The sequence below is a fragment of the Mytilus californianus genome, unplaced genomic scaffold (assembly GCF_021869535.1).
Source record: "Mytilus californianus isolate M0D057914Y unplaced genomic scaffold, xbMytCali1.0.p SCAF_2, whole genome shotgun sequence".
Taxonomy (NCBI): domain Eukaryota; kingdom Metazoa; phylum Mollusca; class Bivalvia; order Mytilida; family Mytilidae; genus Mytilus; species Mytilus californianus.
The window spans coordinates 135,637,199-135,698,146 of NW_026262668.1; the positions used below are offsets into that span (position 1 = coordinate 135,637,199).

Below are 60,948 nucleotides of genomic sequence, written 5' to 3' on the forward strand. Positions count from 1 at the left end.
TTATAGAATGTCTATGTAAACAACACATAGGTTTAGGGTAGAACTCGCAGAGGTGTATGAAGTGCTAATTTCAAAGGAAATCAAACTAATAAATATAGAGCACACAGCTTGTCTGTCATGCTATCATAATGAATGATTAAATGCTAACATGTACATTTGTTATTACATATATGTCAACATTACACAAACTCATGGAAGTTAAGCTCCGATAATCATGATATATTTTAAATCAAATCTTATGTGTTAGAAAGTACAGTAACATGGAATTGATGTTTTCCTTGAAAAGTGTTTTGTTTTTTCAAAGAAGTATTTTGTTAGTTATTTTGTATCCAAATTGATCGTGAAAGAACAGGCAACGCATTATGTCGATCGTGAAAGCAATTCGTGACTAGACCAGCGGAGGGATACATTCCTTCGCTTTTTTTAAAATTCAGCGATTGCGTTCTATTCCCAGTCGAACAAGTCTGGATTCTCTTGCCTGATGATGCATGCGTAGCAAAAAACGCATATTTGGAAACATCCAGTCTCGCTTAATTTGCAGATATTTATTGGTTTTAAAGCTAAAGGAATAGTCAATTCCTTCCTCTTATAGATATAAATACTGTTCATAAAAATCATTGGTATCAGATGAGGCCATTTTGACTTATAAAATGACATACAAATGGTGATTGGCGGAGAGACAGAGATTAATCTCTATAGGGCACAACGGACTAGTCCGTGTGGTCTTATAAAAAAAAAACCCAGAATAAATGGCATTGAACCATCATAGCCCAACATGTCTATTCCCCAACAAATGTCAACCGGAAAAGTCATGGTAGTCCAGTCTATTGCGGTACCATTTACAATGATAAGTATTCATATAATTACAGCATGCTTTAAATGCTTTCATTAATGTTTGCAATGACAAATATGCGATACCGGATATCTCACGATCACAAAAAAGTGAATCTTCAACATCAAATTTATCTAATTATTCCAATTTTCTCCTTCGTTCTGATTAAAGTAATACTAAATGATTTTAAGAACCATTTGAAACATTAATATAAAACTATGTTGTTCGAAGAATAGTAACTTAAGTCATTTCATAAAATGAAAAACTCCAGTTTGTCTACATTTTTTAGTCATTGAAATATCGAAGAGCAATCTGCCTTTTGTTGTTTTGTTAAAAAAGTGATCTTCTAAACTTTGATACTGATTATAATGTTCAACCGTTTGGACGGACAGTTTTTGTTTTATTTGTCCTCATAATTCAGTGAATTCCTTCACGAACCGATACCACATCTTACACGATCCTACCACATTACTTGACCATGTACGTTACTCTTTCTTTCAAGATATTTTTTGATCGATATACCAAATGGCAGCCGTGGCTTTGGTTGACCGATACGGTGTGTTTCAACTCTCTAGCGACATGCTTTTGTGGTCTTGGATCTTTAGATAACAGAATCGTCGTCTGAACTGTAAACTAACCGATTGTGTACTATTCCCGATTGTGATTCTTTTGTGTGGATTCCCATGGCGGATGGTGCCTGCATGATATTTGACGCTTACCATCCATTTCGATGCACGGTCTCCTTTTGGAGGTTGTTCGATTTCATCAGTTTTACTTTTTTTACCTTGATTTGTATCTTCTTACTGAACTAACGAGTTTTGAACATCGGTAAACTACTGTTACCTCTATAATGTTACCTGTAACTAATTAACTTAATACCGGGTGTCACTACTGTTACCTCTATAATGTTACCTGTAACTAATTAACTTAATACCGGGTGTCACTTTCTGACATACTACCTGCAGATAATAGCCCTATCAAATGCACAAAGAAAGGTGCATTTTAATCGCAAATAAATTCATGCACATATGTATTTAAAGCTGTTTTCTTTGAATTCATAGGTGTCTGGACTGCGGATTTAGTTATAACACAACTATTTTTAGAAAGTGTAGAAGAAACAGAGAGAGGTTTGGTGAATGGTTTTCAGTCATCACTCAACAAATTGATGGACATGCTCAAATTTGTAATGGTGATGTTTATATCCGACCCATCTATGTTTGGGTATCCAGCTTTAGTGTCATATTGCTTTATTTGCTCAGCCTGGTTGTTATATGCTGTTTATAAAAAAAGAACAACGGGAAACATATTTTGTAAAGGATGCCTCTAAATCTGACTGAAAAACATTATAAATGTGCAATATATACCTAAAGTTCTTAACATGAGGATCTCAGGCATAAAGTTTTGTTTATTTTAAAGTCTTTACTTAATTAAGCCAATTACAAACCGGAGTGCAGAAAGGAGAAATTATATAGCACCTCTGTATTTCGATAGAGCCAAACAAAATGAGGATTTCTATAAAGAACCTTTAATATCCGGCATCAGATCTTGCTAATATTTAGTCAAACTAAGGTTACCACTGTCCAATGCAAAATTGTGCACATGACGGTTTTGGTTTAGAGGTTACCTCACGGAGGTCATCCCAGAAACACGATTCGTGTGCATCATGAAAATGTAAATTCACAGTTCAAATTTACGTAATGGTGCTCTTCCAGATAAATTTGACCTTAGACGATCTTTGATCTTCTGTATTAGCTCTGGATTTCATATTGGTATTTCAGACTATCGGTCTGAAGGTTATTCCCGAAACACGTGTCGTGCTCACATTAGCCTGGGTTTGTTCGTACCTTATTTTCTTTTTAAATTTAGTTGACATATACAAAAAAAGGTGATTTGGTATGATTACCAATGAGTCCCCGAGAAACAAAATGACGTGGATGTAAGCAATTATAGGTTTCCGTACGGCCTTCAACAATGCTTCTGCTTCTGCCATTTGGTGGCCGCCATCATTTCTAATCATTCTGTCTTTTTTGGTCAAAAAACGGTATTTGCAAACGCTTAATTACAAGGAATTGATATACTATTAATAATTCACAAACAGACAAAAAATGATGCTGTGCAGATCAAATTGTGGAAGTAAAAACAAACTGATTTATATTTAATCAACTGAGTCTTGAATAATTCGAGAATAATTCGAGACTCACGGTCGTGGTAGTATCAGTGAGCAGGACATTCCAGACTCGAATAGTCGTCTTGGATAGAATGATTCCCTCCGAGCAAATGTGCTGCAAGATGATGCTTGGCAGGAACTTGTATGGCGTGAATCTGTCTGCCATGCCATTCGGCGACTTGAATTATTGACGTGGCGCTGTCACTACATATTGATCTGGTCATGGGTGATAATCAACAAATCCGGTCTGCCTGTACCGTTGTTGCAACAGATGGAAATGAAATAGCAATTAAATAGTTTTGTGTCAACAAAAAAGGATAAATTATTTAAAATGGAGATTTATTCTGCTTCAGGTATAATTCAATACTTATATATCTAATATTCCTTCATTTTAAAAAGCACTCAATGTTGTTAAAATCAGCTTTTCTAAAATTGTATAATTTTTAATTATGACAAAATTTCATCAATAAATTTTAAGATTACAATCGTTTCAACATCAGATGGATTCTTTTTTTATTGATGAATGTATTATATCTATTTTCAAAAACTTCTTTTGATTTTCTTATCAACAGTAATTCTTTCTTTAAAAGAAAACATTGATTTTAAGTCTCGTATAAAAATATTATTTTACTTACACAATTGACCCTTTTCATCCTTTTTTTTTTCTATATGTGTACCATTATATAACGAAATTTCAACTTAAAATGCTTTTAGAGTTCTTTTCTTTTGTTTTCATTTATGATAATTAGACAAACAACAGTACTCATGATTTTTTTTTCTTTTGCTCTTTTACTATGGAAATTGTACACTTCGTTAGTGCAGTTTTTAGTTCACTTTCATAATTAATCTATAATGAACCAGGGAAATGAGTTCAAGGTCAGATGAATAGGTACACACTACAATCATTCTATACACCAAATATAGTTGACATATTGCTCCTAGTATTCAAGATGTAGAGCTTACCAAGAAAACTTTAGTGTTGATCAATGAACCATGAAAATGGGGTCAGTCAGTTGAACCCCTTTAGACGGACAAGTTCATTCTACAGCCATTCCGTATATTTGACCTTTTGCTAATAGTATCCGCGACATGAACTTGACCTCAAAAACTTAACATTGATTACTGATCCATGAAATAAGGTCAAGGTCAGGGTAGCCTTGTCTGATGGACATGTAGACCTTGCAAAGGAATTCATATTTCAAATATCTTAAAACTCATAAGTGAGAAATTCATGATAATTTGTTTGTTGCAGTCGCGTAATCTTGAAAACGAAGTCATGAAGAATGAACATATGCCAGACTGAAACTTCAGAACAGAAGGCATCTGTAAACAAGAAATGAATTATCCAGATATTCTACTTTCTGAAATTGACAGCTGTAAACAAACAATTAGCGCTGCCATCACCACATTAGCATTAGACATTAGGCAAGACAAAAAATAAAAAAATATTCATAATATTCAATAATAACTCCTATAATTAGTCAATTATGGTTTCAATCTTTTTGCATTTTGATACAAAAATAGCATTACTGCTTTACTAACCAGGATTGATTTCATGATGCTAGTCCTAAAGATAAAGTTTTACTGTAAGTATCACATAAACTTAACATCAAATGATCCAGGGTAATGAGTTCAAGGTCAAATAAATCAAGCCAGACAGACATATACACCTTACAATCATACCTTCATCAAACATAATTTACATTATTGCTTTCAGTATCTAAGAAACAGATTTAACTCAATGACAGATGATACCTGCCCGACAGACATGAACACCTAACAATTATTCAATATACCACATATAGTTGACCTATTACTTATAGTATAAGAACAAGAGGCTCTCAAGAGCCTGAATCGCTCACCTGTATTTCAGAGAAGATTTTTAAATGTTAGCAAACTTGATGAACAAATTGTGTAAAATTGTCTTTAAAGGGCAATAACTCCTTAAGGGGACAATTGACAATTTTGGTCATATTAACTTTTTTGTAGATCTTACTTTGCTGAACATTATTGCTGCTTACAGTTTATATATATCTATTATAATATTCAAAATAATAACAAAAAACTGCAAAACTTTGTTAAAACTACCAATTCAGTGGCAGCAACCCAACAATGGGTTGTTCGATTCGTCTGATAATTTCAGGGCCGATAGATATTGACCAATTAAACAATTTTACCCCATGTCACATTTGCTCTAAAAGATTTAGTTTTTGAGATATAAGCCAAAAACTGCATTTGACCCTTATGTTCTATTTTTAGCCATGGCGGCCATGTTTGTCGATGGATACAAATTATAAACAAGATACCCTAAGGTACATTTAGTTAAAGTTTGTAGGTAATTGGCCCAGTAGTTTCAGAGGAGAAGATTTTTAAAAGTTAGCAAACTTGATGAACAAATTGTGTAAAATTGTCTTTAAAGGGCAATAACTCCTTAAGGGGTCAATTGACAATTTTGGTCATATTAACTTTTTTGAAGATCTTACTTTGCTGAACATTATTGCTGCTTACAGTTTATATATATCTATAATAATATTCAAAATAATAACAAAAAACTGCAAAATTTTGTTAAAACTACCAATTCGGTGGCAGCAACCCAACAATGGGTTGTTTGATTCGTCTGAAAATGTCAGAGCTGATAGATCTAGACCAATTGAACAATTATACACCATGTCAGATTTGCTCTAAAAGCTTTAGTTTTTGAGATATAAGCCAAAAACTGCGTTTGACCCCTATGTTCTATTTTTAGCCATGGCGGCCATGTTTGTCGATGGATCAAAACTTCGGATACAATTGATAAACTAGATACCCTAAGGAACATTTAGTTAAAGTTTGAAGGTATTTGGCCCAGTAGTTTCAGAGGAGAAGATTTTTTAAATAGTTTACGACGACAGACGACGACAACAGACGGACGCCAAGTGATGGCATAAGCTCACATGGGGCCCTTTGGGCCCCGGTGAGCTAAAAAAGGATCAAAACACAAAAACTTAACATTGATCAGTGAACCATGAAAGTGAGGTCAAGGACAGATGATACTTGCAAGACAGACATGAACACCTAAAATAATTCCATATACCAAATAAAGTTGACCTATTGATTATAGTATTAAAAAAACAGATCAAAACACAAAAACTTAACATTGACCAATGAACCATGTAAATAAGGTAAAGGTCAGATTGTAACAGACAGACTAACATGTAACCCTTACAATCATTCCATACACCACATATAGTTAACCTACAGAAACGTACATAATCACCTAACATTAACCTTGATCACTAATCCATGAATTGAGGTCGAGGTCTGGTGACCCTTGTCTGACAGACATGTATAAGTTCCTATTACTCATAATAAGTGAGAAATTCACATGAGAAAAAAAGTGTAATTTATTTCAAGCAGTTGCTGAACTATGAAAGAACAATAGACATATGACAGAGGGAAACTTTGTAACATACGGTATCTTCGTACAAGGTATTATGCTTCAAGGTCTTTTACCTTCTGAAATATATAACAGTTGACATCGCCGCCGCAGGATAATAATACCTATTTCTCACATACTGCAACTTTCATTGCAAGCCAACAAAAATTATGACAACAAAGCAATGTGATGGCAAAAGATAAAACATGGCCCATGTAAGCTACAAATGCCACAGTATTTATTGCTATCTTTAGAATATGCTGCATTCAGCTTATGCTATGGGAATTTAAAATACCAGTTATGAATTCATCAATACATCATATTTTACACAACATAGATAATTTTTGTGAATGTGAAGTAGTTCTTCACACAATACAGAATACAAATTAAGGAATATTTTTATTTAACAGATCTATAACTAATTAAACAGAGAGTAAAATTCATATCAAGAATAAAATTTTGAACAGCGAATATATAAAACTTAAGTAAAACAGAGGTTATCATAAAACAGCTGATTAACATTTTATATAACAGTGTCATATTGTGGGAGAAAAAGCTTAAATTTGTCTAAACTTTTTTTGCATTAAGCAACAAATATACAATTAAAGTGGTTTTTTTTCCCTCAACAATTTGAGGATGGTATGCAATTTTTTCCAGGCAATCACATTAAACACTAAAAATCAATATATATTATGTTTTAACTATTCCAAATGTCAGTAAAATTTGTAGTAAGTGCCAGTTAATCTTAGGTTTGTAAATGGGAAACAATACTTTCTTTCTTCAGATGCTTTCAAAATGTTTCTTTTTCCTCACAACTGGTCAACATTATTCATGAAGCAATATAAAAGTCTCTGTCTCTCTGTATTATGTATTTACATGTATACTACACAATAAGAAATTTGTATAAACATATTACACAATGTCTACAATTCTGCATTTTTTAGTTAATACAAAGGATATATATCACTACAATCTACAGAACATATTTTAGATTGTGAAGAATATGAGATATACATATTACCTTATTTTGAATGAAGCACTATTGTTTTTAATTTGTAAACAATAATAAGTTGAACATTAAGATAAGACATTAAAAATCTCAGTCTCCAAAACTGGATTATTAAGGTTTGATCTTTCGAGATAGAAACAACAATCCATTGGCATTTGAGGCAAGCCAGTTACTTTAGACTTACACGGTCTTAAGCAATTATCTTAAATTAATATAAAAATCAAGAATCTTTATGACAACTTATATTTATACTTATAATTATTCCATTCTGTAAAATGATTCACAACTATGTAATGTTCAACATTAGGAAACAAACAACTTCAATGCAAATCAAAGCCTTAAAGGCTGTTAAAGCAATTGCTGCGTAGTTAATGTTTTTGTGACTTAATTTTTCATCCACATATAAAAGAATTAAACCTGACAGGAGTCTTGTCTAGTGAGAAGTAAGGATGTTTTAACTTTATATCAATAGAAGACTTATCCAGCAGAAAGTCATTTTTACAATGTTTTACATTTCCCAGGGGGACTACACATATAGAAATAAGACAAAAGTTTTATGGGAGTACTGCATCTTTGAATTTTGTCAATCAGCCATGCTTTTCTTCTTAGGCTGTGTAAGAACCTTCTTGCAGATAAAAATTCATCTGCCATGATCATGATTTGTACAATTCTGACATACAGACAGAGGAATACAACTCAAATGATCCAAACAATTAGTACACATTTTTGTTTAGGGGCCAGCTGAAGCGTGCCTCCAGGTGTGGGATTTTCTCACTGTGTTGAAGACCCATTGGTGGCCATGGGCTGTTTTCTGCTCTTTGGTTGGGTTGTTGTCTCTTTGACACATTCCTTATTTCCTTTCTTAATTTTAAGTTCAAAATTTAGCATGTTTGCAATGCCCAATAATCACGAGAAACAACAATTTTGATTGGCTGATCACGATTGTCTCCCTTGGGAAAAGTTCAAAATCAGAAACAATCATTTTTTCATGTAAAAATTCACAAAATCGGGCAGGACGTCTTAAAGAGGGCACAAGGAATCATCCAAACCAGAATAAAAATATTATGGGTTCAAAAAATTAGACAATTTCTTGCATTTTACCCTTGTGTTCTTTTTCATAAATTTGTCTTACGAACCAAAATAAAATGATCAAACTTCACTTTAAACTCCCTAAGAATCAATCTTGTCTTGATTTGAATTGTTTCTGTAACTTTAAAGAAAAGGTCTGAACAAAACTTAAATGCACAGACGCCAAGCAATGGCAAACAGCTCACGAGCTTAAATTTGCTAATATAATTTTTTAAATGATAAATGGTTACATTTTCTCTATAAGCTACTGGTATAATTCTCTTACAATTTAATTTATGGTTTGATAAATTTATTATCATACAGATGACTAACTAATAAGTCAGAAATCAAATGAATTATACCACGCACACAGACGCATAAGTAGGCTATGTAAAACAAGACTAGACATAAGAAATGCCTTGCAAATGTTATTCAATATCTACTAAGTAGTCTGTTGAAAATCAACAAAAAAGGTAAATTGAAATCATATAATAACTGTTAATATTATGTTTAATATATAATTGACCACATCAATAAACTAAATCTGAATCATTGACATAATATATAGTAATAGAATAATGAAGGTATGTTGACCCATTATTTACACAAAACTAAAAAATAACAAAATCCCTTCAGACTTTATCTTGATAAACATGATAAATAACATGAAAAAGGGGTTCAAGTCGAGTGTATCTTGATGGAAAAAAAGCTATTTCATTAAAAATAAGGGTAAGTTCATACAATTACTGGAACATGTGTAAGGGTAAGGTCATACAATTACTGTAACATGTGTAAGGGTAACTAGTAAACGTTACAATGACCACAAATAGTTGTCAATAAGAAAGACAGTAACCTTCATCAATGAACATGAAAAATGAGGTCAAGGTCGGATAATTCTTGTCAGAAAGAATTGTCAATTTATGACAATATTTGTTAAATTCTTTGCATGATATAATTTATCATTGTTGATTTTACCCTATAGTTGTATTCTTTAATGCACAGAGGAAGCTTAAGCAACATCTAGCAAAAAAATTCAACTCAGATTTGCGATAAAGGTTGTCTTATACTTGTAGTGGGCTGATAGTTTTTGCTCCATGTTGAAGGCCTCACTGTGAGAAGAAGAACAGCAATTAAAACACTGTCCTTTGCCTCACTACATGGGCATGGATGTACACCTTACAAAGAGGTTGTAAACCAACAATAGGTGTTCTATTACTTATAGAAACTAAGACATTAATATGATCTCAGAGACCTGTCCAACAGATATGTGGACCTTCTAATGGTTCTCAAGACTATTGCTATAATTGACCTTGAACCTGACCTACACATAAAAACTAACTATTGATCAATGAATTATGAAAAATCAGGAAAAGGTAATGTAAACTGCTTCATACAGACATGTATACCTTAAAATGATTAGAAAGACCAATTCTAGTTGATCTATTATTAAACTGACCTAATAACGTGGTTGATTTGAACAAGAGACTGAAACATAGAAATAAAATTAAGGACAACTTCAGTACACCACAGAAAATCTCCATTAAATAAGGCATATACTTCAAACTATAGATTGCATAGTTCTTTCAGCTTTTGAAAAAAGTTTTTTTTTTTAAATAAATTTCGCAATTAAAATTCTTACGGTATAAAAATTACATTAAAATAAAAGAGTTCAGACATATTTACAAAGAAATTCTCAATAAGAGATCTCTCTAAAACCCTTCCCTCTTACAAAGAGTGAGTAAAACAAAGATATAATTGCTAAACTATGGTTAAAAGTAAAATCAAATTATATACTGAATTATACAGTGGTGCTGTGTGACATTCCTGTTGTATCTACACTCCCCTCTCATCTTCATACTGAAATACAATCACAAAAACTATTATGCAACATGTTACTATCAGGGATTTCGTCATGGGGCAGGCTTGATGCTTGTCAACAGTTCAAATTGTAAAATAAGTATTTAAATTTCAATATCAATGATTTTTTTCTTCTAATATGATAAATATATTCACCAGTATATAAGTATATTAGCAAAATTTCTACTTTTGAATATTTATTACCCAAGGAAAAGCTTTTTATTTTGGTTGACAACATATAAGTTTGGTGGACCTGTTTTTAAAAGTATTCCCATGGGAATTTATTGTGCTCATCTTCTCATTGACTTGTATAATTATTTTTATGAGGCAGAAGTCAAACACAGGCTTTTCGAGAAGAATAAAAAGAAGCTAGCCTTACAATATAACCCATTCTACTATATGAATGATGTCATTTGACTGAATAATTGAAAGTTTGGTGACTTATGTTAATTGCATGTAACACATTGCACTTGAAATAAAGACTCTATTTGAATAACTTGAATTAAATCTAGAAATTGGCAGTGAGGGTCAATTGATAAATTAACTTTACAACAATAGACCCCTTTATTGCCCCCTTGCTGTCATCCCATTTGTTTGTCCTAGTATGAAAATCAACAAAAATATGTTCTAGATAAATTGACAATAAAATCAAATATGGTACTTATAACCTGACCATCTACTACAAGATGGTTCTGTTCATCTGTTCTAATTCAGTCTGGCAGAACATGATTTATATATTAGTTGTAATTTGCTTTGAACAAGCTTTCAGTAACTGTGAGAACTCTTATATCAGTGCTTTGTGTCCATTGTTTTTTATGATAGTTGTTTGTGTGCCTTGTACAGATCTTTTGAGATAAGCCAATTGCTACTGATTTTTATAGTTTGTTCTTATGTTGTACTGTTACACCACTGTTGCAGGTTAGGGGGATGGTTGAGAGCTCACAAAAATTCTTTATGTGCCTGTACCAAGACAGGAGTCTGTAATTTAGTGGTTGTCGTTGGTTCATGTCCATTATATTTGTTTTTAGTAAATTGTTTTGTTATAAATCAAGCCGTTACTTTTCTTGTTTGAATAATTACACATTTTTCATGTTTGGGCCTTTTACAGCCGACTATACTGTATTGGTTTTCTCATTGTTGAGGGCCATATGGTTGCTTATAATCTGATGGTCAAGATATCAGCAGTATTATGGTCCTGATACCTTCACCATCAGTTCAAATAGTGTGCTGACGTCTTGACCATCATATTGCCCTGATGCCTTCAATGATAATAAATGTATACTTCTTTTGGTATCAAATAAGAGAAAATAAATACCTGATTTTCTTCATTGTAGTCGTCACTATCTTTTGGTTCAATCTGTAACATAATGGAAAACTTTCTGATTTCAAAATAAGATTAGTTTTTGTTTGTTTTATTTGGTGGGGGAGGGGTTACATCAATTATATTGTACATGAATTTTCTGAATATACTTTACAAAACACTAATCCACATGTTTTGTAACCAAAACAAAAACACTAGAAATTGTGTTATCACAAAGGTTGTCCTAGATTTGTTTATACTGATATAACCAATGTTCTGTATTGTCTAATTTCAATGGTGAGCCTGGTGAACTTGGCAACCAGAAAGTTTAAACATGTATAAATCTTGTTTCATGTGTATAAATTCTATAACAGGTAAAATACTTCTGTGAGTCTTGATGACATCTTTTTATCTGGGCACATTTTTTATTTGAAGTCTTAAGATAAGATAAGATTACAGAGTTTATCATTGTGTAAACTCAAAGTACTCTGATGTTTTAACAGAATCAGACTGGGTTGACCTCGTTCATACATCAAAAACACCCTTAAATAACTTTTATTACTATAATAATGTTAATGTCATCACAAGTTTGTAATTCCATCAAAATTATTTTCCTGTCAATCTCCCACAGCATCACATGGCTCAATCAATACAAATCTTGTTTAATAACTTTGTCACAGTAGTGAAAAACCAAAACAAAATTAGTAAATGAGAAATTGATGAACAATAAAAACATTCTAGAATAAGAATTGTTACTTCTAAGAATAAAACAACATGAAAGAAACACTATACCTTTATAACAGTTTTAATAATTTCAGCACAATTTTTGACCACATCTTCTTTGTCTGTCTCCACACATGCATCATTCACTGGTCCTTGGTCTTTGTTTTCTACTGATTCCATTCTGGTCCCCAATGATGTGCTATCTTCTAACCTTTCTGCTTCTACAATTATATTTGCCAAGAAACTCAAAATGAAATACACTAATATTATTTTCTCACAAATTTTACTGACCTGTATTTAGATATGATCAAGCTTCTGGTTGGTCTTGTCTCTTTGATTTGACAGAAACTTTTATTCTGATTATATTGCTCCCCATATATTTCTTTATCTTTTCCATTCTAATAAAGTTAAAGAACTCTGTATGCCAGTTTTTTATAACCGTAGTATGTTGCTCTTTGAGAGAACATATATATGTTGAGTATAAGGTATACTCTCATGTAAAAATTACATATGTGTGATTATGTCATATTCCACCTGCTGAGTAAACAGCATTCAAAATCATTGTAACAAAAGCAAGATGATCAGTTTTTCTAACACATCATAATTTTTTTGCTGTTGTTTTACTCCCTCTAATACTACAGAAGATTTATTCAACCTTTTTAACAAAGTGAAGTCATCAAATACTTAGCAGGTGGCCTAGTGGTCTAAGTAGTACATCTACTGCATCACTAGCCTGTCAACACTGAGATTGTGAGTTCGAACCCAGCACATGGCATGTGTGTTAAACTCGGATCTTAATTGATTAGGATTGCCAAAGGTCTGTGGTTCTCTACGGCTTCCTCCATCAATCAAAGTGCTTGTGAGCACTAAAGGGTAAATATTGTTTTCATTTTGCAATTTCGTGAATTAAAATAAAACATTGAATTGTAAATAGATTGGCAAATTATAAATATGAGTTGGAGTTATTTTACTTTGTCCACGATTGTACATTTGTAGTTGATAAAATTGAGAATGGAAATGTGGAATGTGTCAAAGAGACAACAACCCGACCAAAGATCATAAAACAGCCCGAGGCCACCAATGGGTCTTCAACACAGCAAGAAAATCCCACACCAGGAGGCTAGCTTCAGCTCGCCCATAAAACAAAAATGTGTACTAGTTCAGTGAAAATGGACGTCACACTAAACTTCCGAAACATATAAATGAACTAAAATTAAATAAATGTGGATAGTGTCCACATGTGGACACAGATGATGCCCCCGCTTGCATAGCATATAGTTATAAAGGGACATAACTGAAGAATGGTAAAAGTGACACTACCAAAATTTGAACTTGATCTGAGTTTTGTGGTAATAAGCATTGTGTGTAAGTCTCATAACATTTGGTTGAGGCTAACTTAAGTAGAGAACAGAAACTAAAAATTCAGCAATTTTTCTATTTGTAAACACGCATAACTCTAGAACGGTTGTGTATAAGTTTTATAACATTTGGTTGAGACAAACTAAAGTTAGAGAACGGAAACAAAAAATTCAGCAATTTTTATGTTTATAAAGGGACATAACTCAAGAACGGTAAAAGTGTTCTCACCAAATTTCGTACTTAATCTGTATTATGTAGTAATAAGCATTGTGTATAAGTTTCATAACATTTGGTTGAGGCAAACTAAAGGTAGAAAACGGAAACAAAAAATTTGTACTTGATCTTAGTTTTGAGGTAATGAATACTGTGTATAAGTTTCATAATGTTTGGTTGGGGCAAACTTAAGTTACAGAATGGAAAAATAAAAATATTGCAATCTTTCGATTTATAAAGGGCATAACTCAATAATGGTTAAAGTGACACTACCCAGTGATCTGGAAGGATTTTTTCTCTATGGGCCCAGGGCTCCCCAAAAATAAATTCAATGGGCCATTTTTAGAATTAATGGGCCATGTTGTCAAATGAGTGGGCCATTCGTTTACAATAAAAAAAAATTAAAAAAGTGAACATTTCACTGTACTTACAAGTATGATTCTAATTAATATCATGGATATTGTTCCTGTGATTTTGTAATTTCAATTTCAATGAATATACAATAACTTCTTCCAAACCGGGCAATATTTACGATAACCTTTATTTACAATGTTAAAACTGGTACTGTTCCCTTGTTCATGTTCATGGGTTTTTTTAACATTAAATTTGGGTCTTCGTCGATACCATACTTATTCCAGACGTTCCGTATTAGAGGACGTTTCTGGCATTTCCTCTGCACTTGTATTATTATTACTTCATCACGATGACAAGAATAACAGTAAAGAGCAAAGTTAATTGATAAGACACAACAACAATTCGCTGAAGGCATGTTTACAAAAGTCAAAACGAGCCAAAGACCAAAAAAAATGACAAGGACAGTTAAGCCCCTTTTATGGAGACAAATACTATACTATTCATAAAAAGGCTTTTTGGGTTTTTCAATCGAAATAATAGCAAGCTTACTTAAAAGATTATAATTAGAGAAGAATTCTCGCCTATACTAGCCAATTTTCACAAATTTAAAGTTGTTTATAAAAAATTATATCATGAATGATGGTTAATTACGTTTTTTGGGTAATCAGTCATACCACATGTTGCTATTATTACCTAAGGAAAACACCCGAGACGTCCCAAAAATATATAGGTGCTCCTATCATTGGAGTAAACACTACACAGTTGTGTACTCACACATGACAGCACGAAATACGATCGGAAAGCCATTAGACGATATCTCAACGTTTCAAAACGAAGTGAAAAATATCATGCGCCACGCGGGCGCTTACATTTGTCACTTTATGCGCCATTTCTGGTCGATAAGCGCGATTGGGGCAAGGCGCACGTCCTTCCCGATCACTGACTACCCAAATTCAACTTGATCTGTGTTTTATCAGTGGAAGTCAAAATTAAACATTGCATTGTATAAAGCATTTATTGTAGTTGATTCAACTATAATCATGGACAAAGGAAGATAACTCCAATTTTAAAAATTACTTGATATTTAGAAGAAAATAAAATTTTGCAATTTTTCCATTTATAAAGGGCATAACTCTAGAATGGTTAAAGTGATGCCACCAAAATTCAAACTCGATCTGTGTTTTGTGGTAATAAGCATTGTGTATAAGTTTCATAACATTTGGTTGAGGCAAACTCAAGTTAGAGAATGGAAACCAATTTTGGGACGTACGTACGTACGGCCGGACAAGGGTAAAACTTAATGCCCCCACCGCTACGGTGGGGGCATAAAAAAAAACATACAAGACTAACAAAGGCCAGAGGCTCCTACTTGGGACAGGCGCAAAAATTCGGCAGGGTTAAACAAGTTCTGTGAGATCTCAACCCTCCCCCTATACCTCTAGCAAATGTAGAATAAACAAACACACAGCAATACACACAGTAAAACTCAGTTTAAAAGAAGTCTGAGTCTGATGTCAGAATAGGTAACAGAAGAAACTAAGCAAAATGACTATGATACATAAATTAACAAAGGACTACTAGCAGTTACTGACATGCCAGCTCCAGACCTCAATTAAAATGATTGAAAGATTAAAGCCTATTTTTATAACAGATTTATACACCATGAATACCTTATGTGTATTTCGTGGGTACAGGTGAACCACGAATTTAAATGTTCAACAAATCACAAATTTTCTAAAGGAAGGTAAATGCAGACTTTTTCATTGTACATTTGTAGTTGATAAAATTGAGAATGGAAATGTGGAATGTGTCAAAGAGACAACAACCCGACCAAAGATCATAAAACAGCCCGAGGCCACCAATGGGTCTTCAACACAGCAAGAAAATCCCACACCAGGAGGCTAGCTTCAGCCTGCCCATAAAACAAAAATGTGTACTAGTTCAGTGAAAATGGACGTCACACTAAACTTCCGAAACATATAAATGAACTAAAATTAAATAAATGTGGATAGTGTCCACATGTGGACACAGATGATGCCCCCGCTTGCATAGCATATAGTTATAAAGGGACATAACTGAAGAATGGTAAATTTTTCATGTTTCAGTGTTGACAGGCTAGTGATGCAGTAGATGTACTACTTAGACCACTAGGCCACCTGCTAAGTATTTGATGACTTCACTTTGTTAAAAAGGTTGAATAACACGGGTTATGTTCTTCTCATATATGTTATGATGGTATGATACTAAACCCCTAACGGGAAGGATTGTGCCTGATATTCATATGATGAAGACATAATCTTTCAATCAGTTTAATTGAAGTCTGGAGCTGGCATGTCAGTTAACTGCTAGTAGTCTGTTGTTATTTATGTATTATTGTCATTTTGTTTAATTTCTTTGGTTACATCTTCTGACATCAGACTCGGACTTCCCTTGAACTGAATTTTAATGTGCGTATTGTTATGCGTTTACTTTTCTACATTGGCTAGAGGTATAGGGGGAGGGTTGAGATCTCATAAACATGTTTAACCCCGCCGCATTTTTGCGCCTGTCCCAAGTCAGGAGCCTCTAGCCTTTGTTAGTCTTGTATTATTTTTAATTTTAGTTTCTTGTGTACAATTTGGAGTTTAGTATGGCGTTCATTATCACTGAACTAGTATATATATTTGTTTAGGGGCCAGCTGAAGGACGCCTCCGGGTGCGGGAATTTCTCGCTGCATTGAAGACCTGTTGGTGGCCTTCTGCTGTTGTCTGTTCTGTGGTCGGGTTGTTGTCTCTTTGACACATTCCCCATTTCCATTCTCAATTTTATTTGCCAAAACAACGAAATTAAATATCCACAAAAATGTAACTTTTCCTGAATCCACAAAAATAGGTACCCACGAAAATAAATGAATCCATAGTAATTCAAATTCACATCATATTGTAACCAGAATATCTAAGTATAACATATCATTAATAAATTGCATAACATTGACTGGATAGGTCTAGAGAATGATCACTGCACTGCACTATTTTGTTTGAACTATCAAAGGTAGTGATAAACCTTAGCAGATTTAGATATCAAGTCAGTACCATCATGACCATAGAGTTTTGATTGCATTTCATGCAATCTTTACCCAATAAAAACTGGTCGCAACAATACAGCCAAGAGTGCATAAAGTGGCGTTGAAGATCAACAATCAATCAAAATATAAATACACTGCTTGGCAGATGAATAACATATCTATGGAAGTTTATCATCGTAATGCTTGATAGTCTTTACCTTGTTGTGTTTGTTCTGTTAGCTGAAGACTCTTTTCCTTCACATTTTTAAGAGACTGACTCCCTGAAATTTTTATCTTTTTATGCTTTGATTCAACAGGAGAGTTGTTATCCATACTAATTTTTCTCTTCTTTGTGCTGGTTTTATCCTTATTGGTCAGGAACACTCTTTTCTTCTCCCTTTTGGGATTAGACTTTGGTTCATAATTAAAAGCATATTCTTGTGAACGTGCCTCTCTGCCAAGCTGCAGTGATGATTCACCTTCCTCAATAGCAATATTCAATGATACTGCTCTGCAGGAAGGGATTTTGTATAATTTGTCCAGCTTTGATTTTTCAGATTTCCTTGCACATTGGAGGGTTTCCATTACATATTCTTCAAATGCTCTTTTGCCTTCAAACTTCATTGTTGAGGAACCATAAACCCATCCTGTCTCACAAGCATCACCAAAATACTGTACATGGTACATTCTAGATCTACCTGTAATGAATAAATCAAAATGACGAAAAGTTCTAACATCTTCAATATTTGGTCTCTGGTGGATAGTTGTATCATTGGAAATCATAACACATCTCCTTATAATATTTACACTAAGAACTCCGGTTTTGAAAGATCATGTGTACTGCAGCTTATTCCACTATTATCTGTTATTTATTAACCCTTTCTAACAGAATAAAAAAAAATCACTAAGACTTCAGTTGAAGCTGATCTTATTAACTGTTACTATGGAAATGAGTAAATTCGTATTAAACTTGCCTTGCATTTTGGTGTAATCACCACCCTGTTTCTCCAATGCTACCATACATGGCCACCATGGATGTCCAGATACTTTTGACCACAGACAATCCCCTATTGACCATTCTATTGGCTTGGTAATCTGAGGAGGAGAGTGGACTATTGATGAAGCTTTATCCTCTTTGTTCTTAGTTACTGGAGATGTCTTGATATCATCCAGGAAAACCTTTGGTTTATGTTGTCTCTTTTCTGCAACTAGTTTCTCTTGAAATATATTTTTAAAGGTTTTCCTTTCTGGTGATTTCAAGGTCTTCAGCTCTGATTTTTCTGGTGCCATGACCTCAGTTGACCCTGATTTGGCTACTGATTTAAACATTTTGACAGCTAGTTTGGGTGGTTCTATTGTTTGTTCCTCTGTATCTTCTTCTTTCTCCTCAGTTTCTTCATGTTCAGAAGCAGAGTCTTGAGCCTGTGTTATCAAATCATCAGAGCCCTCCTCTTCACTGACAGTTTCTGACTTTCTTCTTTTTACTCTATCATACTGCACAGCTGCAAAACAAAAAAGATGATTAATCAAAATTTACCTTACAGCTCTCAACATAATTCAATCAAACCTTTTCTGAATAAACCTTTTAACTTTATAGACCAAGGGGCAATTGATTGACTGATTGATTGTTGGTTGCTTAATGTCCAGTGGCAAATATTTTATGCATGTTCAGGACGAGAACAATAATAAATACAAAAGGTAGGTCCTGTAAAAGAGGCCGTCCGAAATGAAGGTCTGGAAAATGAAGATATATTGGATAGGTACAGAAATTTTGCCTTGCAACAGGCCACCAATGGACCCTTCAAAGACTTATTGCAAGGGTTCTTAACGTGTAACGAAAGAGGCACTTTCATTACACAAGGCATTGGATTCAACGTTCCCATTCTGACCAGACTTGGCTGCATACTTGTACATCCCAATCAGCCAATTGGAGACACTACTTTGGCAAAGGTTTTACTGCTGGTCGGATGAAGCCCTAAGTGACCATAATTTTATTTCACCATTGGGGGTTGGTGCAACTGACTATTGTAAATTATTTGTATCTTACTTTTCATGTCATGCAAGTTGATCAATTCATATCACCTGGAGCTTGTTCAGGGTTAGCAGTTATTGACAAAGAATATCACAAGAAAGCATTCAAGGGAAAGACATATCGTATCTAATGGAGAAATTTCTAGAACAAGATGAACTGTGATCTATTTCTCACTATGATACACATGCTTCAAGTTTTGGTAAACAGGAAGTGGATTAGCAATGGATGTGAAAACCTATCACACTATATATAGCATGCTCACATGAAGCTTGGTATCAAATTTCAGGATGCTCGTATTTGTAGTTCATGAGAAATTTGATGCAAGTTTCATACATGGCCATAATGTGTAAGTATAAAAGTTTGGTAAACAGGAAGTTGATATTCATGAATGTGAAATCTCATCACATGGTAAAGCATGCTCACATGAAGCTGGAACTGACGAAAAGAGGATATCCATTAGCATTAAATACCCCTTGTGTGGAGCAAACTAAACATAAACATACATCACTCATTTGAATAAGTCCACAAATGAAAATATAGCATATACTGTATAATGTAAGTGTGAACGGTAATATTGTACTAAAAGCGCGGAAAAAGCGATCTGTGTAAACTGATCGAACCTTTAAACAAACTTATTAGTAAAGGTTTTCTTACCAATGTTGTAATTAAATCTATGAATATAGTTTACATTCGCACAAATATCGATTTTGTCATCAGCAAATTAAAACATAACTTAATTTGTATTCTTTTCTAACGGGATGTATAAAGACACATCCACGTTCATTTTTTTCTATAAAGAGATTAACTCCTAACTATCGTACTGCCTGTCGATACATTTATTTTTGGCATTGCACAAGTCATGTCTTCTTTGACTGTCCATGACATTAAAATACTAAATCCCTGGGATGTGTTTTAGTTGATTTTAGTCTCTGATGCATGATTTTTTATTATTAATTGTTTTTGGCTTTTAACTAGCTGTCAGTAACTGCGAGTACTCTCAAAATCGTACTTTCTTATTAATTTGACCTGTTGATACTATTTGTAATGCTTTTTTGTTATTTAATGTTTACTTATTCAGGGTTATATCTCGTCTATACCAGCTTTGATAAGTGTTTGGTATGACTATAAATTTTCACTTCTTCGTACTATGAACAACAAAATTATTTATTTTGTAAAAAATATTTCTGTTCTCCATTTAAACTGTATACCTTACAACAAAATTATTTTCATTTACCTGTGTATATTATTGTATTTGGCGGCTTTTTGTTCAAGGCTGTTGGTGTTTTTTTTAAATTGTTTAACATCTCACAGCGGTATACTACTGTTGCCTTTATTTATTCACCCTTATTTTATTGATTTTGTATTTACATTGTATCATAGATCAAATTTATTCTTTCAGTGTATGTTCACTTGTGTTAATATGTCTTTTGATTGAGTTAAGCCATTTCAATTGATATTTTATAGTGTATCTTTCTATGTTGTGATGTTACACTATTGTTTCAGATAAGGGTGAAGGTTGGTACCTATTAAAACGTTTAAACCCGCTGCATTTGTTTGCACCTGTCCTAAGTCAGGAATCTGATGTTCAGTAGTTGTCATTTGTTGATGTGGTTCATAAGTGTTTCTCGTTTTTTATATAGATTAGACCGTTGGTTTTCCGGTTTGAATGGTTTTAAACTAGTCATTTTTGGGGCCCTTTATAGCTTGCTGTTCGGTGTGAGCCAAGGCTCCGTGTTGAAGACCGTACTTTGACCTATAATGGTTTACTTTCACAAATTGTGACTTGGATGGAGAGTTGTCTCATTGGCACTCATACCACATCTTCTTATATCAACATATACTGTATAATGTAAGTGTGATGAGTCAAACAGTTTGACTACAAAATATGAGTACAGCAAATGTGCTTTCACAACCATGGATATAAACTATAGACTCCAGGAATCTTTCTGATTCTTTCACCCTATTATTAGAGACACCAAGTTATCTAGGGTAATTATTGTATAGAAATGCATCCAGTAAAAGCTATTAGTTACAAGTAAGTTTTTTCATATACATTTACTTTGATAAATGTAAAAAAATGCTAATTAACGGCAAGAATTAGAAATTAAGGAATTTAATGTCAATATTGCTTATAAAAAAAATGCAAATGCTCAGTCTTTTAATTATTCAAGCAATTCACCAACAAAAATAGTATTCACAACAATGATTGTATCATTAGTTGAAAAAGTGACAAATAGAAGTTGATTGACCCATTAATTTAATGAGCTGGTAACCATCAAGCTAATTTGATTGTTGGGGCTTAATTCTGAACTTGACATATCACCTGTCTATTGTTGAACTATGTTGCCCTCTAAATGTTTTCTAGTAAAGTTTGTCATTGTGTTGTTGTCTCATTGATGTATAGCTACACCTCGATTTATTCGTTTTGAAAATCTCTGAAAGGCATTATTGATAGCAATACAATCCATAAATGCCATATTTGTTTATAAGTATAAATCAGTGTACCATTAGACTTTCTATTCTGTAAGTAAGCATTGACATCGCTAAAACCATTCTCTCTGGCTAAATGTACAAGGATTCCAGTACATGCTTTACCAGCTCTCTTCCTACAGAAACTACAATTACAGATACCTCTACAAGGTGGACATATCCAGTCCTAATAATAAAAATTATATACAATTACAGATACCTCTACAAGGTGGACATATCCAGTCCTAATAATAAAAATTATATACAATTACAGATTCTACAAGGCTTGCCTGTCCCAAGTCAGGAGCCTGTAATTCAGTGGTTGTCGATTGTTGCTGTATATCATATTTGTTTTTCTTTCATTATTTTGTACATAAATCAAGCTGTTAGTTTTCTCTGACATCTGACCATGCGGTATGGTTTTTGATCATTATTATTCATGTTATTACCTTTTCCAAAATTTTTACCCATTTTTATGTGAAAGAGTAAAAGTGATAGACATATGAAAATGGGTGTCTTTTGGTCCATTGGGGGTATTCATTGTTAGATATTTGTAAAATAGTATTTTTGTAATTTTTTTTTTTTGCATGTTTAATTATCTGTCTTTTGTATACTGTTGTCCTTTGGTCTTTTTCTTTTTTAGCCATGGAGTGGTCAGTTTATTTTCGAATTATGAGTTTGAATGTCCCTCTGGTATCTTTCGCCTCTCTTTTATCAGTTTTATTTGAATTAAGAAATAATTCATGGCAGCCTTAGATTTGTTTTCATTTAACAATGGGTTGGGCATTTATATTTGATTATTTTATCCCGATCAATAGCGATAACTCTACCGCCCACTAAACCCTATTACAATTACATTAAGAGTACTTACAGGATCTTTGAGAGCTCCCTGTGCATCTTCTCCATATCTGTTTCTTAGGCACGGTCCACAAAACTGGACACAAATAATAAAATATAATTATTTCTCATCAAATACAGTAGAAAACTAGAGGCTCTCAAGAGCCTGTGTCGCTCACCTGTATTTACTGATGCTTTGGAAATCATGTAAAATAAGGTTAAAATCATAATTAATAGTATTAGATATTAGATATTATAATGATATCTAAGATAATAACAACTAGAGGCTCTCAAGAGCCTGTGTCGCTCACCTGTATTTACTGATGCTTAGGAAATCATGTAAAATAAGGCTAAAATCATAATTAATAGTATTAGATATTAGATATTATAATGATATCTAAGATAAAAACAAAAAACTGCAAAAGTTTTGTAAAATTACTAACTCAGGGGCAGCAACCCGACAACGGGATGTCGGATTCGTCTAAAGATTTTCAGGGCAGATAAATCTAAATCTGATGAACATTTTTGCCACCAGTTAGATTTGCACTAAATGCTTTAATTTCAGAGATATAAACCAAAAACTGCATTTTACTCCTATGTTCTATTTTTAACCAAGTCGGCCATGATGGTTGGAAGGCCGGGTCATCGGACAAATTTTTTAAACTAGATACCCTAATAATGATTATGACCAAGTATGGTTAAATTTGTCTCAGTAGTTTCAGAGAAGAAGATTTTTGTAAAAGATTACAAAAATTTACAAAAAATTGTTAAAAATTGACTATTAAGGGCAATAACTCCTAAAGGGGTCGACTGACAATTTTGGTCATGCAACTTATTTGTAGATCTTACTTTGCTGAACATAATTGCTGTTTACAGTTTATCTCTATCTATAATAATATTCAAGATAATAACCAAATACTACAAAATTTCCTTAAAATTACCAATTCAGGGGCAGCAACCCAACAACAGGTTGTCAGATTTGTCTGAAAATTTCAGGGCAGATAGATCTTGACCTGATAATCAGTTTTACCCTTTGTCAGATTTACTCTAAATAATTTGGTTTCAGAGATATAAGCCAAAATGTACATTTTACCCCTATGTTCTATTTTTAGCCATGGTGGCCATCTTGGTTGGTTGGCGGGGTCATTGGACACATTTTTTAAACTAGATACCCTAATGATGATTGTGGCCAAGTTTGGTTAAATTTGGCCCAGTGGTTTCAGAGGAGAAGATTTTTGTAAAAAGCTAACGACGACGGACGCCGACGACGGACGCCAAGTGATGAGAAAAGCTCACTTGGCCCTTCGGCCAGGTGAGCTAAAAAACTGCAAAATTTATGTAAAATTACTAACTCAGGGGCAGCAACCCGACAACGGGTTGTCAGATTCATCTGAAAATTTCAGGGCAGATAAATCTAAATCTGATGAACATTTTTGCCACCTGTCAGATTTGCTCTAAATGCTTTAGTTTCAGAGATATAAACCAAAAACTGCATTTTACCCCTATGTTCTATTTTTAACCAAGTCGGCCATGATGGTTGGAAGGTGGGGTCATCTGACAAATTTTTTAAACTAGATACCCTAATAATGATTATGGCCAAGTATGGTTAAATTTGTTTCAGTAGTTTAAGAGAAGAAGATTTTTGTAAAGTTTAAAAAAATTTACAAAAAATTGTTAAAAATTGACTATTAAGGGCAATAACTCCTAAAGGGGTCGACTGACAATTTTGGTCATTTCAACTTATTTGTAGATCTTACTTTGCTGAACATTATTGCTGTTTACAGTTTATCTCTATCTATAATAATATTCAAGATAATAACCAAAGATAATAACCAAAAACTGCAAAATTTCCTTAAAATTACCAATTCAGGGGCAGCAACCCAACAACAGGTTGTCAGATTTGTCTGAAAATTTCAGGGCAGATAGATCTTGACCTGATAATCAGTTTTATCCTTGTCAGATTTACTCTAAATGCTTTAGTTTCAGAGATATAAGCCAAAATCTACATTTTACCCCTATGTTCTATTTTTAGCCATGGCGGCCATCTTGGTTGGTTGGCTGGGTCATCGGACACATTTTTTAAACTAGATACCCTAATTATGATTGTGGCCAAGTTTGGTTAAATTTGGCCCAGTGGTTTCAGAGGAGAAGATTTTTGTAAAAAGCTAACGACGACGGACGACGGACGCCAAGTGATGAGAAAAGCTCACTTGGCCCTCCGGGCCAGGTGAGCTAAAAATGGGCATAGTCCACAAAACTGGATGACAAAGAGAAAAATAATTATCTCTCATCATTGTGAAATACAGTAACAAATGGGCAATGTATACAAAACTTGATAAATAAAGAAAAAATGTCACCAGCAACACATATAATGACAAATCAGGTAGTAATATAGCATTTCAGCATTTACTAATTGGGAGAACTTTTCATTGAACAAGTCATCTAACTTATTTTCATGCAGGTTTCAAAAACATTCGAATGTTAAAAATAGACATATATCTTTTAAACATAACATATAAGCACCACTTAGCATAAAATAATGTAAAATTTCAAACTACAAAACATAATAAATAACTGGAGCATGAAAATTAGGTCAAAGATATTCACATGATGAAAAAAAAAACTTGTGGAACATGTCACCTTTTCCTCAAAACGGCCTACCTTTCTTACAAAAAATCTTATCAACATCTCTCTTAAAAGCTTTGCACTTACCTGACCTCTAACTCCATAGCAATGACCTTTCCTACAAATTGTTTTCATATCATCAGTTTTCTGTCTACATTGATGGCAGGTTGTACCCTACAGTTAATAAAACAAATATATTATAAAATCAGTTCAAGATAATTAATCAAGGTTAATTTATTCCAAATTCTTCTTTGAATATCTAACTTTCAATTTGCACAAAAGTAGAGATCAGCACAAAGTCTAAATTCAGTCAATGTCATTGAAGTATAATGTTTTTTCTGTTATAACTGTAATATTTAAAGTTTTCAGGTGTCCCATGGTTGCATAAAAAGTCACGATCTTTATAAATTTGATGCAGATTGATTAGAAAGATTTTTGAGTCATGGTTTTATTCTTTTATTTAGGTGACAGACTGTGAATTCTATTGACAATTTTAAATGATGGAAAATAGGTATTATGATCTTTGACCTACAAACCAAACATCTACAGGGGCCTTGTTCTTTAAAAGGGTATTCTCAACCATAGCTTGGTAAATGTATAACATATGGTTCTAAATAAATTAACTCAATGAACAGCTGCGCCATGAGCACATGATACGCCCATCGTCTTGTGTGTGAATTTTTATGCAATAAGCATAAATAGTTACTGACATACGGCGTGACATGCGAAAACCCCCCTTTTTTTTTTACAAAAAACTCAATATCTCTGAAATAAAATTTTGAATCAAAACCAAAAAGTATACAGATCTTTAGATTAATATAACTAAGAAGTGTGTAAAATTTTAAGCAATAAACATAAATCGTTTTTGAGATACGGCACGACATGTGAAAAACCCCTCCCCCTTTTTTTACAAAATACTCAATAACTCAAAAATAAAATTTTGAATCATCACCAAAAAGTATACAGATCTTAAGGTTAATATAACTAAGAAGTGTGTAAAGTTTTAAGCAATAGTCATAAACTGTTTTTGAGATACGGCGCGACATGTGAAAAACCCCTCCCCCTTTTTTAACAAAATACTCAATATCTCTAAAATGAAATTTTGAATCATCACCAAAAAGTATACAGATCTTAAGATTAATATAACTAAGAAGTGTGTAAAGTTTTAAGCAATAATCATAAATTGTTTTTGAGATACCGCGCGACATGTGAAAAAAAACACACACCTGTTTTAGTTACTAAGTCCCGTAACTCAAAAAGTTTTAATCTTATTATCACCAAAAAGTATACAGATCGTTTAACTATCATAAGAAACAACTATTTTAAGTTTCATGAAATTTGGATAAGTCATTCTCAAGTTACGGTGCGACATGTTTACGCCGGACAGACAGACAGACGGACGGACAGACAGACGGACGGACGCCGGACATTTGTATACCATAATACGTCCCATCAAAAATTTGACGGGCATATAAAAACCAAAACACTTTCCAATTTCTGTTGAACAATTGATGCTGTGCCCTTGACCTTTGAGCCTGTGACCTCAAAATCACGAAAGGTCTCTTTCATTCCACATGGCATTATAACAGCCAAGTTTGGTAAAAAATGGACAAAATGGAACAAAAGATAATTTCCAGAAACCTTGACTTTGCTGAAACTATAAAAATAAGACGTGGTATTATTGCCACTGAAACAACTCTCCACCAGATACCAAATAACGTAAAAGTTTACAACTAGTCTATCGTTCTAAAATTTATTAAATTCATTATATCAGAAAAGTCTAAACTTACATAAAAACTATCATATCTTTTATCACTGACAAACAATGCTACTCTAGATAAATCCTCATCAGTGATTTCATCAGCTGACCGATTGTCACGATAAACACGATGTTGTCTCTTTGGCAAATCATTTTCCTGAAAATATAAAAAGATGAAATATTGATGAATAGATTTTTTTTACTTTAATTAAAACAATTTTATCTCAACCATTAGACATACTCTGACTCCTTCGATGTGACAACAATTTATTCAAAAAGAATGTTAAAAAAAAAATAAGACTTAAATCTTTTAGCTTGCAATCAATTTTCATTGGAATTGATATGTTAACCAAGATACATTTACAATCTGTACAAATACAAAATATTTGTGTGTAAACACTTAACAATAAGAATGCTTTCTTCTGTTCTTCATTAGATAATTACCTCATCGCTGTTTTCATCGTTTCCTCCGGTCTCTTGATTTCTTCCTTTGTTGAAAAAACCAAACCTAACTTGCAGTGACTGGAAATAGAGGAATCTATTCAAAATTATTTATTCTAGGGTCTGTAGTGATATAAGCATTCATTTGTCCTTGTTTTTTAAACCAGCAGATAAATCATATAAAATGCTGTGTTACCGCACTTTGTGTATTCAGACTAATACCTAAAATAATTAATCACAACAATGTGGATATAATTCATGAATACTGAACAGCAAAGTATCATATAAAAAAAGTTCTTTAAAGTCAGAATCTATGTACTGTATGTAAAAAAAATCATAACATGAACACTTTAACGGACTATTGGATTGTGTGATTCAATATCATTAACCTAATACAGCAAAATTGAAAACCCTTCATGTATATAAATGTTGTGTAACTAGTCAACACTATATAAGTTAGTAGAAGCTGTAATGTGAATATGGTGGTAAAATCAGACTGGAAAAAAAGGTGAATTAGGTAGGGCCCAAAAATATAGCCCATTTTCATTTCCCTCCATGGGTAAATTCACTGCCAATATGTATTAATCATCTTAATATCAAATCTGTTCTCGCATGTCTTGTATATTTGATACTCAAATAAAACCTATTCCTGCATTTTATTAATTTCCCTGTTTTCAGAGTCATTGAGTGGATTAATTCATTACATGTAATTAGCAATGCTAATTTAATTTCAGTAGCTCATTTGAAATTAGCAAATGTCTACAATGTTTACACCCAAGAGTCATTTCTAAACTTCTTCCATCTGGCAGTGAAATCCTGGTTAAAGTGGGCTATATGTTTGCTATGTGGGATGAATAAATACACAGTCACAATCAGTCAGAATGAGGACATTGATTATAATGCCTCTTGTAGAGTGAGTGCCACACTTTCCAGACACAAAAGAACCCTGCCATCTTTCTTTGAAGTCCTCTGTGGTCTGATTTTAGACAACAACTTCTGTCCCTATCCAACAATCCCTTTTTCCAGTGGCAGTCCAATGAGTTCTATTGTCTTTCATTGACTTAACTATATTTACACTTACACTGGCTGATTCTGATGAAGAGTCTGAAGAAAACGATGAAGCAGTGGACGACAGAGAACCACGTCTTCCTCTAGTCCTTGGTGGACTGTACGTAATTTGGCTGTATCTTCCATTTCGTGAAGGATTTCTACGTGGTTCATAGTCAGTGCTATCTATTGACCTTGATTTTATGTCTCTGGGTTTCTGGGGAAAAAATGTAGAATATCACTTTTCACAGACCAAACAAAAAATAGGGTGTGTTTCCGGTGGCCCGACCAATCCTAATTTATAGGCCCAGGCCCTAACTTTTTTTCAGAGAAAAAAATAATTAAAAGTTGGTAATTTTCGGTGCGATCGGAAAAAAAGCTCTTCTTTTGACAGTTTAACACTCAAAAACATTCAAACAACAGTTCAAAGAACTTTATGATGAGATCACTTGAAGAAAAAAAAATTCCAACATACTATTTTTTTTGGGGACATGCAACCGGAAACACACCTATTTTTTTTTTTTGCTGTCAGATTTAAAAGACATTTATTCATTATAAATTTATTTCTCAGAAATTTAATTCATTTATATTACATTTTGTATAAATATGTATTAAATTAAACAGCCCGATCTTTACACATTGTGTAATATGTACAAAAGGAATGTTTGCAAATATCACCAGGATACATGATGTACATGTCCGCTTATAATATCATGTAATCCTTACTGATTTTTATCTTAAATAACATATTTTCTATTAACCATGTTGACAGGATGTTACATCTGAAGACAGACCGATGACATTCTAATCAGTCAATTTCTACAGTGATTTTTAACTTATTATTTGTTAATAAAAAATCAATACATTTTCACAACACTAAACTATAACTATATATTAAATACAGAAGTAGTCATACATAACTACTAAATGCTGCTGAAACCTTTTTATATGTTGTCATGTTGAGAAGTTATGTATTTTTGTTTTTTTCTGCACTGATATCTCAGAGGCGATGTCATACATAATTGGTCTGTAAAATCTTTCCCCTTAACTTAAATCTAATTGACAAGCTAAAAAAGAGTCAGAGTCCAGTCTATTGCCTTGGCCACAGGCCCATCAGACTATGTCCAGTCTATGCCCTTGACCACAGACCCACCAGACTATGTCCAGTCTATGCCCCTGGCCACAGGCCCATCAGACTATGTCCAGTCTATGCCCTTGGCCAAAGGCCCATCAGACTATGTCCAGTCTATGACCTTGGCTACAGGCCCATCAGACTACGTCCAATCTATGCCCCTGGCCACAGGCCCACCAGACTTATGTCCAGTCAATCCCCTTGGCCACAGGCCCATCAGACTATGTCCAGTCTATGCCCTTGGCTACAGGCCCATCAGACTTTGTCCAGTCTATGCCCTGGCCAAAGGCCCATCAGACTATGATGTCCAGTATATGCCCTTGGCCACAGGCCCATCAGACTATGTCCAGTCAATGCCCTTGGCCACAGGCCTATCAGACTATGATGTCCAGTCTATGCCCTTGGCCACAGGCCCATCAGACTATGTCCAGTCTATGCCCTTGGCCACAGGCCCATCAGACTATGTCCAGTCTATGCCCTTGGCCACAGGCCCTACAGACTATGATGTCCAGTCTATGCCCTTGGCCACAGGCCCAGTAGACTATGTCCAGTCTATGCCCCTGGCCACAGACCCATCAGACTATGTCCACTCTATGCCCAGTCTTTCCCCTTGGCCACAAGCCCATCTGACTATGATGTCCAGTCTATGCTCTTGGCCATAGGCCCAGTAGACTATTTCCAGTCTATGGCCCTGGCCACAAGCCCATCAGACTATGATGTCCAATCTATGCCCTTGGCTACAGGCCAATAAGACTATGTCCAGTCTATGCCCTTGGCAACAGGCCCATCAGACTAGGCTAATAAAATTTCTCTTAATCCTGTAAGAATTTCTACTACAGACCTATTGAATCTATACAAACCGTCTAAGAAATAAGCATCAGGCCTGTGGCAGTGTGGCTACAAAGATTTATCATGAAAACTGAACATGCTTTCCTCACATTATATTTCTATGTTCAATGAACCATCAAATTGGGGTCAAACACCTACTTTGGCAAGTTATTTATATAGTTCATACTATAATGAAAATGTGTGCTAAGTTTCAATTGGATGTGAGCACAACCTCGTGGTAAACTACCTTAACGATATCTTTAACCTTAGAATGTACTGATTCAAATTATCACATTCCCATGTTCAGTGACCAATGAAATCAAGGGTCAACTAAGTAATATGGCATATAATTCAAAAACATGCATACTATGTTTTAAGTTTATAATGTGACCACAACTTGATGGTAAACAACATAAATGAAAAAATTACCTGATATGGAACAGAGACCAGAAAAGACAATGCACCTATACTATCTTAGGCAGAGCATGAAATAGCATCAAAAACTTAACTGATACGGGACAGAGACCAGAAAAGACAATACACCTATACTATCTTAGGCAGAGCATAAAATAGCATCAAAAACTTACCTGATATGGAACAGAGACCAGAAAAGACAATGCACCTATACTATCTTAGGCAGAGCATAAAATAGCATCAAAAACTTACCTGATATGGAAGAGACCAGAAAAGACAATGCACCTATACTTTCTTAGGCAGAGCATAAAATAGCATCAAAAACTTACCTGATACGGAACAGAGACCAGAAAAGACAATGCACCTATACTATCTAAGGCAGAGCATAAAATAGCATCAAAAACTTACTTGATGTGGAACAGAGACCAGAAAAGACAATGCACCTGTACTATCTTAGGCAGAGCATAAAATAGCATCAAAAACTTACCTGATACGGAACAGAGACCAGAAAAGACAATGCACCTATACTATCTTAGGCAGAGCATAAAATAGCATCAAAAACTTACCTGATACGGAACAGAGACCAGAAAAGACAATGCACCTGTACTATCTTAGGCAGAGCATAAAATAGCATCAAAAACTTACCTGATACGGAACAGAGACCAGAAAAGACAATGCACCTATACTATCTAAGGCAAAGCATAAAATAGCATCAAAAACTTACCTGATATGGAACAGAGACCAGAAAAGACAATGCACCTGTACTATCTAAGGCAGAGCATAAAATAGCATCAAAAACTTACCTGATATGGAACAGAGACCAGAAAAGACAATGCACCTGTACTATCTTAGGCAGAGCATAAAATAGCATCAAAAACTTACCTGATATGGAAGAGACCAGAAAAGACAATGCACCTATACTATCTTAGGCAGAGCATTAAATAGCATCATTACACTCATCCAGTAAGGGATGAAATGATAAACATCCATAATCACATCATTCCCATTTTTAAAGGGTGCAGTTTGGTGTATCATTATGTGTTTTGAATTAATAAACTGTTGACACAATGATATGTCTTGCCTAATATGTAATATTGATAGTTTAAAAATGCAAACGTTGAAATTAAAATAACATGCAATTATGCAAAACACTGAAAGTCTATGAAGATGTGCCAATGCTAATACAACTGCATATCAAAAATCATTTTGTTATCATAAGTCCTTCCCCTATGGAAATGAGATGTGCCAATGCTTATATACAACTACATACCAAATTTAATTGACTTATAACAAGTAGTTCCCCTTAAACTGACCTAATCACTAACTTTAACATGTAAATTTAGCAAAATTTCAAAGTATAGTAAAACAAATTGTTGACGCCTCCATCAACGGAAATTGCATACCTAAGTCTCCTTTTCTGATTCCGTCAAGGCAGGATAAACCTGAATTAATTCCAGCTCACTAAATCAATAAAAAAAATTTGACAAAAAATGTTGGCTTAAGAGCACTTACAATGCAATTTCCATAGAATTTACATTTCCAAGAGCCTGTAAAAATAAATTTATCAGCCCTGATTTTGTACCCACCCCAGACATTGCTTTTAAATAACTTTGAAACAAATTCTAAAAGAAATGAATGCTTGAGAGAGCTTTCAATGCAATTTTCCATATAATTATATATCCAAGGGATGTAACTCTTTTTAAAAAGATGATCAGCATTGATTTTCAAACTAGTTTGCAACATTGCCGATATAAACCTTTGACATAAATTTCATTAAAATATGACAAGAAATGTACATTTGAGAGCCCTTGAAAGACAGGAGAGATCATGGGCACTAAAATAAGTATAGACAATGGGCATATTAAGTATCCATGAAAGGAGGTCACTAAATACAATCAAAACAATACAATACACAAAATTAAAGAACCTTAGTGAGCACATCACATACCCCACGTCCCCACATTGTCATTGGAGAAATAAAATATGTGTAAGAAAAAAAAATTGAATCATAATTTCCTGTCAATATGCACATCTACATAGTATGTCCTTATTATCTAAAAAGGTTTCATGAAATTCTGTTGTGTGGTATCAGAGGAGTTGCAATGACAAACTGTTGCAGTAGTACATTGAAGCAAATAAGTTCAAAGGGGCGTAACTCCTAGAAAAAAAATTGAACCGTAATTTCCTGTCGATATGCACATCTACATAGTATGTCCTTATTATCTAAAAAGGTTTCATGAAATTCTGTTGTGTGGTATTAGAGGAGTTGCGATGACAAACTGTTGCAGTAGTACATTAAAGTAAATAAGTTCAAAGGGGCATAACTCCTAAAAAAAAAAATTGAATCGCAATTTCCTGTCGATATGCACAACTACATAGTATGTCCTTATTATTCAAAAAAAATTCGTAAGGGTTCCGCGGAACCCAGTGTCTCGCCTACTTTTGCTGTTAATCGCAGACTCAACAAAAATGAGGAAAAAAATTAATAAAAATATTCCTCTCTATACTATCTTTTGATTGTAAGTAGCTTCTGTCCAAGTTTGGTAAAAATCCAGGATAGTTTATGAATCTAATAAATGTTTTAAAAACTTAAACTGCAGACTGTATGTAATGTTAACTGGAAGAAAAACAAAGTCCATTTATAAGAAAAATACGGAAAAAATCGAACAAAATTTTAACAAAATTTTCTTCTAGATACTAGCTTTTAATCATAAACAAGCTTCTGTCCAAGTTTGGTACAAATCCAGGATAGTTTAAGAAAGTTGTTAAAATTCTAAAAACTTTAACCACAGAGTGAATGTAATGTTAACTGGCAGAAAAACTAAGTCCAATTATAAGTAAAATATGGGAAAAAATGGATTTTTTTTTTTACAAAATTTACTTCTGGATACTATCTTATGATCATAAACAAGCTTCTTTCCAAGTTTGGTAGAAATCCAGGATAGTTTAAGAAAGTTATTAAAATTTCAAAAACTTTAACCACAGAGTGAATGTAATGTTTCTTGGCAGAAAAACTAAGTCCATTTATAAGTAAAATACGGAAAAAATGGAATTTTTTTTTTACAAAATTTACTTTTGAATATTATCTTATGATCATAAACACGCTTCTGTCCAAGTTTGGTAGAAATCCAGGTTAGTTTAAGAAAGTTATTAAAATTTCAAAAACTTTAACCACAAAGTGAATATTTGTGGATGCCGCCGACGACGACGACGACGACGACACCGACGCCGACGGAATGTAGGATCGCTATGTCTCGCTTTTTCGACAAAAGTCGAAGGCTCGACAAAAATGAACCGTAATTTCCAGTCGATATGCACATCTACATAGTATGTCCTTATTATCTAAAAAGGTTTCACGAATTCTGTTGTGTGGTATCAGGGGAGTTGCGATGACAAACTGTTGCAGTAGTACATTGAAGCAAATAAGTTCAAAGGGGCGTAACTCCTAGAAAAAAAATTGAACCGTAATTTCCTGTCGATATGCACATCTACATAGTATGTCCTTATTATCTAAAAAGGTTTCATGAAATTCTGTTGTGTGGTATCAGAGGAGTTGCGATGACAAACTGTTGCAGTAGTACATTAAAGTAAATAAGTTCAAAGGGGCATAACTCCTAAAAAAAAAATTGAATCGCAATTTCCTGTCGATATGCACAACTACATAGTATGTCCTTATTATTCAAAAAAAATGAACCGTAATTTCCAGTCGATATGCACATCTACATAGTATGTCCTTATTATCTAAAAAGGTTTCACGAATTCTGTTGTGTGGTATCAGGGGAGTTGCGATGACAAACTGTTGCAGTAGTACATTGAAGCAAATAAGTTCAAAGGGGCGTAACTCCTAGAAAAAAAATTGAACCGTAATTTCCTGTCGATATGCACATCTACATAGTATGTCCTTATTATCTAAAAAGGTTTCATGAAATTCTGTTGTGTGGTATCAGAGGAGTTGCGATGACAAACTGTTGCAGTAGTACATTAAAGTAAATAAGTTCAAAGGGGCATAACTCCTAAAAAAAAAATTGAATCGCAATTTCCTGTCGATATGCACAACTACATAGTATGTCCTTATTATTAAAAAAAAATGAACCGTAATTTCCAGTCGATATGCACATCTACATAGTATGTCCTTATTATCTAAAAAGGTTTCATGAAATTCTGTTGTGTGGTATCAGGGGAGTTGCGATGACAAACTGTTGCAGTAGTACATTGAAGCAAATAAGTTCAAAGGGGCGTAACTCCTAGAAAAAAAATTGAACCGTAATTTCCTGTCGATATGCACATCTACATAGTATGTCCTTATTATCTAAAAAGGTTTCATGAAATTCTGTTGTGTGGTATCAGAGGAGTTGCGATGACAAACTGTTGCAGTAGTACATTGAAGCAAATAAGTTCAAAGGGGCGTAACTCCTAGAAAAAAAATTGAACCGTAATTTCCAGTCGATATGCACATCTACATAGTATGTCCTTATTATCTAAAAAGGTTTCATGAAATTCTGTTGTGTGGTATCAGAGGAGTTGCGATGACAAACTGTTGCAGTAGTACATTAAAGTAAATAAGTTCAAAGGGACATCCTAAAAAAAAAATTGAATCGCAATTTCCTGTTGATATGCACAACTACATTTGTACATAGTATGTCCTTATTATTCAAAAAAGGTTTCGTGAAATTCTGTTGTGTGGTTTGAGAGGAGTTGCGATGACAAGAAACAGGACTGACAGACTGACGAACAGACGGACGGGTCAAAAACATTATACCCTCCGCAACTCGTTGCGTGGGGTATAACAAAGGTGGAGAAACAAAACTTATCATAAACCAGAGTGCACACACTGAAATGTCTTGTCTGCTTTATCTATCATGATTAAATTTATGTTGAAAGTGTATAATATGAAGGTTTTACTACAAGTATCACATAAATTTCTATTTATTCATTTACTAATCATACCTTAACTGGCTTGATCCTTCCTGGTACTTGCATCTGATTTTTTAAGTCAGCCATCAACTTTTCCAACTAAAACAAAAATCATCATCTTCAGAGCAAATCTAAAGTAAAGAACAAGTTCATCCAATGGAAATCAGATCGGAATCATCATTTCTGAACTCGTTTGTTAGAGCTATTTTTCTAATGCTTGCAGTTTAAAGGTTTGGTTGACTTGCTTGCTTTGTTTGTATAAATGTTTGCTTGTATACATTATACTCTGCATTATAATTAACATCCAATAACATTTAAGTATAATGTATACAAGCTGAAGCCCTGCCTATCTATTGATTGTAGATGTCAATCTTAATTACAAAGGCTTGAGCAAACATTTATACAAACAAAGCAAGCAAGCCAACCAAATCTTTAAACTACAAGCATTAGGAAAACAGCTCTAAAAGGAGCCTGTTGTTCAGTGGTTGTCGTTTGTTGGTGTGGTTCATAAGTGTTTCTCGTTTTTTTATATAGATTAGACCGTTGGTTTTCATGTTTGAATTGTTTTACACTAGTCATTTTGGGGCCCTTTATAGCTTGCTGTTCGGTGTGAGCCAAGGCTCTGTGTTGAAGGCCGTACTTTTGTTATTTAATTTTAACATGGATCTTGTCTATATACCAGCTTTGATTATTTGGTATTACTACAAATTTTCACTTCTTCGTACTATGAACATCAAAATTATTTCATTTTTCCTTATATGCTGTTCTTTGACCTGTACAGGAAGTTTTATCTAGCACTAATTGTATACTTTTATTGTTGATATTCACCCCATATGTACCAAGTGTTAGATTAGTTTTATTGATATTAAAGAAATTTCTTGGTATTCCTAAACGGAAGATTTTATACACACAGAAGAAGAAGTATACTTAACAACAAATTATTTTCATTTACCTGTGTATAATATGACGCAAGTTTCTTCAAAAGTGATTATTTTCTAAAAATTGTTTGACATTTCACAGTGATATCATACTTTAACTTTGTTTAAACCTGTTTATTTACTTTTGACTTTAATTATTTATCCCTTGTAATTTTTTAGTAACAGTGTATTTGCATTCAGGTGTCACAGGTCAAATTTATTTGTTCATTTGTGTGTTAATTTACAATTTTTTGATTGAGTTAAGCCTTCCAATTGATATTTTATACTGTGTTTTTCTATGTTGTGATGTTATACTATTGTTTCAGAAAAGGGAGAAGGTTTGGTACCATTAAAACGTTTAATCCCGCTGCAAATGTTTGCACCTGTCCTAAGTCAGGAATCTGATTACAGTAGTTGTCGTCTGTTTATGTAGTTCATACGTGTTTCTCGTTTTTATATAGATTAGACCGTTGGTTTTTCCGTTTAAATGGTTTTTCACTAGTAATTTTTTGGGGCCCTTTATAGCTTTCTGTTCGGTGTGAGCCAATGCTCCGTGTTGAAGACCGTACCTTGACCTATAATGGTTTACTTTTATAAATTGTAACTTGGATGGTGAGTTGTCTCATTGGCACTCATACCACATCTTCCTATATCTATTTGACCTATAAATGTTTACTTTTTACACATTGTGACTTGGATGGATAGTTGTCTCATTGGCACTCATACCACATCTTCTTATTTAAATCTAACTTTTATCTGCAATGTCCAGTCATTTTCAATCATTACAAGAGTTGAAATAGTAATGCAAATCTGACATATATACTTTTACGCTCATTTTCTTTTAACCAGACATCATATATCTAATGAATTGAAGCAAAACAATTGTTGATATTTAGAACTTTTGACTTACCTGGCATTACAAATAATGAAATAGTCCCCGTCTCATCTGAAAAAATCCTAAGGGCGACAGACAAGAAATGCTGGATTTCAAATTCAAATTATGAATTACAAAAAAAAATACTACTGTATCATGTGTATAAGTATTACTTTTTGTACAAAACAATAACCTATGTATTCTTCTGTGGTATATTAATGTACTGTTAATTCAGAAATTATTGCAAGGTTTATATAAATGCGAATAATGCGACTGGGTGAGTATCGCAATAATAAGAACTCGCAATCTGATAACTGTAGGTTGCAGTCTTGTAATTGACTGCTCCATAGGCTTACATGCAAAACAGCTGATCTTTGAAATTTTTTTAAAATAAAATGCTACATAGAAAATTTTTTTCATGTACATATCATGTATGTAGTAATGTGAAATTGTGATTTAATCGAGAAAAAAAAGTGCCTCATGCCACGAAGAATAAAAAGCTATGAAACCCTGAGGTCAAAACTAATTTTTTTCTACCTTCTGTTTGCTGTTTTTACTAGGCCGCACCACTTCCAGTAAACATATCCTTCCACTTTCCTGGTTTGATATCCCAAAAATGATGCAATATTTTTTAAAAATCTAACTATATGTTTCAATTCAGCATAAACTTTTAATCAAACAGAAAAAATAGAGTCCAGAAAAAAATTCAGAAAAAAAAAAAAATATTTATTTCACTCCATGTTTTGACATGCACCTGAAACTGGAGTTTTAATGCAAGACTGGTACCTGTGTGCAGATTTTTTCGAAATCGAAATAATTAAACTCGCATTTTTGTCCATTCTTGAAAAATCGCTATAATAAATGCACACAATAATTAATTTTATAAATTTACAGTACCATTTTTTGGTGAAGTGACCCTCATAGCTCATCTTAAAAATAAAAAATAAATAAAATATTTACCATAACTCTGTTGTCTTCCAAGTTACGATGTCGTAATTCTTCATATTCACTTGTAGCCATAGTGGTCCAATTTACCAACTATACTTGTCTATAATAGAAATAAGAATAACTGAATTGAAGAATTTTATAGCAGAATCTAATACTTATATAGTTATACTGGTTGTTGTATAAAAATATTCGATCCAAATGAAGTTTATTTAAGCAACTATAGGTCACCATACCCTACAGTCGGTATTCTTAAACAAGAGTCTAACGTTAATTTGCCTAAAATATTAACTCCCTCAAGGCATGATAGAAGCGACATGATTGTCATTACAGATATTAATTCTATTAAATGATTAAATAATTAAATGGAGGAAATGGTTCATATTTTCACACCATAATTCATTTTAATTATTTTAAAAAGAAATAACTGAAAACAATTGTTGTAAGGAAAGCGATAAGACTGGAGGCAATGGTCATTATAACTTGTGGACCACTGCCATCCTAGTTGTGATCCAAGTATTACAAGAGCATCCTTACAGGGCATGATGGCTGGATTGTTTGGACTAGTTCTATCTATCCATATGGGGAAAGGTGTGAGTTTTGGACAAGCATATCATCATTATGCCACAGGCCCTATCCATTCTCAAAAGTATGATTTTGTATCTAAATTATCCTGGGAGAAAACAGATTTATCACAGGTTGCTCAATGTTATTAGGAATTAGCCATTTATATGTAGTTATGATTGTGGACTACCTGTATCTAAAAAGGTAGAATACAGAATCGTGTTATAATGAAGACAATCATTTTTAACAGTTGTCTGAACAAACAAAATAAATGGCATATATAGTTTTAAGTAGCCTAAACAACACATTAATTTGTCCTTGGGACTACTTTAAATGATGAGCACTGCTTTCCTGACATGACTATTGACCTTTATAGAGTGAGGGAACATGTTGTAAATGGTTGTGGTCATGTCCTTGATATTATGAATTAAAATAACAGATGGCTGTTTTTTTCAGCCTTAATAATATTTGGAGTTATATAAATGTTTGTGGTCATATTATTGAAATTTTCAAGAAAACTTCCAGTCCAGACCATTTCTTTTAATCTTTTCCCTACACATAAATATTAAATGCAGGGTAAATCTGTAAATACCACAATATCCAGATCTAAAAATTATATATTAAAGGTCTTGAAATGGACTAAATTAAACATCTTTCTTCCTGAAAATAGTTACCATTTGAGATCTGCTTATGGCTGATACAAAATTGTTAATGTTAGTTGACAAACAAGAGGCTCTCATATGCTATTTAGTTATCAAAACTTGTGGTACTGCATCATGTTGGTACCTAAATGTTGGCAAACCCAAGTTCATGCTTTTCTCAGAATGCTTATGGTATATCGACACTAACTGATATTTTAGTTAAGGAATTAAATGGTTTATTTCCAAGTTGGAATTGGGCTTTGAACTAGCTTGTTAGCTTGTTGTAAGGAAAGTTATTAGATTGAAGTCAATGGTTATTATTTTGATTATTGGGATAATCTGTTCACTTCTTTAAAATTGTTTTAACCAGGAAAACTGGAATGGAAAGAAGTTTAATCCTACATAGATGAAAAATAGTGGCTATCTTAACTTTTAATGTGAATCTGTTAATTGATTCAATTTAAATACAGAATGGGAAAATAAAATATCCTTACTATGTACAACGCTTGTAGTTAAATAATAATATATGATAATAATCGACTTGAGTTTGAACATGAGGCGGCAAAAAAGGTTTTAAATTTAAAGATCGCCACAGTAATACAGGTAGACATAATCTTTCAATCAGTTTAATTGAGGTCTGGAGCAGGCATGTCAGAAACTGCTAGTAGTCCTTTGTTAATTTATGTTGATCATTGTCTTAGTTTCTTCTGTTACCTATTCTAACATTGGACTTGGACTTCTTTTAAACTGAGTTTTACTGTGTGTATTGATGTGCGTTTGTTTATTCCACATTGGCTAGAGGTATAGGAGAGGGTTGGGATCTCACAAAACATGTTGAACCCCACCAAATTTTACTGCGTGTCCCAAGTCAGGAACCTTTAGCCTTTGTTAGTCTTTTTTTTTTTTTTTATTCATGTTTCGGAGTTTGGTGTGATGTCCATTTTTGCTGTACTAGTATACATTATTGTTTAGGTGCCAGCTGAAGCCCAGCTGAAGCCCACCTCCGGGTAAAGGAATTTCTCACCGTGTTGAAAACCCATTGGTGATCATTGGTGGACTTGGGCTGTTTTCTGCTCTTTGGGTCGGGTTGTTGTCTCTTTGACACATTCCCCATTTCCATTGTTTTATTTTTTTATTTAACCTACACCATTTGATGTATGTATAGCACCTTCTTCTTTAAGTTTCTAGCGATCCTTCAATTATTGAAGATTATTCGCCGGGCGTCGACTATAAAATTTTATAATTTACATTGTAGCAAGAAAAATAAAAAGAAACAAAATCAAAAAATCAAAATAATGTATGTGCAACTTAAAGCCTTTAAACTCAGAAAATATCAGGAGCAAATTGAAGTTCGTCTAAGGCGCCCGACGCATGCGACTATTCTGATAATAAATTATTCATACAGACACACACAAAAGTGATAGAATAGTCAACCTGATGGTGGTGGTCACTCAGTGGTAAAAGTAGAAAGGTACAAGTATCAAGTAAACTTGTCAACAAAGTTAATTTGCCAGCAGCTGCGGAACCGTAGCTCTAAGTCCTTATATTTTTTGACAACTTGCGGACCTTGCCAGTGGCAGTGCCTTTAGATAAATCATTTGCATTCATCTAACAAGTAACATTCGAATATTTGTTTACAAAAAATATATTTATTCTGGTATGTCGACTGGTCCCAACCCGTTAAAAAGAAAATATAAACATGTAAAAATCTTTCCCGTAACGCTAGCTTTAAACTGTCCCCAAACCCCCTCGTCTTTTGTCACGCCCCCTTATCAATATCAGCAAAAGCCTGGATCCTCCCCCTATAATTTGTACAGATTGGTTTTACGTATATCTACAAGCAAAAGGTTTATTCCTGTACTATTTGCTACCTTCAGGTTTTAAGACTTAACACAACACACAGTACAAGTTGAAGTTGCACACGTGTGTCGATTTTCCCGGGTTATTGTAATAGCTGGTTTCTGGTTTGGATGTATTCGTGTGATCGTAGCAAATAAAAAAGAAGATACCAGTCAATAGCAAGACTAAGTTTAGACTCGTGTCGGTAAGGAAATGTCGGGTATCCGCAATTTGGCAAACTTCAAATAAATAAAAAATATGGAAAGGTGATCGCTATATAGATTCCTTTCACAAAATATTTCCTTCTTAATTTAACTTGATTTTGTAAAACATTTCCAGTATCCACTTCAATTGAACTTTGGTGGATATCATTGTCTCATTGGCAATCATACCACATCTCCTTATTTTTATAAGGGAGCTACCATTTGATTTTTATGGGGGGGGCTAGGATGAAAAATTTTGTCCTGCATTTTTTTTTAGTTGTAATCTCTGTCCTGCCTTTTTATTTTTCACTCTATTCGGTCCTGCCTTTTTTTTATTAGTTTATCCTGACTTTTTTTACATAAATTGTCATCCTGCCTTTTTTTTTTTGCCAAGTTGCTCATCCTGCCTTTTTTTTTTACTCAAAACTCCTGTCCTGCCTTTTTTCAAATTTCATCCTAGCCCCCCCCCCCCCCCCCCCCCCCCCCCCCCCCGCCCCCCCCATCAAAATCAAATGGTAGCTCCCTAAGGATGGTCATATATATATTGGATACATAATTAATTGTCATAATTTTTTCCCAAAACCTTTCTTTGGAAATCCTTGGACAAATCTGGACCAGACTTGGCTGCAATCATCCTTATGGCATCTTGATTAAAATTTGTTTAGCTCATATCTGACTGGCTTAAAATTCAAAAAGGGTTCCACAGAACCCTGTGTCTTGTTTATCTGCTATTGCTGCTATTAAAGTGAAAGTGTATATTTTGACTGCCAAACCTAAGTCCATTTATCAGTTATGTCAAGGGGTGGAATTTAGATTTTTTTCCTTCAGAAGATGATTTCTTAATCATTTTCTGTCTAAATTTCATAAACATTCCATGAAGGTTTTACAAAGTTATTAATTCCTACAAAATTTAATCCAAGACTATACATGTATTCAAATGTTAACTGCAAAAAACAAAATCTATCTTACAGTAAAATACAGAAAAATGTACAAAAGTGCACATGCTGAAATGTCTCGCCTATAACTGACCACTGATTTTATGTTGATAGTCCTACATATAAAGTTTTACTACAAGTATCACATTAACATTTATGATCCAAGAAAATGAGGTCAAGGTCAGATAAATCAACCGGAAATACATGAATTAACACCTTCAATACAATCATTCCATACACAGAATATAGATGAAAAGAGGGACGAAAGATACCAGAGGGACAGTCAAACTCATAGATCGAAATCAAACTGACAACGCCATGGCCAAAAATAAAAAGACAAACAGACAAATAATGGTACAGATGACACAACATAGAAAACTAAAGACTAAGCAAATTGAACCCAGCCAAAAACTGGGGGTGATCTCAGGTGCTCCAGAAGGGTATGCAGATCCTGCTCCACATGAGGCACCCGTCGTGTTGCTTATGTTATTACAAATCCGGTAAATAGTCTAATTCGGTAGGTCACATTCGTGAAAAGGGAAGGGTATTGTAGTTACGACATAAGGAACATATCCGATATCATCTGTGAAACGGTTATTCCACAACTGTCAACCAACTCGTGATGGCGTCCATAAAATTTACGAAGAGATGATTTCAACTTCACCATTTGGAACTCTTGGTTTAATTGCTTCCTTGTGAGCAGCAATCCTCTATCAGGGAAATCATGATAGGAAATACAAGCCCAGTAATATCGTATCAATTGGGAGATATATACTCTGTATGCACGCGCTGCTGGCATGTTGCTACATAGAAATGGAAAGTTCACAATTGGGAAGCTGAAATCATCTCTTTTGTAGTAAAGTTTTGTTTTCAACCGACCCTCATTGTCAATTTTTAGATGTAAGTCAAGATATGAGGCAGACTTAACTGTATCTGTAGTATCCTTTATCTCTAGTTCGATGGGATAGATTCGTTCAACATTATTATAAGTCACCAAATTTTGTATTATTTAGTGAGAGAACATCATCTATATAGCGGAACGTAAAGTTAAAGAAAATTGCTAACTTCTTATCTTTCTTCCTAAGAAGTTGACTATTGCTTATAGTATAAAAGAAACACAACAAACCATGGAAATTCTATATTGACCAATGAACCATGAAAATGAAGTCATGGTCAGATGAACCCTGCCAGACAGACATGTTACCTTAAAATCATTCCATGCATCAAATATAGATGGCCTATTGCTTATATTATCTATTACTATCGGAAAACTGGAAAAAAAACAACTTTTTTATGAATAAAGTCCCAATACTCCAAAATGTAAAAATCAGAAATTTTAAAAATCGAAAGAGAACTTAAGTCAATATGTATAACAATTAACCAAAGTTTCATGAAAATTGTTCAAAGCATTTTTGAGTTCGTCATAAAACTGGAAAATCCCTAATTTTTTATGAATAAAATCCCATAACTTGGGAACCTAAAATCTGAAATTTATAAAAGTAGAAAGGGACCTTACATCATATAAACATTACTCACCAAAGTTTCATGAAAACTGGTTAAAGCGTTTTCGAGTTATTGTCCAACATGTTGATGACAGACTACAGTATACCATAATACGTCCCGTAAACGGGTGTACAAAAACCTGACATAGTCCATAAACCATATTACACACTATTGGAGTTATTTTCCTTAATTGACAATTAATATAAAAATAAAGATGTGGTATGACAACTCTCCACCAGCAAGTCACATTAAAGATAGCAACTATAGGTTGCTGCACAGCCTTCAACAATAAGCAAGACCCATGCCTCAGAGCAAGCTAAAAAAGACTGTGAAATGTAAAGTAAAGTAACTCAAACAAAATAAAATGCTCCGCAGGGCACAGCTTGATACGACCGCAGAGGTCGAAACCCTGAACAGTTGGGGCAAGTATGGACACAACATTCAAGCTTGATACAGCTCTGAATTTGGATTGTGATTAATTATTTGACACAGCATAGGATTCTGACACAGGATGAATGTGTTCTAAGAACTTAAAAATTTTAAATTGGACATTCACCTATTATGGTCCAATATCCAAAATCTAAATAAATGGTTAGATTCAGCATATCAAAGAACCCCAAGAATTCAATTTTTGATGAAATCAAACAAAGTTTAATTTTGGACCCTTTGACCTCAATGTGGACAAAGTTGATAATAGGGCCCAAAAATCAAAAATCTAAATACATGTTTAGATTCAGCATATCAAAGAACCCCATATATTCAATTTTTGTTGAAATCAAACGAAGTTTAATTTTGGACCCCGATTTGGACCAACTTGAAAACTGGGCCCATAATCAAAAATCTAAATACATGTTTAGATTCAGCATATCAAAGAACCCTAAGAATTCAATTTTTGTTAAAATCAAACTAAGTTTAATTTTGGACCCTTTGGACCTTAATGTAGACCAAATTGAAAACGGAACCAAAAATTAAGAATCTAAATACACGGTTAGATTCGGCATATCAAAGAACCCCAATAATTCAATTTCTGATGAAATCAAACAAAGTTTAATTTTGGACCCTTTGGACCTCAATGTGGACCAATTTAAAAACGGGGCCTAAAATCCAAAAACTTAATACAAGGTTAGAATCAGCATATTAAAGAACCCCAAGAATTCAAGAATAAAACCCCATTGAAATTGGTCAAGAAATAAGCAATTTATACGAAGTATCTTCTTTTGCGCAATACTGTTCAATTGAATATTTCTTGCTATTGCGCAATACTGTACAATTGACAATTTCTTGCTATTGCGCAATATTGTGCTATTGGATATTTCTTCCTATTGCACAATACTGTGCAATTGAAGATTTCTTGCTATTGCACAATACTTATTATATAATAATTTACACATCCTGTTTGGTGTGTATCTCCTACCATATCATTATTATTTGCTTTTAAATATAAAACAGAAATAACCAACTTAAAATGGAAAATTTTAAAAGAAAAAAAAAGGAAAAAATAAAACACCCCCCACCCCAAAATTTTTTGAACCCCCTTATGATTCATCACCCCCAAACTCAATCCCAGCCTTCCCTTTGTGGTATGGTACCTTGCAGTACAATTTCAGAGAGATCCATACACTTGAACACAAGTTATTGTCTGTAAACTAAAAAAATGCTTATTTTTGGCCCCTTATTCCTAAACGTTTTGGGCAATTACCCCCAAACTCAATTCCAGCTTTCCCTTTGTGATATGGAACCTTGTAGTACAATTTCAGAAAGATCCATACACTTACACACAAGTTATTGTCATGAAACTAGAAAAATGCTTGTTTTTTGCCCCTTTTTTGGCCCCCAATTCCTAATATTTTGAGGCAATTACCCCTAAAATCAATCCCAGCATTCCCTGTGTGATATGGAACCTTGTGGTACAATGTCAGAGAGATCCATACACTAACACACAAGTTATGTCTGGAAGTTACAAAAATGCTTATTTTTGGCCCCTAATTCCTTAACTGTTGGTACCATAACCCCCAAAATCAATCCCAACCTTCCTTTTGTGGTATTGAACCTTATGGTAAAATTTCATAGAGATCCATTCACTTAAACTAAAGTTAGAGTGTGAAACTATAATAAGAAGAAATTGCATCTTACCTGTTTGACAGACCATTGATTTTCTGTTGAAAGTCTTAAAGATAAAGGTTTTACTACAAGTATCACATAAAATTAACATTCAAAAAGATCCATGACAAGGAGGTCAAGTCCAGATAAATCCTGTCAGATAGACATGTTCACCTTACAATTATTCCATACACCAAATAAAGTTGACCTATTGCTTATGGTAATTAAAAAACAGACCAAAACACAAAAACTTAACGTTGACCAATGAACCATGAAAATTAGGTCAAGGTCGGATGATACCAACCAGTTGGACATGTACACCTTATAATCATTAAATACACGGAATAAAGTAGACCTATTGGGAATAGTATCCGAGATATGGACTGGACCACGAAAACTTAACCTTGTTCACTGATCCATGAAATGAGGTTGAGGTCAAGTGAAAACTGTCTGACAGGCATGAGGACCTTTTTCACTGAACCATGAAAATGAGGTCAAGGACAATGAACACATGGCAGATGGGGACTTCATAACATAAGGTTTCTATATACAAAGTATGAAGCATCCATGTCTTCTACCTTCTGAAATATTAAGCTTGTAACTAAATAGTTAACACCACCGCCTGACCACTTTCCCTATGTCTCACTTTCAGAAGTGGCAGGCAAGATTAAAATGATCAGCAAATCTAAGTCAACAATACTGAAACTTCAATCGACTGCTAAAGGAAGCTATTGCCCTTATAAGACAATGTTTACTCTATTTTTGGATTCTTTGCTTTTATCTTCAATAAACTGTTGACACAAAGATATGTCTCTGGATCATGAACAAGGAGGTAGGGCCTCTAAGTGGTCAATAAACTGAGATGTACTGATAATAATGAACTAATGTAGTTCCTATCAAACTGACTTAAGCAGAACATTGAAAATTTCTTATTAATTCAAAGTCACTGGATCATGACCTAGGGGGCAGCGCCTAGAAATAGTCTTCAAACTGATATTTACTGCTAGTAATGCAACTATATAGAAAATATCATTGATCTTTCACAAGTTGTTCCTATCAAACCAACTTAGCAAAAACTTAACATTGAAAATCGCTTATTAATTGAAAGTTGCTATAATAGAAATATAAGCGATTGCGTTTCCATCAACTTTTAAATATAAAAATAAGAAGATGTGGTATGAAAGTATTTAAAGTATTTTATTTGTATGTTCACCAAGTCATAAAAAAGCTTATACTAGTCAGGTAATCTTAAAAGTAAACCGATTATATACTGACAAAATTGCCTATGCTGCAAAAAGCTCACACTGACATTTTAAGATAAAAAATGTCATAAATCAAACACATCACTAAGAAATTTGTAAACCAGAGATCTTCTGGAGGATTACAGCAAAATGCCTTGCGTGTGTAGGTAAAGGTAATATCCTTGGTTAGCTTGCTTGCTAGCTGAACTGTGAAGTCATTATAAGGTAAGGTATACTATCCTCCTTTAAGAGTAGACTAGTCCGACATATAACCAATCTATCTGTCTGTAAGACTAGACTACTCCAAAAGGAGGTAGTATAGTTAACCTTATGGTGATTTTACGGTTCAGCTAACAAGCAAGCTAGCCAAAGATACTACCTTTAACTACACACTCATGGCATTTTGCTGTAACATAAACGAATGAAATACAAAAAGGGTCAAACACACTTCTATATTCTACCAGAGAATTATTCACCAAAATTTCTATGGAGAATTTTCATACAGTGGGTGCCACATGTGGAGCAGGATCTGCTTACCCTTCCGGAGCGTGGCAAACCAGGATTAAATGAACAGATAGATGATGACTACTTATTTGGCCAGACAGCTTTTTTTTTCTAATTGTACAGTTCAACAAACAAAAGTAGGTACAACATAAAAGATTCAGATAAACATACATCTGTCTTTCAAATACATTGATGTTCAAAGAATTTACAACATTATATATGGTAAATAGTTTTAGGTTTTCATTTGATAGTTTGCTGGACAACTGTCAGCTGCTGTTAAGTTTTATTTTAAGATCTCTTCAGAACCTTTGGATGTTCCTGTATATGTGTATGGTGTTGTTATCACAGCTTTTCTCTGAAAAAGAAATATATCAAAAATAACAAAATATTCTTATTAAATTCTGAAAAATAATAGTCATGTGCATTATCAAGTAAACTAAAATCCTGAATTTGCATGAAATATTTGCCACTGGGCAGTAAACAAGCTATAACCAATCATTGCATTTTTTTCTGTTGTCAATGAGAAGGCTATATTATTTCTTTATGATAAACTAACATAAATGGGGAATGTGTCCATGGGACACAGATGATGCCCCTGCTTGCATATAATGTTATAAAAGGACATAATTCAAGAATGGTAAACGTGAAGCTACCCAAATTCGTACTTGATCTGAGTTTTGTGGTAATAAGCATTGTGTGTAAGTTTCATAACATTTGGTTGAGGCAAACTTAGGTTAGAGAATGGAAACGAAAAATTATGCAATTTTTCCATTTGTAAAGGGGTATAGTATAACTCTAGAAAGGTAAAAGTGACGCCACCCAAATTCAAACTTGATCTGTGTTTTGTGGTAATAAGCATTGTGTATAAGTTTCATAACATTTGGTTGAGGCAAACTAAAGTTAGAGAATGGAAGCAAAAGTTCAGCAATTTTTCCATTTGTAAAGGGGCATAACTCTAGAATGGTTAAAGTGACGCCACCAAATTTCAAATTTGATCTGTGTTTTTTGTGGTAATAAGCATTGTGTATAAGATTCATAACATTTGGTTGAGGCAAACTGAAGTTAGAGAATGGAAACCAATTTTGGGACGTACGGACGGGTGTACAGACGGACAAGGGTAAAACTTAATGCCCCCTCCGCTACGACAGGGGCATAAAAATCTTTGATGAAATGATACTGTAGAGATTTTCAATATTGCATTCCTTCATTGATAATTCTTTATACAATGAGATTAAATGTATACTCTGTTTTTGTGAAATTTTGATTCATCTACAGTAATGCATTCTTTCAAATGCAACCTCTGAATGATAAATGGCAAATACAACAAATGATTTCCTAAATATGTAGGATGATGATGGATGGCCTTTGAACATTCTCAATATGAAGGATGATGATAGATGGCCTTTGAACATTCTCAATATGTAGGATGATGATGGATGGTCTTTGAACATTCTCAATATGTAGGATGATGATGGATGGCCTTTGAACATTCTCAATATGTAGAATGATGATGGATGGCCTTTGAACATTCTCAATATGTAGGATGGTGATGGATGGCCTTTGAACATTCTCAATATGTAGGATGATGATGGATGGACTTTGAACATTCTCAATATGTAGGATGATGATGGATGGCCTTTGAACATTCTAAATATGAATGAATCTATTAAAGTATATCAATCACTTAATAAACCTAAAACTTACATATCTAAAATAAGAGTCTATAAACTCACCCATCTAAATTAAGGCGATTAACAATATCCCTTATAGTTATTATAAGACTTTGATGTTCTTGTGGACTTTCTACTATTATGTTATGCAGCTTGGCCATGTAGGAATCTACAGTTTCTACTGATGGAAGCTCATTTGAACCTGAAAATAAATAGGATGAATTTTTCTCGTTGTTACCATTTTTCATGGGTTGCTTTTTCTTAGAAAATTAATTTTGTGCTGTTAACATTTATATATATAAAAAAAAATCGGTATGATTGCCAATGAGACACCTTTCCACCAGACACCAAATGATGTAAAAGTTAGCAACTCCTTTATTTGCAACAAAAATATCAATTCTGATAGGTGCTAAAGTTCCTATTACTTCTGATACAATTTATGGGCATATTATAAAAAATTTGCAAACAAGCTATTTTTCACCTATTAAATTCATGTGCTACTTTTAGAGATAAATGGGATTGAAAGTTTAGATGTTTACTCAAAATTTCAGTATCTTGGACATTACAATCCACTGTACAGACATACGTAACTTTTTTGCTTTAAAAGATCAACTAAAGTGGATTTTTGTAAAAGCATCTGAAATATCTTCTCTACATGATTATGCTCTTAATTTGGGTAAAAATTCTTTGAAAATAATTCATTTTTAAGAAATTTTCATAGTTTTAGAATATTAAATGCATTTTTTGCAGTATATTTATCTTATTTAAAGACAATTTATCAGTGATTTAATAAAATTGGTACAAATAAACTTCATACATAATCAAACCAAATGTCATTTTAAAAAAGAGGAGTCCATGTATTCGTTCTCAAGCTAATGATTAAAAGCAGTCAAAAAATGCATCTTTTCCCAATATATCACATTTTGACGTTGGGAAAAAAAAATGTCATGTTAGCGACATCATTACCTTCCTTGTAACTGTACTGTATGCCCTTAACAGTAACAAGTATCCTATAAATATTTATATGACTTGGTTTTTTATAACAAATAAATTTTGAACAGTGTAAAAGAACATGAAATTTTAATATTCTTTTGTGAACAGGTTTTAAACTAACTTTTCACATCTATCACATATAATTTTTTTTTTATAACATTGGAATGAGAGATATACCTGGTATTGGAATGGCAGCAAAATGTGTAGATAATGTCGACCGTAATGAATCAAGATGTTGTTGTAATGCACAATTAGAACTTCTCTGTTGTACAGCATCTATTTCTAACTTATCAATGGCTTGTTTCATATTTTCTATATGTTTGCTGAGGATGGCATTTTGTTCCTCCAGTTCTGTCGCTTGTTTTCTAAACTGTCGTAGTTCTCCTTCTCTTGCTAAAATTTGGACAAATTAAATAAATTACTAAACAAAGCATTCTTACAGCTGATCATGTTGGTGTTTTATCTGTATGAAAATAAATGTACTTATAACCAAGTGTCATAAATTTGTAAAGTTTCAGTGATCTTTTTCAATTAATAAAATACTGAATTTGTTACAATCTGAATGAAAATCTGAATTGATATTTCCTCATGGTGTTACTCTGACTTGTGTAGTTTGGGACTATTTTTAGTACTATGACATTGTCACAATGCCAGGTCTAAAAAAAACCAATAGGGATCTACCTCTCATGGTATGTGACAATATATCCAATGTGTTTTACCAATCCCATTTTTAATATTTGATTTATCATATGTAAACCTGTCTCCTGCAAAACTTCAGTCTATTTTTATTTACTATGACCTTGACCTTAAATGCAGTGACCTCAAAATCAATAGGGCTTTTCCTCTTTTATATTACCATATATACAAGTAAGCTTGCAATCGGATATAAAGTATTTTTTACAGCAAAACAGAAACCCAAATGACTGATGAACCAAGGGCCTGACTGAATAACGGATGGACTGGTAAAATACTAACCACTTTGTTATGTGTGAAATTTTGTGAAATTTTGTTGATAAATGAATTAACACAAATTTGACAAAATCGCCTCGGTGGTCTCATGGTAGCGTGTTTGCCTCGAGTGCGGGAGGTCGTGAGTTCGAAAACTGCCCGGGTCAACCAACCAAAGAGATTAAAATTGGAATTTGCTGCTTCTCCGCAAAGCACCCGGCATTAAGAAGTAAGAGCAAAGACTGGTCGGCTTGGCGTCAGAATAATGCTTTTGGGTAAGGTGACATGTTTTCCTGCAGACTGTTACCTGTGAACTAGAACATTAAAAACCCAGCTCAGCGTGTTGGTCTAGTACAAAGCAGGGTTAGTATTCATATTACATGAACACGTTCTCGTCCTGAAATTAATTTGCCGCTGGATGTTAATTAGCCATCTATCATCATCATCATCATCATCATCAAATTTGACAAAATCTTTTTTTTTACCTACATTTATTATAATCAAGAAAATCCTCTGTAAATATTGGGATATCAAATGTTCCTGGCTCTGTTTCATCTTTAATCTATAAATATAAAAGCATTCTTTGTATAAATTTCCATTATGTTCCAATGGGCCAATTAGCAATTTTTTCTGCAAAACTTATTTTTAGAGTGAATGTTTCAACAGCAACACAGTTTAAAAAACAAACAAAGTAGGAGTTATTCTAATAAAATGGGGAAAAAACCCTATAAAGTATAAGTATGAATCATAAATTGGAAATACATTACATTGTTTGTCATCATCCAATCAAATCTGGGCATACTGTATTCAGCATCCAATCAAATCTTGATATACAGTATTCAGTATCCAATCAAATCTTGGAATACTGCATTCAGACTGAAACTCTGCTGATCTATTGTCTGTCAGAGCCAATCTTATTTACAAAGCATGTGCAAACATCCTTTCAAACTTGGCAAGCGTCAAATATTTATTACATATATCTTTATTCTCATACAGCCAATGCATTACATTGTTACAGTGAATATATGTAATTGTACAACATCTCTTGTTGCTACATTACGTAAAAGTTCTTTTATCAAATGGTGCCATTTTCAGATGCTTAAACAATATTTCATGTGATCTAACACTCGGTAAACTACAAATCCATAATAGTTTTTGGTATTAAATCAATTCTTTTTCTATTCAACCAAGTTTGCAAAATGTGACATTACAAATATGAAATTTTTCCAGAACTGGTATTCTCAATAATTAATCCTCACCTCAACTGTATTGTTGTAACTATCATCACTCACGTCCTCTGTAATATAAACAAAATGTATGTACACTATAACACCAAATACGTTGGTCACAATATTTTTTCACAAAGTACATAGGACCTTAATTTTTTAAATCACTTGCTTGTCAATTGTAGGAATACTTGCATATAAAGTCAAAAGCTTGATCAGTTGTTGTTTAGATTTTCTGTTTTAGGTAGCTACTGTTGTTTACTTAAAGATTTAAATCCTTACAATTTTGATGATTTTAAACATTTTTTGCTATAATTATGGCACTGTCTAACTTTTCAAGTAATATTGTTTTTAAAATGAATGAATACCAGATATTTTCATGGCCCCAATTGAATTTGTTTCTGGTTTTAACACACAATTTTAATTTCCTACTTTTGAAAAATATGGAATTTCATCTGATTAAAGATGGTTTGTGGATTAATAACTAGGCTACATTCATTACTCTACTTTTTTCAACATCTTGTGTGATACAGAAAATTGGCTGTGAATATACTGCAGATGGCCATGTATGTAATGTCATTTCAACAGTGACAGAAAACTTTTGTTTAAAGAATTTACATGACCAAATCAAAGTTTCTTACAACAGATAGTTAAAGTACCTTTCATCCTTTTCTCTCTAAGTATTTTGAATTGTTTAAATGCTTCTGTTTTCTGATAAGCCTCCATTTCTTTCCAGTATCTTTCTTTGTCCTTTTCTGCTTCATCAAGATATCTCTGAAAAAAAATTGTGGAATTTAGGTTCTTTTTCATATATTCATTTAAGTGACAGAATTCTAAAAATAAAATGAAACATCAATTAATAGTGTCCAAAGTAACATGTACTAAATCGGTTCCTTTTTGAAAATAAAATCATCAATTAAAGGCAAATGATGTATACCTTCATCTTGCATTTATATGTTTACACAGTCTTTAAAAACTTCAAATACCAGAGGGACATATTTTTAATATGACTAAGAAGTAAATAAAAATATCTAGTATATACATTTAATTTCATAAGCTAAATAATCGTCAGTTTGTAAATTTTCAAAACACTTGGTAGAGTTTGCTACAGAAATATTTACATGTACTTATTTGTGACATACATCTAGTTATGATAAAAGCATTTACTTTTCATTCAAACCATCTTTTCTGAGGACTGTGGATAGAGGACTAATATGAAAACACATATTATCACATTCCAATTTAAAAAAGATAATCAGTACTTTATTAAAACATTGCATTTTCTATGTCTTACAGGAGTAAAAACAAGCTATCTGGTATATTAACTAAATGTTAAAAAATGTAAAATATTCAATAATTAAGAATCTATACTTTTATAAAAGTTCCAAAATTTTACCATTTAGGTCTGGAAACATTAAAAAATAAATGTTTAAAACTAGAAGTTGCTTTACATTTTATTTTAATCTCCTATTATATATACATAATTGTTATTAATATAATTAACATTCTGGGGTATGATCCTATCTTTGCATTTCACTTGTTATGGCTTAGTGTTAAATGGGAGATAACTCTATACTTATTCACTGATTTACTCCAATAAGGCATCTTAATCATAGGACTGGTATTTATCTGTTTTTCATGTTATAATTAAAGTTTATGAAACTATGTCCTCTGGGCTATTATTCAAACTAAAATAAAGATATCAGTACTACTTATCTTTCATGTTGTTATATTTCAAACTTAGACATAGATATCAGTTTTACTTGTTTTTCATGCTGTTGTATTTATACTTAGAAAAAGATATCAGAATTACTAGTTTTTCATGCCTTTGTATATAAACTTAGATTAAGATATCAGTATTTCTAGTTTTTCATACCTTTGTATTCAAACTTAAATAAAGATATCAGTATTACTTGTTTTTTATGCCTTTGTATATAAACTTAGATTATGATATCAGTATTACTAGTTTTTCATGCCTTGGTATTTAAACTTAAAGATATCAGTATTACTTGTTTTTTTCATGCTGTTGTATTTAAACTTAGATAAAGATATCAGTCTTACTTGTTTTTCATGCCTTTGTATTTAAACTTAAATAAAGATATCAGTATTACTTGTTTTTTTCATGCTGTTGTATTTAAACTTAGATAAAGATATCAGTTTTACTTGTTTTTCATGCTGTTGTATTTATACTTAGAAAAAGATATCAGTTTTACTTGTTTTTCATGCTGTTGTATTTAAACTTAGATAAAGATATCAGTTTTACTTGTTTTTTATGCTGTTGTATTTAAACTTAGATAAAGATATCAGTTTTACTTGTTTTTCATGCTGTTGAAGTTTGCTCCATTCACTTCCTAGCAGTCTTGTTAATTCTGAGAAAGACAGGTTTGGATTTTCTTTTCTCATCACTTCTCTTTTCTCATTCAGGAACCGTATATATCCAGATAATGCTGGTTTAGGGGCATTACGGTCTTTTAGTTTCTTTCTTTTTTTCCCTTTTGGCCATCCTCCTTTTTTTGTTTTCTGAACAAAAAAAAAAAATCAAATCTGGCAAATAGCAACAATCATACAATTAATTTAATGCATGGATACCCAATGTCCAGTGTAAAATATTACAAGAAAAACAATAATATTTTAATGTTATATGAACATACATTGCTTTATACTAGACTGGCATATGCATGCTGAATAAGATTTTATATGTTTTACCTCAAAAAGTAACATGAAGAAATGTCACCATACTAGGACATATTACTCTTGTCTCTGAGTTAACTAGTCTTTTTTTTAATCATGAATGCTACAGCAAAAAAGATAAAGTCTTTTGTATATGTAATTACTAGGCTGGATATTAAACCCAAGGCCTCTCATACTACATTTGAAGTTGTGAGTAGTTTATTGACATCTACAAGTACAGGTCACTTTAAAATATCACAATTACAGTAGAGGCTTGCATCATGCTTCAGTCATTTGTTAAACATGGTTGGTGTAATTTACATATCATCTTTTGATGGGGTCTGTTACTGAGTAAATAATCCTCTCTCACCACCCGTAATTAAACTGTCAGCAATCATAAAATTGTACAAATTCTTAGATGGCATGTTTAATCCCATCAACTGATATCAGTTTGCAGGAAATGAGAAACAAAGAATATAAGTCTTACCTCTGACTGTGTTTCGTTTTCTGATGCTGGTATGTTGGACACTGAAAATACATTTATAATATTGCTTAAGTACAATTATAAAGATTGATTGTTTGTTGTTTGCTTAATGCATATTACAAATGAGAACACTTTAAGAATACATTTTACTAGTAGTAGTAGGTTCAGCCAATTGTGTCCACAACCATTATATTGTCTGTGATGCTCATTCAAGACATAGATCTTTTGGAAAGTTTGACCAAGACCATGATTCAAAGATGATGCCTTCAATTTCTGCATTTATTGCTGCTGTGACATAAACGTATCTTTGTTGGTATAGAGTCCTTTTATGTTTTATTGTTTATAATGATTGCAAATACCAAAAGTTTTCAAGACTGTATATGGTAGTATAAAAGTCCCAAATTTCTGTCTATTTACAGCTGACTTTTGCCTTGACCTTGTAAAAGGGAACCTTATATGAAAATAACTAAAGGTCTTTTCCCCTAGTGGCCATCATGCATCAAAATCTGATAAAGATCAGACGTATCTGTAAACTAGTTTTTCCTTAAAATTTCAGTACATTTATAACTGCTGCAACCTTGACCATGAATGCATTGACCTAGTCACTTAAAGACTAATTTTTTTATTTCCTCATTCATATCAATTACTAATAAAAAATTTGGTACACAATTAAAAATTTATTTTTCTCAAAAAAATATATTTTCTGAGATTTTGATCTTTTATTTAAGAGCAATTGAATATCCAAATCTAATCAAATAATGATTTACCACTCAAAAGACAATGTTTAGAAACATGAAAATCAGAGATATGATGTGTATGGAATGTCAAAAAACTCAATTAAAAGAGGAATGATAGAACCAAAACCTAGCTGTACCTATGTGACCATCATACTTCTCTCTTTTGTAACCTATTGCTATTAAATTTTATGTCACCCTATATATAACAATATGATCATATGTTGTATAACAAGTCCGGAAACATTTACCTTGTTGTAAATCTCCAAGCTGTTGGTTTGGAAGAAAACTGCCATCTTGTGTGGCAAAACTAAAAGAAAAAAATATAAATCCTTCAAGCTAGCAAAATCTTATTATTTGCATACCTTTAACAAAAAATATAATGATTTCAAACATTACACTGGTCTTTACATCTAACAAAATGTTCTCATTTCTATTACATCATACATGTACAAAAAAAATAAGAGAATTTCATTAATTTCTCAATATAATCAATTCAATAAAACTTACTATTAGTGCTCAATGGTCACTATTATCTAATGTATTGCATCTTCAGAACAATAGCACTATAATGTGTGATCATGAACTCTGATTTGTACCAGATCAAAATGAAAAGGCCAGATTTTTAATGTGCTAGCATGTCATCCTACACAAACATGTTATACTGACATCTAGCCAAACATCTTTGTTATTTCTCTAAAAGCTAGGGGCAAGCATAATATATGATGTTCCAACTGATGCCTTTTCCCGCAAAAATTGGATGTCATAAAGCATGTAAAGCAAATATCTTCATGTCACAATGTCCTATGACACGTTTTTATTTTACCTGAATGACTCCATGTCAACCAGGGCAATTCATTCATAAAATAGAAATTGGAACCTCATCTATAGTGCAAGATCATCCATGCAGTCATGGTCATTGAATTTAACATTCACCTTCCAATTATAATATATCATTATTGTAGTAACTAAACCATTTATAGAAAGTTTCAGCCATTGGCCTTCATCAGTTTCTTAGTTATCTTACTAAATTAAACAGTAGACCAGTAACTTTCACAATGCACTTATTAAAAGTATGTTCCCTTTTGTAATTTTTTATACAAGGGAAAACAATATATCAGTTTAATGATTTTAGTCAAAATCATGTTTACAACTGATATCATATTTGAATGTAACATGGACTCAACTAACATGACAAATAACCTTTGGTGTGAACATGAACACGTAACAATGAGTTGGTATATTGTGTTAAGTTAAATGTGAACATACTTTTTACACATTGTGACTTGGATGGAAAGTTGTCTCATTGGAACTCATACCACAGCTTCTTATTTCTAAAAACATGTAACAATGAGTTGGTATATTGTGTTAAGTTAGATGTGAACATGAACATGTAACAATGAGTTGGTATATTGTATTAAGTTGAGTGTGAACATGAACATGTAACAATGAGTTGGTATATTGTGTTAAGTTAGATGTGAACATGAACATGTAACAATGAGTTGGTATATTGTGTTAAGTTAGATGTGAACATGAACATGTAACAATGAGTTGGTATATTGTATTAAGTTGAGTGTGAACATGAACATGTAACAATGAGTTGGTATATTGTGTTAAGTTAGATGTGAACATGAACATGTAACAATGAGTTGGTATATTGTGTTAAGTTAGATGTGAACATGAACATGTAACAATGAGTTGGTATATTGTGTTAAGTTGAAATCTAAGTTGTACATATTCTACATTTTGTCAGACCAGTTTGAAGTGTACAGAAACAACAAAAGTTCCTACTAAAATTTGAAAACATGCTTTTAACTTACGAGGCATCAACAGTTAAATCTGTACTTTCTTTAGACACATCATCATCAAAGCCTTCAAATCCAAGCTTCAAACCAGACAAATTACCTGCCCCTGATCCATAATCCATACCTGTAAATACACAATGAAATATATATGAAGAGGTCAGTTCTATCATTTTACATTTTTCATTTTTTTTACATAAGAATAAAAGATGTTGGGTAAACAGCAATCTACAATATAAGCAAATCAAATGTAATCTACATGTATGTATAACTGATAAACTATTATGTCAGAGAAATCATTACCATAAATTATTTAAAACTTTTACTAATTTTTTTCACTGATACAAAGATTTGGTTTTGAACTTTGGCTGTATCTGTACATGTGGAATTCATGTAAAAATCAGGACATCACATCCTAATTTTTATGGTAATATTACTTTTAACGCACATCAATTTAAATATCATCAATTTTCATTTGATTTTATTATCTACTGATCCTTTCATAAAACTTATTATTAAAGAATACCATTTTAACTCTTTGTAAGATCTTTGAATATGTTTTTATCAATAATAATTATATATATATGTGTACCGGTATATATATATCTTACATGTCTTATGATAAATTAAAATATAAATAATAAAAGAAGAATGTGCCTGAGGATATGAATGCCCCTGATCAAGCTTTGCAATTTTCCAAGTTAAAAACGGCATAACTCTAGAACAGTAATGACTCACTGCCCAAATGTGAACATTGTCTGTGTGTTGTGGTTCTTAGCATTGTCTATGGGTTTCTTTTATATTTGCATGAGGCAAACTTAAGTAAGAGTTCAGGAATGAAAATGGGATGGATGGAAAGACAGCCAGTCAAGCGTAACACTTAATGCCCCAGTCACCTACGGCGAGTGCATTAAAATGTATTGTTCTACATGTATTTAAAGTTATAGTCGTAAACCCTGTAGATTTTATGTACTTATATTTTGGCATTGCACAAGGTTATGCTTTTCTCAGATTGTTTATGCCGTCTTTACACTAAATCCATTGGATGTGTACTGATTGATACTTTGCAATTGACATGGGGACAAGCATGACAAGATATCATTTATATAAAAGTTGTTATTGGCTTTGTTTTTGTCGCATTTTCAGATTTGGCGGCCCTCAGGGTTCATTTGTATATAAATGTATGATTTACTGTGATATATAATGGCATGAGACATGGCAATCCAAATAATTACGACGTCTTGAAAGGCTATTTTAATTTTTTGCCGTGATACCTTCCTTTCAAGATGTCAAAATTATTTGGATTAGAGACATGGTTCCACTGATTGCACGTGTCTTCTCTTTCTTGCTGTATAACTCGATAATCACATGTGACACATGGATACACGATTGATTCAGGTTCTAACTTCTGGGTTAAAATTGAAAGTCATTTGATTTTTCTATTAGGATGACTGCCAGGTACATGTATTTTAGAATTAAATGATCTCTGTGGTATGGTAAAGACTGGTACCCACCGGACGCAATTACGACTGGACACAATTACGAACGATTTCAATGTTTGCCATCCGAAAATCATAAATGTTTCTATAAATAAAACCCCCAATATATAAGAACTCAATAGTGGCATGATCAGAACAACAAAGATAATCCTGTCATATCAAATTCTAAGAGTACATACCTTATTGTAATAAAAAAAATTATGTTTAAAAATAAAGTACGGGAACAACATAAACAAAGGCAAAAAATGCTTTCTTGCTAAAATAATACGAAAACTCCTGAGACACCCGAAAAAGTATAACCAATGACCAAATTGAATTTATATAATGCAGCGCACAAGAATGGCCTAGAAAAAAATAATTCCATCTAATTTTTCCTGAAACCTTGTAATTGTATGATTTTAGAAAACATATTTTTACAAGATATGACATATGAATTTTATTGAACTATTTTGCAGAATGAGGCAATGATTAATTGTTGCTTACATAATGTCTAGTGGCAAATATTCCATGCACATTCAGGAAGGGAACAAATTAACTATTAAGTGACTTAAGTAGCATTTGCAAGGTAGGTATACCAGGATGAAGTGTGGGAAATGAGAGGCATTGACAATGTTAATAATATTTAATAGAATTTAAGTAACTAATCTATATCAAAATAGATCATAAGGATCATTGATCCATAAGTCTTTGAAAAAAAGTTCATTGTACCCAAACATACACATAAATATACTGTCATCTATCAGTCCTCTTAAAAGTAAGCTCTTTTAAATTTTTATGAACAAATTTTCCACAACATCTCTTCTAAAAAATCAAATGT

The 60,948-nt window shown here is 33.1% G+C and overlaps 4 protein-coding genes across 4 annotated transcripts in view; 1 reads left to right on the forward strand and 3 right to left on the reverse strand.

The window, feature by feature from the left end:
• The window catches only part of LOC127731103 (solute carrier family 40 member 1-like), an 11,829-nt gene extending 9,582 nt beyond the window's left edge, over positions 1 to 2,247 (forward strand). The window contains exon 7 of the mRNA XM_052239971.1: positions 1,894 to 2,247. Coding sequence (XP_052095931.1) covers positions 1,894 to 2,159 — 266 coding nt within the window. The 3' untranslated portion in view covers positions 2,160 to 2,247. The remainder of the gene's footprint in view (positions 1 to 1,893) is intronic.
• Positions 2,248 to 10,004: 7,757 nt separating this feature from the next.
• LOC127731114 (uncharacterized) lies at positions 10,005 to 18,035 on the reverse strand. Its single transcript, XM_052239985.1, has 4 exons — positions 17,560 to 18,035; positions 12,441 to 12,592; positions 11,664 to 11,705; positions 10,005 to 10,348 (listed from the first exon to the last, which is right to left on the reverse strand). Exons 1-4 carry the CDS (start codon positions 18,026 to 18,028, stop codon positions 10,325 to 10,327), a joined length of 687 nt encoding a protein of 228 aa, XP_052095945.1. The 5' UTR covers positions 18,029 to 18,035; the 3' UTR covers positions 10,005 to 10,324.
• A 218-nt stretch (positions 18,036 to 18,253) lies between these two features.
• LOC127727831 (cell division cycle-associated protein 7-like) lies at positions 18,254 to 41,720 on the reverse strand. The gene is made up of 10 exons (XM_052234946.1): positions 41,652 to 41,720; positions 38,591 to 38,678; positions 35,873 to 35,938; positions 28,586 to 28,768; positions 27,508 to 27,585; positions 27,095 to 27,220; positions 25,392 to 25,478; positions 22,714 to 22,776; positions 21,879 to 22,029; positions 18,254 to 18,843 (listed from the first exon to the last, which is right to left on the reverse strand). Exons 2-10 carry the CDS (start codon positions 38,648 to 38,650, stop codon positions 18,254 to 18,256), a joined length of 1,404 nt encoding a protein of 467 aa, XP_052090906.1. The 5' UTR covers positions 38,651 to 38,678; positions 41,652 to 41,720.
• Positions 41,721 to 47,538: 5,818 nt separating this feature from the next.
• Positions 47,539 to 60,415, reverse strand: LOC127731123 (high mobility group protein 20A-like). The gene is made up of 11 exons (XM_052239990.1): positions 60,311 to 60,415; positions 58,651 to 58,759; positions 57,082 to 57,140; positions 56,100 to 56,140; positions 55,256 to 55,462; positions 53,602 to 53,716; positions 52,976 to 53,013; positions 52,206 to 52,278; positions 50,946 to 51,161; positions 49,839 to 49,977; positions 47,539 to 48,460 (listed from the first exon to the last, which is right to left on the reverse strand). Exons 2-11 carry the CDS (start codon positions 58,755 to 58,757, stop codon positions 48,448 to 48,450), a joined length of 1,008 nt encoding a protein of 335 aa, XP_052095950.1. The 5' UTR covers positions 58,758 to 58,759; positions 60,311 to 60,415; the 3' UTR covers positions 47,539 to 48,447.
• Positions 60,416 to 60,948: the final 533 nt, after the last annotated feature.

Bases quoted from the DNA above. Each gene is read 5' to 3' on its own strand.
- LOC127731114 (XM_052239985.1), bottom strand. From the start codon at position 18,028: ATGTACCATGTACAGTATTTTGGTGATGCTTGTGAGACAGGATGGGTT. The intron at 11,706-12,440 runs GTATAGTGTTTC...ATTATGTTACAG, and splicing joins TTATTAAAACTGTTATAAAG to ATTGAACCAAAAGATAGTGA. The intron at 10,349-11,663 runs GTATTTATTTTC...ATTGTATTTCAG, and splicing joins ACTACAATGAAGAAAATCAG to TATGAAGATGAGAGGGGAGT.
- LOC127731123 (XM_052239990.1), bottom strand. From the start codon at position 58,757: ATGGATTATGGATCAGGGGCAGGTAATTTGTCTGGTTTGAAGCTTGGA. The intron at 52,279-52,975 runs GTGAGGATTAAT...TTATATTTATAG, and splicing joins GTTACAACAATACAGTTGAG to ATTAAAGATGAAACAGAGCC. The intron at 51,162-52,205 runs GTAGGTAAAAAA...TCCAAATTTTAG, and splicing joins TTTTCTTGATTATAATAAAT to CAAGAGAAGGAGAACTACGA.
- LOC127727831 (XM_052234946.1), bottom strand. From the start codon at position 38,650: ATGGCTACAAGTGAATATGAAGAATTACGACATCGTAACTTGGAAGAC. The intron at 27,221-27,507 runs GTAATTATCTAA...TTATATTTTCAG, and splicing joins ACGATGAAAACAGCGATGAG to GAAAATGATTTGCCAAAGAG. The intron at 25,479-27,094 runs GTAAGTTTAGAC...TATTAACTGTAG, and splicing joins AAAGATATGATAGTTTTTAT to GGTACAACCTGCCATCAATG.